This window comes from Salvelinus namaycush, chromosome 26 (genome assembly GCF_016432855.1).
Source record: "Salvelinus namaycush isolate Seneca chromosome 26, SaNama_1.0, whole genome shotgun sequence".
In the NCBI taxonomy this organism is placed as follows: Eukaryota; Metazoa; Chordata; class Actinopteri; order Salmoniformes; family Salmonidae; genus Salvelinus; species Salvelinus namaycush.
The window spans coordinates 33,254,628-33,324,955 of record NC_052332.1 but is presented as its reverse complement, the minus strand read 5'-3'; the positions used below and the strand labels follow the sequence as shown (position 1 = coordinate 33,324,955).

Here is a 70,328-nt window from a genome sequence, read left to right as displayed (position 1 = left end):
TGTTAACAAACTATAGTTTGGGCAAGTCAGTTAGGATATTTACTTTGTGCACGACACAAGGGGGTCAAAAGTTTACATACACTAAGTTGACTGTGCCTTTAAACAGCTTGGAAAATTCCAGAAAATGTTGTCATGGCTTTAGAAGCTTCTGATAGGCTAATTGACATCATTTGTGTCAATTGGAGGTGTACCTGTGGATGTATTTCAAGGCCTACCTTCAAACTCAGTGCATCTTTGCTTGACATCATGGGAAAATCAAAAGAAATCAGCCAAGCCCTCAGAAAAAAAATTGTCGACCTCCACAAGTCTGGTTAATCCTTGGGAGAAATTTCCAAACGCCTGAAGGTACCATGTTCATCTGTACAAACAATAATACGCAAGTATAAACATCATGGAACCCCGCAGCCATCATACTGCTCAGGAAGGAGATGCGTTCTGTTTCCTAGAGATTAACGTACTCTGGTGCGAAAAGTGAAAATCAATCCCAGAACAACAGCAAAGGACCTTGTGAAGATGCTGGAGGAAACAGGTACAAAGTATCTATATCCATAGTAAAACAAGCCCTATATTGACATAACCTGAAAGGCTGCTCAGCAAGGAAGAAGCCACTGCTCCAAAACCGCCATAAAAAAGCCAGACTACGGTTTGCAACTGCACATGGGGACAAAGATTGTACTTTTTGGAGAAATGTCCTGTATGGTGGATGGTATAAGAAAACCTACTTTGTCTATATTATTGTTTTTTGCTGAGTCTCTCCCTTCTCATGTAAAGCTATGCTTTTGTGCACAAGCCCCTCCAGTGTTATACATGGAAAGGATTTGGGCATGTATCAAGTGTATGCAGATGGGAAGAATATTGTATGCCAGCTGAGGTTATATGCTGCAACTGTGGTGGCGAACATGAGCCTGAGTCCCCGGATTGCCCTGTTAGGGTGAAGGAGACAGAGGTGGCGAGAATAAGGGCTGTCCAGCGTGTCTCCTATCTGGAGGCAGTGAGAAGAGTGGAAGGAGCGAGTGGCGTTGAAGACTCAATGGTAATTGAAACTGCACCAGTGAATGTTTCTCGGCAATCAAGGGATCCTGATATATTACATGAAAAAGGTGGACTTTGTAGAATGTATTGCAATGGTCATAAACTGCACAGCACAAACAATGAAGAAATCAGAGAAAATTGTAATTATTGTGAGTGCAGCAGATCGCTTTTTGGGGCTCAGCGAGTTTAGAGTTGAGGCATTGCAAAAAATCTTGTGAAATAATGTTCGTTCCTCAAATAATACTGATAGGTATCAGTCTGGTATTTTCTGTAATGACCTTAGTGATCACTATTTTACAGCCTGTGTTCGTAATGCTTGCTCAGTGAAACGACCTGTCCTGATTTGTAATAGCGTTTGCTAAAAAACTTTAATGAGCAATCCTTCCTTCATGAACTGGCCTCTGTAAAATGGTATAGAATCAGCTTGTCTGTCGAAGACGCTTGGACCTTCTTTTTTAATATTTTCTGTGGTATTGTTAACAAACACACCCCCATAAAGAAAATTAGAATTAATAACAGGTTCAGCCCCTGATTCGGCCGTGATCTGGCAGAGTTACTTCACCTCAAGAATTACATTTGGTGAAAGGCTCGGCACACGCACTCAGGCTGACTGGCTCTCGTTCAGGCAAATGAGATATAAGTGTACTCATGCTATCTGGAAGGCCAAAGTTAGTTACTTTAAGGAGAAGTTCTCAGTGGGTGTAACCCCAAGAAGATCTGGAAAATGGTTAAAGACCTAGAGAATAAAACCCTCCTCCTCACAGCTGCCCATGTCCCTTAATGTTGATGATGTGGTTGTTACTGACAAGGAGCACATGACTGAGCTTTAATCCCCACTTCATTAAGCCAGGATTCCTATTTGACTCAGCCATGCCTCGTTGCCCGTCCAACATTTCCTCATCTCCCACCTTTCTAATGCGACTAGCCCAGATGCTCCTCCCTCTTTTTCCCCTGCCCCGCTACAAAGTTTCTCCCTGCAGGTGGTCACTGAGTCCGAGGTGCTAAAGGAGCTCCTTAAACTTGACCCCAAAAAAACATGGTTTAGACCCTTTCTTCTTTATAGTTGCTTCCCCTATCCTCACCAAGCCTATATCTGACCTTTTTAACCTGTCTCTCCTCTCTGGAGAGATTCCCATTGCTTGGAAGACAGCCACAGTGCGTCCTTTATTTAAAGGGGGAGAGCAAGCTAATCCTAATTGTTATTGGCCAATTTCTATTTTACCCTGTGTATCAAAAGTGTTGGAAAAACTTGTCAATAATCAACTGACTGGCTTTCTTATTTTCTATAGTATTCTCTCTGGTATGCAATCTGGTTTACTCTTAGGTTATGGATGTGTCACTGCAACCTTAAAGGTCCTAAATTGTGTCACCATTGCACTTGATTCTAAGCAATGTTGTGCTGCCATTTTTATTGACTTGGCCAAAGCTTTCGATACTGTAGACCAGGGGTGTCAAACTCATTCCACGGAGGGCCGAGTGTCTGCAGGTTTTTGGTTTTTCCTTTCAATAAAGCCCTAGACAACCAGGTGTGGGGAGTTCCTAACTAATTAGTGATGTTAATTCATCAATCAAGTACAAGGGAGGAGCGAAAACCCGCAGACACTCGGCCCTCCGTGGAATGAGTTTGACACCTGTGCTGTAGACCATTCCATTCATGTGGGCCTGCTAAAGAGTTTTGGTATCTCTGAGGGGTCTTTGGCCTGGTTTGCTAACTACCTTGCTCAAAGAGTGCAGTGTATAAAGTCAGAACATCTGCTGTCTCAGCCACTGCCTGTCGCCAAGGCTAAATCCTAGGCCCCACGCTCTTCTCAATTTACATCAACAACATAGCTCAGGCAGTAGGAAGCTCTCTCATCCATTTATATGCAGATGATGCAGTCTTGTACTCAGCTGGCCCCTCCCCGGATGTTGTGTTAAACACTACACATCAAAGCTTTATTAGTGTCCAACAAGCTTTCTCTTCCCTTAAACTTGTTCTGAGCACCTTCAAAACAAAGGTCATGTGGTTTGGTAAGAAGAATGCCCCTCTCCCCACCTGTGTGATTACGACCTCTGAGGGTTTAGAGCAAGTACTTGGGAGTATGGCTAGACGGTACACTGTCCTTCTCTCAGCACATATCAAAGCTGCAGGCTATGGTTAAATCTAGACTTGGTTTCCTCTATCGTTATCGCTCCACTTTCACTCCAGCTGCCAAACTAACCCTGATTCTGATGACCATCCTACCCATGCTAGATTATGGAGATGTAATTCATAGATCGGCAGGTGAGGGTGCTCTCGAACGGCTAGATGTTCTTTACCATTCGGCCATCAGATTTGCCACCAATGCTCCTTATAGGACACATCACTGCACTCTATACTCCTCTGTAAACATCTCTGTATACCTGTTGCAAGACCCACTGGTTGATGCTTATTTATAAAACCCTCTTAGGCCTCACTCCTCGATATCTGAGATACCTACTGCAGCCATCATCCTCCACATACAACACCCGTTCTGCCAGTCACATTCTGTTAAAGGTCCCCAAAGCACACACATCCTTGGGTCGCTCCTCTTTACAGTTCGCTGCAGCTAGCAACTGGAACGAGCTGCAAAAAACACTCAAACTGGACCGTTTTATCTCCATCTCTTCATTCAAAGACTCAATCATGGACACTCTTACTCACAGTTGTGGCTGCTTCGTGTGATGTATTGTTGTCTCTACCTTCTTGTCCTTTGTGCTGTTGTCTGTGCCCAATAATGTTTGTACCATGTTGTGGTGCTGCCATGTTGTGTTGCTACCATGTTGTTGTCATATTGTGTTGCTACCATGCTGTGTTGTCATGTGTTGCTGTCTTAGGTCTCTCTTTATGTACTGTTGTGGTGTCTCTCTTGTCGTGATGTGTGTTTTGTCCTATATATATATTTTTTTTTAATCCCACCCCCTGTCCCCGCAGAAGGCCTTTTGGTAGGCCATCATAAATAAGAATTTGTTCTTAACTGACTTGCCTAGGTAAATAAAGGTAAACTAAAATAAAAGTGACTTGAATTGGAAGGTGACTAGTGTGGGATGCATTTTTTTATGTGTGTATTTTTTATGATGTCAGCTTTTCCCACTTTTTTACTACAATGGATATTTTTTCTATAGGACCGCCATAACACCATAGAAGAAGAAAGTTTCTGAGTGACCGTTTACGCAAAGATGTTTATAACTAAACCAAGACAACCCATCGTTTCAAATGGGAACAAGTGAGTCAGAGTGGGCGGAACAAGCAAGGAGGTTGGCAGTGCAAAATCACAAGTTAGCGAGATGCTATTGGAGTATTTCCGTTAGGGGACGCCTACTCTGAAGTGCGCGTGTGCAATAACTCATTTCGTCTTTGCACTCCTATACAACGCAATTCGTTTTTTTACTTTGGCAAAGGGTAATTGTACAAAACTTAGTCCACTCTGTTCGTTACATATTTTAGTTTTGGGAACTGAAAACTGTATTGAGATCAAATGTTTAATCGATGAGAAAATTAGCAGGATGTCGGCCAAAATTAATCTCGTTCCATCTTCTCCCACTACCAGCCACTGGGCTTCTTCTCACTACCATAATTTGGTAGTGAGTGTAAACGCCAAGCGGATTGCTTCACATCTGGTGAAATATGTCTCATTGTACTAACTGTGCCTCAAGCGTTTGCAGCACTGAGGGTTAGTTATACAAATATTTGACTGGGTATAATAGGGTTTGCAGCGGCACACCCTCCACCAAATCTTTTTTTTGTTTATTGCACATTTCTATGTCATCATTTAACTTTAGCACAGTATTTTCGTTTCGACGGACCTGACTGTAGAAGAACGAAGGCGTTTAGTGTCGGTTACAAAATTAAAAGGTAAATTACTATTAAAATGTCCCATTACAAACAACTAGTTTTACGTGGTGGTATGCAAGTCAACTTTATAGAGACGTCGCTAGCTGGTAGCTAGTTAACGTTAGGCAACACAGGCTTTGGGAGTTTAGCTAGCGAGAACGTACAGTGTAGCACTGGCCTCTTAATTTATATTCAATAACAGATGGCTATTTAATCATGTAAACCGCAACGTTTGTTTATTAACGTGAGCCAACTAACGTTAGTTGATTTACTTAGCTAGGTGGACTTGTTTTGCGAGACGACATCAGAATATAACGTTACTGATATATGGCCTACTATAGTCGAAGTTGTTTGGTACACTACGTTTAGTCATAACATCATCCCACATTTCCCCCACTCGTAAATCTCCATTCCTATCAGATGACGAACTACTTTTTATAGCAACTGTTACATAACATTACAGCTGTAACTTTAGCTAATTAGCAACCCGGGGTAGCTAACGTTAGCTAACAAACAAGCTACCGGCTAACATGTGCCTTTTTAAAATGGCCGCAAAGGTCGTTATGGTTCAGCTAGGTATTTATCCGAGTGTGTCACGTTAGTAGCTAAATCTGCATAGTGTACATTGGCTAACTAGCTATAGTTTCGCTAAATCGGCTAGCTAATTAGGCATATTTTTACAACTCACTGGCACCTCTGTCAATGCAAAAACGTTATTTCTTGTTTTCAGATTATTCAGTGTATGCCAAAGATGGTCAGACCTTACTCCGGACCTCCTCGGTTCAAACCCAGGTATGTGCAGGATTGTTGCAGAGTTACAACAAAAGGGGCAGTGTATACTAATTAATAATTGGTGATGTCAATTAATTTGGATTTTAGTCTATTTTACTTGTGTAGACTAGATATGGCTAATGATATAAATAACATGAATTGTGTGGGTGTTTCAAGTTTCTTCAATACTTTTTTTTGTTATTCAACAGGCCTTACTCTGATGGCTACAACATGCCACATGAAGAGAATTACAGCCCCCACCCCAGGAGTCAGAGAGGATTCCGGGGCCACTCAGGAAAGGTCCCTCCAAGCTGGAGAGGCAGAGGACGTGCTCACTTTGCCAAAAGGCCCCCACTGATGGGAGAACAGAGGCCCCCACTGATGGGAGAACGGAGGGAGCGACCTTTCAATCAGTGGAGGTCCCAAAACCAGGATTCCTTCAACACATACCCCTCCCAAACGGAACCCCATCATGGCCACAGGAGGCCTTCCCCTTCCAGGCCAAACCGTCCCCCCCCAGCTCAGCATAGGTCCTCCCCGCATACTCCTGGACAAGGGCCCCAGGGCCAGAGGGGTGCACTTATCCATGGAAACCACTCAGGTTACAGATCCCCCTCACCACGCCATTATCATAACCAACCTCCTGACAGGAGGCCACCACCCTCACAGTCCCCCCACAGTTCCTTCAGGGGCCCTCACAAGCGCCCAAGTCCGTCCCACGAAGAGGACAGGAGCTGGGGTGCCCGGCTGCCTTATAGTCCCAGGGAGAGGCAGTTTGAGCGCCCAGGTCGTGGGGGGATGCGCTGGAATGGGCCAGGGCCCATTCCCCGACCACACAATGGTGAACGTGGGCCCTCTGGCTCCCCCCAGAGAAAGCCACGGGAGTTTCATGGCAGAGGTCCTTATCCAGAGAGGTACAGGAGTGAAGATACAGTATGGGCTGGGTAAATGGAGGGGGAAAAGTGTAAACCCACGTAGTCCTCTGCGTCAGAGGTCTAAATTATCGTTCAGTATTACAATGCTGATAAACAGTAAAATGCAGTGATCTGATGTTATTACACTACTAGTCACCTGCCACTGGAAAGTATATGCTCTCTCAAGGTTTTACTCTCCTACCTGTATCATGGCATAGTGGTGAAGGGGCAGCATAAAGGAAAGCTAAACCTCCGTTTCCCACTTCACACGATAATGGATCTTCCAATGTAATCATTTTTTGTATTGTTTGTGATGGATGTGCAGGTGGTCTGCTGAGCGAGATCCCAGGCAGCAGCATGGAGTGGTGGGAAGGGAGAGGGAGGGCAGCGGACGCCGCAGCGCTGAGTGGGCACAGGAAGGCAGCCCTCACCACCCTCCCCACAGATCCCCCACATGGAAAGGAAGTTGGTCGTCGTCCTCTTTCCACGAGAACAGCCCCCAGGCAAGGCCAAGTGGACCACCACACAAGCGGAAGTTCCAGGAGCGCGGGATCCCTCCTGCAGGCCCTGATGTGGAGCATGGTCACCCAAAGCGCCCTCGCAGAGAGATTCCACATTACTTCAACGCCCCTAGGGGATTTGGAGGCCGTCCCTTGTCATTCAGAGACAAGAGTCGTTTGCTGAAGGGGCGTAAAATGAGAGCGGAGTCGGTGATGAGGCTCAAAGCACCTCCACCTCAGCCCCAAGGTGCAGAGATCCATGAAGAGGAAGTGCCTCATACGTCCAGGGGAAATGCGCCATCCAAGTTTGCTCTTCGGAGGGAGCGTTTCCAAGCAAACGCTGGCCCACTGAGGAAGAGGCCGATGCCCCATCAATCACCTCCCAACCCAGAAGCCAATTCAACCAAGTCTTCCAGGGACTCAGAGTCACAGAAGGAACAAGTGGAGTCTCAGCGAGCCTTGAGCACACACAGGTACGGTATCTTCCTTCTCACTCTGGGAGCAGGGGCGTGATGATGTTTAGAAGGTCAATCTTCAAAGATATCTGAATATGAAGGGAATGCCAAGTTACAGCCATTTTCCTGTGATGGAGGAAATGGAGTTACAGTGATGTCCTGTATCAGTTAAGTTTTGAAATCAAATATCCAAAGACCTCTGGGGTTGCACTTTCAAGTGTGCTGGCAGTGTACAAAATAATTCACAAGGGATTTTTCTGGGCGCCAGTCATTCAAAGTTGAATTAATATCTGCCTATTCGATACTATGTCATTGAAAGATACTAGAACATCTCTGTGTTGCGAGGCTTGTCCCTCTGTGGTGCTATTGGGGTCTGAAGCTAGAGGTGCTCTGAGGAGCTTCTAGAGGTGCTCTTCTCTGACCAAGTGGAAAAGTTGAAGAAACATGCTCACGATGCCAGACGCAACGTAACCCCCTGACACAACAGAAGTTCAGAAGAGCAGTTCATACATGAAGACGACTGCTAATAAGAGAACTGGGGACATGCCCTTTAAATCAGCTGAAATGCCACAGTCGTTGCACACCAACATGCATGACTCATAGGAAAGGAGGAGATTGATGTTAATCACCATATAGAAGACTCTGAAACTGGAAGCTGTCATACTGGTTCAGGTTACACAATCTGTCCGTTTGAGCAATAACATTCAGCAATAACATTCAAATGGCAAATTAATATGCACCAGCTTCCATGAAGATGATGTCCAGAGGAACTTTGGGGATAATGCATGATACTACCACTGGCAACAACAGGAAAAGCAGCAAGAGGAGAGGACGATTCGTTTTTTTTTTTTTTTTTTTTTTTACAACAAAAAAAAACATTTGAATAATTTAGCAGACTCCTATCCAGTAATTTACAGTAGTGAGTGCATAAATTGTCATACTTTTTCATACTGGTCCCCCATGGGAATCAAACCCACAACCCTGGCCAAGTGCCACGCGCTACCAACTGAGACACATAGGACCTTACACTGTGATAATACATAGATCATACAATACTACTTTTAATTATTAGACCCAGAATGCAGACGTGCAGTTGACTCAATATCTAAAAAATTATGAATTACTCACCAAATTAACAATTTGATCTTCAAGAAGCAAACCGATGACTGAAGAGATAATGGACCACACCTCTGTACGTTAACAGCACACTGAACTTCATCTGGCTAGGCCAGTGAACAGTGGACCTTTTCTGCATGCAAGAATACATAAAATCTGTGTCTATACAGAACATATGCAGTGGACTACAGTTCTCTACACTACATAGTGGATCTAGTCTCTACACAGCAAGTTTTGCAGAGGATGGCAGCCTTACAAGTACAACAATTGGAATGTTTACAAGCGAACAATGGATTCCATTCATACAAAGTGCAAGCTGCTTTACAACAATTGCTCTGTATATGGCTTGTTTATTCAAGCGTACGAAGTTTTGACTGAAGATGTACAAGTTGAACACTGACCGTACACTGACCATCTCGAGCTGAATTCGTCACACTACTTTCACCAGACAGGACGCAAGATTACAAGATCATCCCCCTTTGAAATTGAATGCCGAGGGTTTGAAGAGGAGTTTAGATTTGGAAGGTGAGACTGACCTTAACGAAGACTAGTAAGGATGAACTAAAGATCAACAGGGAAATCATGGATAGATGGACCATTTGGCTGAACAGATTAGACGCTCATCTCCCTTTGTCATCATTATTTCAATAGTAAGTGGAGAGAATTTGACAGCCTTTCGAGTCTAGCTTCAAGTGAAAATCTGGACAGCAAGAGACCAGTTCCTCAGAGCTTTCGGCAGCACTTTTCCATTCATGCGTGTCAATTTTCACTCTGAATTTGTGAGGAGTGCTACTGGGAGGTCAGGTGGATTCGGGGTTCAGTGACAATACAGCATTAAGAAAACATGGACATTACGTGCTCTTTGTAAGTACCTGAGTGATGATCAACTTATAATTGTTTTTATTCCACATGTAGACCAATGGTCTTTTCTGAGTAATTATGTGAATGTAGCCTTTCCAACAGAACTCTCCTTTCTGTTTCTTTCCATGTCTGTCCATTTTTTGAGATAAATTATTTTATTCTGTAGAACAAAAAAAATGTACATTTTCCAGGGCATTATTTAGACTGATGGAATTTTCACTTACAGGGAAACGTCTAAAGATGATGCTAGTAGTAGTAATGTTCTGCTCCGCTGCTTACCAAACCTGGCCTCACAGGCTCCACTGATGGGATGCTCATCACTTGTAATTCTCTGTCTTGGCTGGTCCCGCTCCAGCCCTTCCTCTATAGACAAGCGGCTGGCTCGTGACCTAGTCGTTGTGTCCCAGTGGCAGGCACCTGGGACTAACTCAAGCTCAAAGGACAGCCCCCCAAGGGATAGAAGTAGGACACCAAAAAACAAAACTGGCAAGTGGCCCCTGATTTAGTTTGGTCTCATTTTGTCTGTTGGCTAACAGTTTGATGCTCAACGGGAATGCTATGTCTTTTGGTGAATTTAAGATGATTTATTATGAGAATGATACCTCTTTTACTCACGCTCACCTCCTGACTTTTCAGAGCGCTATTACAATTCAGATGAACAACTTACACTGAATGAACGCTTCTCTAAAATTCATGACTCCAGTCCTTCCCCTTCACCAAGAGACCGGAGATATGCGGAAAGGTAATCCACCAATATGAGAATCAATATAAAATATTTGATGTGAAGTGACTTATGATTGTATTGCATGGAATATAACCATTTTATTTGTTTAAATCTCGGAGCCTAGTGGTTATGGGTACTTGGTAATGATGTTTCACACGATGGGTGTGGCTTCACACCAATAACTAGTTTCATTCAAGGTTATTTAGTCAGATAATTCACTTTTTATTTGTTATTTTAGGCCAACGAACGTGCCACAGGAGAACCGCAGACCAGAAAGACCCTTCAGGAAACCAGGACCACAGGTGAGAACTTCCTGATGGCTGGGTTCTTTGAAAGCTGAGTGTTCATAGCTTTAGTCTTGGGAGTGGTAACGTGTTTACTGTAATGAGTAGGCCGCCCAGGGATACAATATGTTGAATGTTGCCTCCCATACATTTTGGCAACCTCTGAGCAATTAAATTTCTCGATAAACTCCATTCCACCATGTATGCACATCCTTTACTCGTATGTCCCACAGAGATCGAGCTTCCGTCCCACTCGCCCAAATCGCAAACCAGGTCCTCCTCCCCAGAGAAGACCAGGCCCTGAACCGCCTGGTCCCTTTAGGAAGCCACTCATGGTATGTTGCCTTTTTGAGCAGCTCCTATTATAACTTGTGGCCAGTAGGTCTTGTCTTCGCCCACTGACTGTGTTCATGTGCCTCTTGGCCTTTTGAAAATGGAGGTAGTAATATCACAGGGATGAAGCTGTAGGTCACAAACTGCATTTCTGACCGGTTTGGTTAAATTTCTTTCCCCCCTCTGTAGGGAGGCTTTGTACCACGTCCTTTCTCTCAAAGGCCTGTGTTCAGGAAGAGCCAGAGCGTCCTGTCCAAATACCGTAACATGCCGACGATGCGTCAACATGTACCCCCCAACAGAGGGTCTAATTATCGCCGCTGGTGATCAAACTAGAGGGACCAAGGGCACAGTTCAGGCTTACACACCCTTTCCCCCTTGGCCTTGGGTTGCATCTTTGTCCTGGAGATGGTCCCCCAATGGAACTCTCCCTGTCGTCCGAGTACATCAGAAAATGACAGATGCACTGTTTATTTTTATTTTTTTGACTGTTTGCATAAGATGTGTTTAAATATACAGAATAGGCTATCAGTTTCTAGTCTTCCAGACTAGTTATTATGGACATTGTTTTTTTGATTTCACAACCATGTTACACCTCTCATATCATGTAAATTATGAAGATTTTACCTTTTTATAGTTACCAGTACCACTTTTTTGTTTTCCCCCAGTGCTTAGAGAAACAAACTTTTTGCTGTAAAGTAGAAGCAGTCTTCAAGACGATTCCCCAAGGGCTGTTAAATATGATGCTGTCTAATTCTCAACCTGTAAAAACTACTGATGCCATCTTCATGTCCTGCTCATTTCATCCTATGTACATTGTTTTGTTTAAGATATTGCAAATAAATGGCTCAACATTCCTTGTGTGGAATTGTCTGTTGTGGAGTAGGATACACAATAGAATTCTATCTATTGGATGTGTTTTCATAAGGACTGGGGAGATCTAGTTAGCATTTCACATTGCGTGTCACCAATTTCATAATGTGAAATAGATGCTTTATTACTAGTTCCCTTTACTCCAATAGAAGCTTAAAAGAAAAAGCTGTGATCAGAATATAGCTGGGAAATTCAATAGACTGATTCTCATTTATGAATACAATGATGTAGCTGCTTTATGTAAATCAAGTCTTGTTGAAAATCATACAGTTGAATATCATACAGTATGAAAGTATCTTCACATCAGATCTCTTTCAGAGCCTAGTGTTTAGAGTGTTGGGCCAGTAACCGAAAGGTTGCTGGATCGAGTCCCCGAGCTGACAAGGTAAAAATCTGTCGTTCTGCACCTGAACAAGGCAGTTAACCTACTGTTCCCCGGTATGCTGTTATTGTAAATAAGAATTTGTTCTTAACTGACTTGCCTAGTTTAAGGTAAAAAAAAACTGGCTGCATGTCTAAATGCAGCTAAGGCAAAACCTTGACAGATGTTAAAGACAAAAATGTACAGAGAAAGAATCAAATAGAAAAATGTGTGAAAGAAGGAAATGCGCTGAAGTGAGAGGTGGAGACAACTGTTCTCTGGGGCGTGCCGTAAATACATTCCTTGGGGATCACCAGTCTGACCTGTAGTGTAGGCTAGCCATGTCCTTTCCTGTGATTGGTTGTACAATGTCACCATAAAAGGAGAGGACTGCAGGGGACCTTGCTCCTGGCCTTTTCCACTCATCCATCTGTTTTTATGGACAGAAAAGAGAAGAAGCTCTGAGCTATCCGATCAGGCCCATTGTCTATGTTGGACCGGTTGCATCCCAGAAGTGTCAAAGGTTTGACAGCTGAAGGAAGCCCGTGGGAATAACGGGTGTAGACATATAGAAAAGTAAGAATTTAAATAAAGGAGACAAAGGTACAAATACATTTCTTTACAGATTTGCTACAAATGTAACATTAGGTAGCAGGAGGGCTACAAGACCACCACCCACTTTTACTCTACAAGAGTTGCCCTTATGAAAAAAGATTGCTTTCAGAGTGCAGTATAACTGCAGAATGCTGAAAATACTCTGTCCAAAATATATGTATTTTTTTTACTGCAGTAATTTTGTAGTGTAACTGCAGTTATAGTGCAGTATTACTGTGCCACATTTTACTGCAGTGACTACTTTTACTGCGGTTTAAAACTGCAATGTTTTTTGTAAGGGTGGAGTTAGTTCCACTTGGAGTGAGAATGGTATAACAAAGGACAGGTTATGGTTAAATATAATTAATTAATATTCTACTCATTTTGGTAGACAGAGAGTCACATATCATCTCTGTGCATAATATACAAAAACTAATGATAAACTGGTTGCACTTCATATTCCAATTCAACATCCAATCCAGCTTCCTCTTGACTTTTTCCATTCAAATTCGAACTCAGATTATGGAACTGACTTGGTATTTTCATGGCATGCTGTATAGATCTCAGCACCCTGCTCTCCCCTCGGGAGATATTGGATAAATGTGTGTGTTCGATGCCCTGTAGTCTGTCCCTTTAAGTACTCCCAAGTCTGTGTCCCTGCAAAGTAGTTGTATCAGACCACCTCTCATCACACTAGCACAATTCACAATGGAACCAGGAGTGAATGGTGTAGAGTTACCATCAATGGAGCTGTATTGCGATAGGAACACTGGCCAAACAAGGTGAGTGTGTACAGCAGAAGTCCTAACAACACCAGCTAAGATTGCTGTCTTGTCACTCAATCGGTGTCTATTTTCTTGGCTGTAACAAATGGTAACTGCTGACGCTTGGCATTTCTTCTAATGTGCACAGCACTCTGTTCATAGTGTCTGTAATTATGTTATATTTCAAACAACAGTTGAACCTAGTTTATTTTCTTGATAAAGAATGATTCATTAATTATCCTCTTGGCTGTTGATATCTGATAAGTTTGACGCTTTTCAAAATAGGCTTGAACACGTGCATGTCTATGTTCTGATTGACTAATGTGCTTAGTTGGAGAAATCCCAAAGACTATCTACTGACTTTACTCACTCCACTCTGTCATAATTTTTAGATAAACATTCTAAGCTTCTGGAGCTCTTTTCTCACTTCCATTTTGACGCTCGACATCACGTTGGCATTCTTCTGTATCACCATGGGCAACTATAGCTCTGGCCTTACAGTGGGTAAGACATGTCATCATTCTCAAATCCTTTCTTTTAACTCACCTATGATGCTTTAGATGTACCGAACTGTCATCAATGGCAAAACAATTTAGTACTGCCTGACACTCTGTTTTTGACAGCCTGTTGTTTTGCTCCACCATTAATTATGCCTTCAAATCAAGTCAACAATTTGTCTAATGCGTCTGTTGGTTTGTTTTATTTCTCCAAGACAGTGAAGATTTTGAGTCACACAGTGTTTCAGTCACACTGAACCAATTGGCGGCACGTGTGGTGTATGAAAGATTTCAGTCACAGATTTTTTCACTGGTATGTATATTTGTACACTGATGTCTATGGCTATATGGTTATTATTGTGGAGTAGTGCAGCATGCTAGAGGGTTGTTTATTGTTTCTGAGGAAACTTTTCAACTACTCACTGTGTTCTGTTTGTGTCCCATTTGTCCTTGAGTTAAATTTACCTAATTTGAGCTGGCAAGATGGCAGACAACACAAACGTATATTTGATGTGTGTTAAATTGAAGTATTCCATATACTATAGTCATTAAGGACTACAGATCAAACGACCACAATATTACCATAACTACATGTACATGTAACAGGATATATGTCAATCAAAATAACAAAATCATTCTTCTATCAATCCTCATGTTTCTCTGTCTGTGTTTGCTTGTGTCCTCTCAGGCTCCTCAGTCTAACCTTGACTTACAGGAAGACGTACAGGTAGCCCCTACACAGGTGGGTGAGACGCAAGAGAATGAGAAAGAGGACCTGGACCTCTCCTCTGTCATATCACTCATCAGCAACCTGGCAGCACCTACAAATACCCCGGTGTTACCTGTAATTCAATTTTCACCTTACTATGCATGCTGCCCAATGTCAATGTGGTCTATAGAGTTGCTTTTTCAATCAATATTGTTCCATCAAAACATTTACACCCAAAAGGATCTTCAGCATGCCTCTTGAATTTGTTTGACCAGTTGTGCTGTTGTGATGTGTCGTTGGACAGGTGGTTGAAAAGAAGCCTCACCGGACTTCAAGGCCCACAATGCTCTCCTCCTCATTATCCACTGGTGCCAGTGCTCCACACCCCTTCTCCACACTCATCCCTGGGGCTCTCTCAGCTATCCTGCGTGCTACCCTGCCCCCTCACCTTACCTCTGACCCCAAGCCCAGGAGAGAGCCAGGTGCCCAGGGCCAACTGACCCTCGAGCAGCTGCGGACAGAGCTCCGGGACCTAAGGGATGAGGTCGAACTGATGAAGAGCCAGCACAAGTAAGTATTTTTTTAATCTGTGTGTGCAACTACAGTAATGTCTTCTATTGTTACAGTATCTCTGTTTGTGCAACTACAGTAATGTATTGTATTGCGTTTTCTAAGTGTGCCACTGATTTAGGATTTCTCTTTATGTGTTAGCAAAGAGATTCAACTGCTGAAGAATGAGCTGCATGAGGAGAAAAGGATTCGCTTGTCATTACTGTAACGGTATTCGTCGTCTGAAGAAGAGGAATCATCAGACCAAAGTGCAGCGTGGTAAGTGTTCATGCTTGTTTTATTAAAACTGAACACTATAACACAAATAAACAAGAGAATAATCGAAACAGTCCTGTAAGGTAAAAACACTAAGCAGAAATTAACTACCCACAAAAACCATGTGGGAAAAAGCTACCTAAGTATGGTTCCCAATCAGAGACAACGATAGACAGCTGTCCCTGATTGAGAACCATACCCGGCCAAAACAAAGAAATAGAAAAAAGAACATAGAATGCCCACCCAAATCACACCCTGACCAAACCAAAATAGAGACATAAAAAGCTCTCTACGGTCAGGGCGTGACAATTACAGGTACTGTAGGTCTGTCGGTAGACGTCTGCATATGATCCAAGTACTGAATACATCACTCTATCAGATATGTACCTAACAGAGATTAGGGGTGTACCTCCACATTGTATTAGTGATCAATTTTATGACATTAACTTTTCCTGACTTACAGGCCCAATGCAGTTTTTTTTAATATCAATATTAAATAATTTCTGGGTAACAATATAGTACCTTACTGTAATAGTTTTCCATTAAATGTACAAAAATAGCAATAATTTAGCTAGGACTGTCTGGGAGTGGTCTGAGTGGGGAGGGGGGAATCTGAAAGCTAGCTCTTGGCAGAGTGGTTTGTAACTCTCTTTGTTATTAGTTTATTAACCAATTTACCACCTGGTGATGTCACCAGGTAAGTTGAAACTCCCGCCCAGGCAAACCTGCTGATTAGAAGGTCCTGTGTAGATTGTATTTTCAACCAGGGAATAACACTAATCAGCTGTTGTGCAATATGATACAAAACACAGACAAAACTGAATTTTGACTGTACTGTACTTTTAAGACAAATTTCTGTTTATTACAAGTCAGATTGATTTCTTATCATGGTACAGTGCTAGCTTGCTCTTGTGTCCACTTGATGTTACCTCTGGGTCTCATGTCTGTGTGTTGTCTTGTGTCCCAGATGGACGCGGCACAGATGAAGAAACACAAGTCTAAATAAGCAGGCAGGCTCAAACAGCATGACATCACCAACAATGCCAGAACAAGTGGTAATCTGTCTCTTAGAATCTTCTCTCAAAATTAAGTATCAATGAAATCCAGACTGAGGAATTTGCTGTATAGTATCAATCATTTATGAAACAACAGAAAAACTATAGTGAATATTTTCTTAATATAATTAATAATGAACAATCTTTGTTGTCTATTTGAGAAAAGTTGATGTAACGTATGTAACAAAAAAAAACGAATGAGCATCTTGTACAAAAACATTTTATATTTGCTTATTATGTGACATTTTTTATAAAATAAAAACAAGGATGTTCTTTAAGTCAAGTGGTTTAAAGTACATTTTCAATTGTATTGGGGTCATTCCACCAATTTGGTGTAACTTGGTCAAATTTCTTTTTGATTTCACCTAACTTTAAGTGCCAAATTAAGTAACAGGGTTGATCATAACAGGGTGGGGCTTTACAATGAGGGTGGAAACTTGGAGAAATGTTGGGGTCAAGTCAGTTAAAATCTTCCAAGAAGTCACAGAGGGAGCACAGAGGGACATGTCAAAATGCTTAGTTTTGGCACTTTAGCAAGTCTTTATATATATAAAAAAATCTAAATTGAATTCTCCACGTGATGTTTAAAAAATATATGTATTTAACCCCTTATTTTTGGCACTAAACAGTCTAAGCCCTGACTAAGTGGGGGGGGGGGGGGGGGGGGGTTCTACTAAGCTATATGGAATCATTTTAAGGTCATACTAAGGATCATTTAGATATTAGATTTAGAATTGTAAAAAATATATAAAACAAATATTTGATGAACATTTTTATTTGGCCTTACTGCTGTTAGCCCATACAAATGCATTGAATAACCAATTCACTACACGGGGAAAAACAGACAGCCCCCCCCCCCAAAAAAAGAATCTAAAGGAAGTTCGTTCTTAAATGTCTGTCGTATATCTGAGAGATATAAGAAAGAGCAGGGAACATGTATTTAACCCTTATTTTTGGCACTAAACAGTCTCAGTATATACTTCCATAAAATAAATTCAACTGGTACCGGGGGACCTTCAGACAAGTCTTGTGAGGTCCTAGAGAAAAACAACTGATATTTACTGACAGACGAGTCCCAAGACACTTGTGGGGGTCGTAGAGCAAAACGGAGAACACAATCGTGTTCGAGAGAGTCATCTTTCCGTAGAGGGGTTAAGATATCAAAGGGATACAAAATGCACTCTTTTTGTGTAATGACCCATTGACGTGGCTCTCATTCCACATTTTTTCAAATGTATTTACGTTAATAAAATATGTATGTAGTAGTGGTTTCCCAGAGATATTATACCACACAGTGGTCTCAGTGATACAGACACAATCATCATAGTACTTTTTAAGAATTAATAAATGAATACAATATATCATTCATTAAAATCATCACACTTGCACGCATTTACAATGCTCTGGACTCATACTAGACTTAAGCCACTGAATACAAGGACCAGAGGGTGAGTAGCATGTAGGCTACCTGGGTCAACCGCCTCACTCCATTTACCCAGAGAGCCATCAAATGGCCACTGATGACTCTCTACATCATACTGTGTATCTGTTATTGTCTCAGAAGTTGGACTCCTTACAGGGGATGGATCTGAAGGTCACCTCTCTGTTGTCCTCCAGGAGAACGTCATAGCGGCAGAGAGGCCTGTGTGTGAGAGAGGGTGACATGGATGATTTAGTAAAAGGTACGAGAAGTAAGATGAGAGGTGAAAATGTTATGCAAAATGCAGAGAGGAAACAGTGTCTTCACATATTGTTAAAGCTACTATATCTCTCCTCTCGCGAATCGGTACTCAACCCGGACCTGCCTATCTCACAGCAGTCAGTTATTCCTTGTCCCTGATCCCAAGAGGCCTGTAAAAAGGCTTCTTTGCCTTGACAACAGACTGGTCACAGCTTGGGTCTGGACTAAGCCTCGGTGCCAAGGGCCTTACCGAATAGCGAGCGATCCTACCTCACCCTCTTGTGAGCAGGGCTTCTACCGTAAACATTAAGTACCAACCTCTCCTTGCCTGGCTAGGACTAGATTGAGATACTATACAGACTCCTACTAATGCCTTACTTTTGACAGCTGGGTGTGGAACCATTTCTAGAAACCAGGACTCTTAACGCCTCCAGCCAGAACTGTCAATAGGCTAACTGAAATGTTTTGTTGTTTTAAGAGGGTCTTTGAGATTCTTGCTGTAATTAAAAGCGCTATACAAATTAAATCTTATTATTAATATTATTTATTATAAAATCCTCAATCAACTAACTAGAACAAAAGTCCTGAGTAAAACGACATGCACTTGTCTGACTCTTTAATTTAATGGAAACAGGTTTGGAAATAATAAAACAAGTTAATTAAAAGTTTCACAACAGGTTTAAGAAGTCCATGTGGTTACATTTATTCACATGTACATGACAAATGCAGTATTTATTTGACAATACATAATGCTTTTGGCGCCTTTAACTACATCCCTTTAGGCATTTTTTTATTGTATTGACTGTGTTTCTGAATGTTTAATACACTACATGACCAAAAGTATGTGTACTCTTACTTGTCGAACATCTCATTCCAAAATCATGGGCATTAATATGGAGTTGTATTTATTATGGATCCCCTGCCAAGGCAGCAGCTACTCTTCCTGGGGTCCAGCAAAATTAAGGCAGTTCATACTATTTTAAAAACATAACAATACATTCACAGATTTCACAACATACTGTGTGCCCTCAGGCCCCTACTCCACCACTACCACATATCTACAGTACAAAATCCATATGTTTGTATAGCGTGGTATCGTGTGTGTGTGTGTGTGTGTGTGTGTGTGTGTGTGTGTGTGTGTGTGTGTGTGTGTGTGCCTATGTTTGTGCTGCATCATAGTCCCTGCTGTTCCATAAGGTGTATTTTAATCTGTTTTTTTAATCTAATTTTACTGCTTGCATCAGTTACTTGATGTGGAATAGAGTTCCATGGGTCTATGTAGTACTGTGCGCCTCCCATAGTCTGTTCGGGACTTGGGGACTGTGAAGAGACCTCTTGTGGCATGTCTTGTGGTGTATTCAACATGTCAATACCTCTCATAAAAACAAGTAGTGATGAAGTCAATCTCTCTGTACATCCAAGGGCCAGCCGTGCTGCCCTGTTTTGAGCCAATTGCAACTTTCCTGTCCTTTTTTTGTGGCACCTGACCACACGACTGAACAGTAGTCCAGGTGTGACAAAACCAGGGCCTGTAGGACCTGCGTTGTTGATAGTGCTGTTACGAAGGTAGAGCAGCGCTTTATTCTTGATTTACTTCTCCCCATCTTAGCTACTGTTGTATCAATATGTTTTGACCTTTTGCTACTATAACAGCCTCCACTCTTCTGGGAAGGCTTTCGACTAGATGTTGGAACATTGTTGCGGGGACTTGCTTCGATTCAGCCACAATAGCATTAGTGAGGTCGGGCACTGATGTTGTGCGATTAGGCCTGGCTCGCAGTCGGCATTCCAATTTCTCCCAAAGGTGTATGATGGGGTTGAGGTCAGGGCCCTTTCCAGGCCAGTCAAGTTCTTCCACTCCGATCTGGATAAACCATTTCTGTATGGAGGTCGCTTTGTCCACAGGTGCATTGTCACACTGAAACAGGAAGGGGCCTTCCCCAGACAGTTGCCACAATGTTGGAAGCACAGAATCGTCTAGAATGGCATTGTATGCTAAAGCGTTAAAGAGCCTAGCCCGAACCATTAAAAAAAGCCCCAGACTATTATTCCTCCACCACCAAACTTTACAGTTGGCACTATGCATTCGGGCAGGTAGTGTTCTCCTGGCATCCGCCAAACCCAGATTCGTCCGTCGGATTGCCAGATGGTGAAGCGTGATTCATCACTCCAGACAACGCGTTTCCACTGCTCCAGAGTCCAATGGCGGCGAGCTTTACACCACTCCAGCCGACGCTCAGCATTGCTCATGGTGATCTTAGGCTTGTGTACGGCTGCTCGGCCATGGAAACCCATTTCATGAAGCTTCCCGACGAACAGTTCTTGTGCTTACGTTGCTTTCAGAGGCAGATTGGAACTCTGTAGTAAGTGTTGCAACCGAGGACAGATTATTTTTACGTGCTTCGGCACTCAGTGGTCCCGTTCTGTGAGCTTGTGTGGCCTACCACTTTGCGGCTGAGCCGTTGTTGCTGCTAGACGTTTCCATTTCACAATAACAGCACTTACAGTTGACCAGGGCAGTTCTAGCAGGGCAGAAAAGGTGGCATCCTATGATGGTCCCACGTTGAAAGCCACTGAGCTCTTCAGTATGGGCCATTCTACTACCAATGTTTGTCTATGGAGATTGCATGGATGTGTGCTGAATTTAATACAGCTGTCAGCAACGGGTGTGGCTGAAATAGCCGAATCCACTAATTTGAAGGGGTGTCCACATATATATATATAATAGTGCATTTTCCTAGAATAATTACGGACCATAGCCCTTTGTCCTTTATGTTTAAGCTCAAAAGCAAAAACATAGCAATTTAACACAATGTTACTCAACACAGAAAGACATGTTTTTGGAAAAACATTTATACAATGAAGTATGCCCAACTATTGTCTGGGAATCTGTTAAAGCAAGAGACTGTATCATGTCTTACTCTTAACATGAGAAAAATAAGACCCATATAGAATAATAGAACAGAAAATCCACGACTTAGAAAGAAAACACAATTTGGATAGAAAAGTTGAAACCCTTCAACAGTTGGAACACTTTGAAGCTTGAATATAACACAATAAGCACCCGATCTGCAGAGATTGCTGCCATCAAATCCAATAAGTTAAGAAAGAGGAAGAGGAAGAGGAACGTCCCATCTACTGTATAACATTCAAACCAAAGATGGTAGTATAACAATGGATCCTTCTAAAATGAACTCGGTCTTAAAAACATTCTATCACAAACTGTATCAATTTGAAAAACAAAAGTTCATAGGAGGATATAGTCAATTTCCTTAAGGCTGTTTTACCAATTATAAGTGCACCAGAGAAAATGTATATGGATAGAAACATTACCCCATGTGAACTATTGGAGGCCATCAATAATCTACAAATTGGGAAATCTCCTGGTAATGATGAATTCCCAGTGGAGTTTTATAGACATTTTTGTCCCAAATTATTAAAGCCAATGTTACTTACGCTCAGCTCACAGTAGAACTAGAAAAAAAATGAACTTCCCCAGTCACTATGTTTGGCTACAATCCTGCTACTTAAAAAAAGTAATGCAGAGCCTTCCGCCCAGTATCAATTTCGAATGTGGATTACAAAATCATTGCTAAAGTATTGGCTTTTCGCAAAGAAAAACATTTTTAGTTGATTCACTCAGATCAAATAGGGTTTTCAGACAATCGCTGCAGTTTTTTCAATATAAATACATTTACATTTTAGTCATTTAGCAGATGCTCTTATCTAGAGCGACTTACACTTACAGTAGTGAGTGCACACATTTTCGTACTTTATAATTCGTACTTTATAATCCATCATTCCATATGGTGTAATGTGCATATTTGGTGGCTGTCTTAAAAATGTTTGGTTTTGGTCCGGTTTTTATTTAGTGGATTGAACTATTGTACAAATTTCGCCAAAGTGTCTATACAAACAAATGGACAGATGTCTAAATCATTTAAGTTATCAAGAGGGACAAGACAGGGATGACATTTGTATAGTTATTTATTTTCTCTAGCCACAGAACCCCTAGCATCAATAATTAGAAATCATGGCTCAATCTGGGGCATAGAGATTGGTGGAGGTCAACATGTGATATCATCGTATGCAGATTACATTTTACTTTATTTATCTGAACTAGAACATTCTCTGTCATTTATTTTACTACTGTTGGACACCTATGGTGGTGTATCAGGATTCAAAGTGAATTGGGAGAAAACTGAAATAATATATATTTCTACTTCTCAAGCTTAGAAAGTACATTTAAGTGGAAATGGACAAACACACATATGCAATACCTGGGTGTACTTATACCAAGCAATCTGGAGGAGGCATATAAAATCAATTACTCTCCTTTAATAGATAGGTTTGAATCTGATGTCCAGCGATGGAGATCAATTCCATCCAACCTTTTAAATAGAATAAATGGCCTGCTCTCCAACTTTATTTGGAATGGAAAACCTCAAGAGTCAAATTGACTGTTTTAAGCTTACCCTATAAAGCTGGAGGTCTTGGACTACCTCATATGAAGATGTATTACTGCACAACTGCGTTCAAAGGACAGCAGACTATCCTTGTGCATGGAGCAGTATCGAAGCCACAAATGTAATACTGTATGATCTAAAATATACTTACTACTTCGGGTCCATGGCGTTGAAGAAAAAAAGACAATCCAACAATCAATAAGACTGTTGAACAATTAGGCTAATTGACATCATTTGAGTCAAGTGGAGGTGTACCTGTGGATGTATTTCAAGGCCTACCTTCAAACTCAGTGCCTCTTTGCTCGACATCATGGGAAAATCAAAAGAAATCAGCCAAGACCTCAGAAAAAAAATTGTGGACTTCCGCAAGTCTGGTTCACCCTTGGGAGCAATTTCCAAACGCCTGAAGGTACCACGTTCATCTGTACAAACAATGGTAAGCAAGTATAAACACCATGGGACCACGCAGCCGTTATACCGCTCAGGAAGGAGACGCGTTCTTTCTCCTAGAGATGAACGTACTTCGGTGCGAAAAGTGAAAATCAATCCCAGAACTACAGCAAAGGACCTTGCGATGATGCTGGAGGAAACAGGTACAAAAGTATCTATATCCACAGTAAAACGAGTCTATATCGACAAAACCTGAAAGGCCGCTCAGCAAGGAAGAAGCCACTGCTCCAAAACCGCCATAAAAAAGCCAGACTACGGTTTGCAACTGCTCATGGGGACAAAGATCGTACTTTTTGGAGAAATGTCCTCTGGTCTGATGAAACAAAAATATAACTGTTTGGCCATAATGACCGTTGTTATGTTTGGAGGAAAAAGGGGGAGGCTTGCAAGCTGAAGAACACCATCCCAACCGTGAAGCATGGGGGTGGCAGCATCATGTTGTGGGGGTGCTTTCCTGCAGGTGAGACTGGTGCACTTCACAAAATAGATGGCATCATAAAGAGGGAAAATTATGTGGATATATTGAAGCAACATCTCATGACATCAGTCAGGAAGTTAAAGCTTGGTCGCAAATGGGTCTTCCAAATGGACAATGACCCCAAGCATACTTCCAAAGTAGTGGCAAAATGGCTTAAGGACAACAAAGTCAAGGTATTGGAGTGGCCATCACAAAGCCCTGACCTCATTCCTATATAAAATTTGTGGGCAGAACTGAAAAAGCATGTGCGAGCAAGGATGCCTACAAACCTGACTCAGTTACACCAGCTCTGTCAGGAGGAATGGGTCAAAATTCACCCAATTTATTGTGGGAAGCTTGTGGAAGGCTACCCAAACGTTTGACCCAAGTTAAGCAATTTAAAGGCAATGCTACCAAATACTAATTGATGGTTGTGTGTAAACTTCTGACCCACTGGGAATGTGATGAAAGAAATAGAAGCTGAAATAAATCTTTCTCTCTACTATTATTCTGACATTTCACATTCTTAAAATAAAGTGGTGAATTTTTACTAGGATTAAATGTCTGGAATTGTGAAAAACTGAGTTTAAATGTATTTGGCTAAGGTGTATGTAAACCTCCGACTTGAACTGTATGCATAGTCACTTTACCCCTACCTACTTGTACCAATTACCTAGACTAACCTGTACCCCCGCACATTGACTCGGTACCGGTACTCCTGGTATATAGCCCCGTTATTGTTACTTTTTATAATTTTTTACTTTCGTTTATTTGGTAAATATTTTCTTAACTCTTTCTTGAACTGCATTGTTGGTTAAGGGCTTGTAAGTAAGATTTTCATGGTAAGGTCTACACCTGTTGTATTCGGCGCATGTGACAAATAAAGTTTGATTTGATTCTCAATACCATTAGTATTTGGGAAAATGTACATGAATTCATGAAGTGGATAAAACCAATATAGCCAGGTACCACTATTTGGAATAACCCCACCTTACATCCAGTGTTTAATGACAACACCTTTAAGTTCTGGTTCCAAAGTGGCATCGTGAATTTTTTTAATCTCTACTGCCATTCAGTCAATATCAAAAAATAGTTGTATTATTCAAGGCCAATTTCTTTAAGTTCTTACAACTCTGAAATCTTATTTAATCACTTCAACATAATCTGGATAAACCTAAGGCATCTAGCACAGAAAAAATACTGAAAGAAGCTGCTACAACAAAGAAGTTGATTGAAGTTATATTAAGGGTTTATTAAAACTCTACCTGATGGTTCAGAACATATAAGGGAAAAATAGGAAACAGATCTAAAGAAAGAAATTGAGGAGAACCATTGGTCACAGATATGTGAAAATGTTCATACCTGCCCTACAACCTAAAACATAAACTAATGCAATTTAAGATAAGCTATAGGACTTACTTCACTCCTGCCAGAATGCATGTAATGCACCAAGAAATGTAACATCTCTGTTAAAGATTCAAAAAGCACAAAGGAAATCTATTACATATATTGTGACAAACTGACACCATTTTGAGATAATGTATGTCAGGGATCATAAACTAGATTCAGCCACAGGCCAATTTTTTTTCTTGAGCAGATGGTCTGGGGGCTGGAACATAATTACAAATCATTTGTAGACTGCAAATTGACTGCAACAGTTATAATATAATTTGATTAAAACAATAATTTCAAACCTTGCGTACATTTGTATACGATCACGTGCTTTCTATTATGCATCGGAATACTTGGCCACAGATTAACAAAATTAAAATAAATTGGAGCTGATTTCCTGGTGTTTTTACAGTCTTTTATGTCCAACAATTTAAAAAAAGATATATTTATTTATACAGTATATACAGTACCAGTCAAAAGTTTGGACACACCTACTCATTCCAGAGTTCCTTTATTTTCACTATTTTCTACATTGTAGAATAATACTGAAGACATCAAAACTATGAAATAACGCATGGAATCATGTAACCAAAAAAGTGCTAAACAAGTCAAAATATATTTCATATTTGATATTCTTCAAAGTACCCACCATTTGCCTTGATGACAGCTTTGCACAGTCTTGGCCATGAGAAACAAGATTCTCTGATCTGATGAAATCAAGATTGAACTCTTTGGCCTGAATGCCAAGCATCACTTCTGGAGGAAACCTGGCACCATCCCTACAGTGAAGCAAGGTGGTGGTAGCATCATGCTGATATTTTTTCAGTGGCAGGGTGTAGTCAGGATCGAGGCAAAGATGAACAGATCAAAATACAGAGAGATCCTTAATGAAAACTTGCTCCAGAGCACTCAAGACCTCAGCCTGGGGTGAAGGTTCACCTTCCAACAGGACATCAACCCTAAGCACACAGCCAAGACAACGCAGGAGTGGCTTCGGGACTAGTCTCTGAATGTCTTTGAGTGGCCCAGCCAGAGCCCGGACTTGAACCTGATCGAACATCTCTGGAGAGACCTGAAAATAGCTGTGCAGCAATGCTCCCAATCCAACCTGGCAGAGCTTGAGAGGATCTACTGAGAAGAATGGGAGAAACTCCCCATATACAGGTGTGCCAAGCTTGTAGCGTCATACCCAAGAAGGCTCGATGCTGTAATCGCTACCAAAGGTGCTTCAACAAAGTACTGAGTCTGATACTTTTTGCTAATAAATTAGCAAACATTTCTAAAAACCTGTTTTTGATTTGTCAGTATGTGGTATTGTGTGTAGATTGATGAGGGGGGAAAAACAATTTAATCAATTTTATAATAAGGCTGTAACGTAACAAAATGTGGAAAAAGTCAAGGGGTCTGAATACTTTCCGAAGGCACTGTATGGAGACTGTTTAGTTAGATACCTTTTTTTTTTTTTTTTTTTTTACATGTATTTTTCTTATCTCTCAGATATAGGATAGACACTTCAGAACAAACTTCCTTAACATTTTTGGGGTGGGACTATCTGTTGTTCCATGTAGTGAATCTGTTATTCAATGCATTTGTATGGGCTAACAGGGCTTAGACTGTTAAGTGAGAAATAAGGAGTTAAATACATGAACAAAAAAAAACATGTTTCCTGATCTTTCTGGTATCGCTCAGATATAGGACAGACAAGACTTCTCTTAACCCTAACAGCTAGGGCTAGCTAATGTTAGCGTTAGCCACCTAGCCACTTAGCTAACGTTAGCCACAACAATTTGGAATTCGTAACATGTCATACGTTTAGCAAATTCGTAACATATTGTACGTTGTGCAAATTTGTAATTTATCATACTAAATGGATTAATACATACCATACGAAACAGCACTGTACGTACAGCACCATTCTCAGAAAGTCCTCAACAGTACAGAACTCCAAATGGACCAATTTTGGATGGGTGCACTTACTGTATACAATGATTTATGTGTGTCTCTAAGTGTGCATATGCTATCTCCCTGGGTATAAAACCTTGCTCCTTTTTTAACATACGCTGCTTTTCAAATGGAACATATAACATTTCTATAGTATACCTCAAACTGCAGATACACAGGATGTCATTATCTAAGTATAATTTCCTGTTGCAACAACAGACTTTTAATCTTCTCTCAACCCCAAAAGATCTGCATTGGCAGTATTCACATTTTACTTCACACAAGGTTTATTTAACATTTCCAATTTTAATCTAATTATAATTGCTATCAACTTTTTCCAACAACACGAAAGGGAAAAGTAAAAGAAAAGGTGCCACGTAGAAAATAGGTGACACGTGATAGAAGCTTTAGAGGAAAGAGGATGTGACGAACACTGACCTGTCTTTGCGCTCCAGGTGTGTGAGACGGATGCGGAGCACCCGTAGTTTGTACTTAGGTTTAAATGCATTCACCCTGGAGAATTTGATTGAGATCTTGTGGACTTTCTGAAGGTCTTTTTCAAACTGGGCCAGTAATCGGGTCTCTGAGTACTTCTTAAAACTGGATGCTTTACTGAAGAAGGAGAGCATATGAGATGTTAATGAGATTCCCCAGAGTGTATATCTATACTGTATGTACAGTATGTGTTGTTTTGGTAATGATACAGTGAGTAAATAGTTACTTACTGGTTTATTGTTGCCTCTGTCACCTCACTACCATTGTGTAGTTTTATGGTGATGTAGCCCCAGCGAGTATCACGGTTCCATGTTACAATGTCCACCCAATAGTTTGTCTCTGAGAGAGAGAGGTAAAAAAGTACATACATTCATTTGATTTCCTCTGACCAATGACCTAGTTACAGATCTCTGTATGTTTCCATTCATTGAATAGGCACAGCAACATATTTTTTAACAACTTTGACAGAGCTCTTGTTAGTCTTGCTATACTGTACGTTTTGCCTGATCATTTAAAATAAGCCAGGCATGCAAAGCTAGACCAGGAAGACCATCACAGAAAAATGACTGGCCATTATGTACAACAGTATTCCCGGCAAATCTCTCTTTAGAGGTCAAATGTGTGTGCAAGCTGATGATTATCCTCTTACTGCAGTATGGTGTCTGTTTATTGGTGGTGAAGAAAGCCTTGGTTTGCCGCAGAGGCACCAGAGACTCCTTCCACTCTATGATGTCATAACCTGAAACAACAGATAAAACAGCCATGTTATGTCTACGTGAAGGGACACTGCATTCCAAAACAGATTGCGTTTCACATTGAAGAACTATGGTTGCTATTGGACAGGCATGTGAAAAGATCTGATGTGATTGGTCAAAATAGCAACTAGTGTGATTTAAAAAAAAATCAGAATTGGGCTGCATGTGTAAGTGCAGCCTATGTGTGATTCAGTAATGTACATTCGCTTAATTAAGGCCTTGATTTTGGCGAGTAGGTAAACTATCACATCTTTACGTGATTAAAAAAAGCTTTTAATGAGATGAAACTCATGAATCTAAGGGGAGTTAGAGGGCCCACCAAATATAGGGCATCCGGCAGGTTTGAATTGATCACAGTCCATGCAAAGTCCGTCCAGGAAGTCAGTGTAGGAGGTGCAGGGGAAGGCCCTGATGTTACAGGTCCGGTTCAGGGAACCCAGATAGAGGAGCACTGATCTCTGGTGGTCACACTTAAAATAGCTGGACCCTGGGAGAGTAGGAAGGGGAGAACTGAGGATGGATTTAGAGGACATCAGTGATGTATTTACCATTACAGGAATAAACTATGTGATACACATGTTGAATTCATATCTTATGTATCATTCGAAGGACGGTCTCTTACTAAGCGACTTACCTGATAAGATGGTCAGTGGACAGCCAGGCTGGTCGGCTCCACCGTTAGCATAGAAATCAATGTGGCCCAAAGGCTTCCTGAAACCAAATGCTGGTAACGCACAATGAACACGTGACAGAACAGGAAACACATCACATGACTACATGATTCCCATTGTATTAAACCAAACAGGCAAGCAGAGGCACATACCGTCCATGTCTGTGTGCACAACGTCCACAAACTGTGCATCTGTAGGGTCCAGACGATCCTCAGGGGGTTTCCCGTTGAACTGAGGCCCCGCTGGATCTACAGCTGATCAGGTCAATATCAGATCAGTACAGATGTAGGATCTTCATTTTATCACTCTTTGCAAACTTGTAGTGTATTCGAGGTTTAAAAAGGCTTCTAAAGTTTGTATCTATAATAAAAACGACAAAGAAGAAACAGAAAATCTATTCTAACCTGTGATCCTCCCAATTTTGCCATTGAACTTGGCTCCAACAAAGCCTGTGATGTGAGCTCCTAGACTGAGCCCAATCATATGGATGGAACTAAGAGAGGCACCATTCTCCTGACACAGACAAAACAGGCAAAAGAGATACTACACTGTTAGTACAAAGTAATACATTTGGCCCTCATCAAATATGTTCGGTATTCAGACTAAGCACCCATTCTTAACCTGCATGTTTCGGATGAAGGCAGTGAGGTTGTCCGCTGTATCTCGTGAGTAGGTCACAACTTTCAGGTAGTTGATATTGGCAGCTCCGTGGTTCCAGTCCACCACCAGGACATTCATGTCTCCGCGGGCCAACAGCTGCTCTATGATGTTATTCAACCAGTTGGGCGGAGCGCCCGTAGGACGGTAGCCATGAACGACAAAAGTGGTGGGCTTGGTGAGGTTGAACTGGGGCTGGGCTGACAGGTTATGGTGGGACAGCTCCTGACCACAGGTCAGATTAGCTCTGGTGTACAGCAACAGCTTCACATACAGACTGGTTCCAATGATAGCGTGATAAAGGTCCAGATAAGTGAACACATCACATTCATGGGCTAGAGACAGGGTTAGTCAAGGGGAAAGAGAGAGAGTCAGAAAGAAGAAATCACCGTCATTGCTGATTGGGAAGTAACATAAGCAGCCTTTCCTTTAAGTGACTGTTTACACAGCCTGTTTATGTGATGATTTAAAGTTTCCAAATGGTCGGCCAATAGCTGGGGGGGGTATTATTTGATGTCCCCACCCTATGTGTAGCACAGTTAAAGTGCACTTAATCAAGTGTGTATGTATGTGTGTGTGTGCATGCGTGTGTGTAAGGTCACCATACCTCTATATATTTCAACAGATCCCAGCAGCAGTGCCAGGAACCACCAAAAGATCATCATTCAGTTCTGCAATGGTTACAAAATGCCATAAAACAGGGTGAATCCCTTTCTCCAACTATTGTAAAGTAACACTATTTGATTGTACATTAACATGGTGAGACCAGTTGACTGAGCTGGATAGCTCTGTCCCTCTCGCTTACATTGTGTGATTATGGTGAATTTGTGTACTACTGGGCATGCCGTGGTGCTGCATTTGCTTCACCGCATCAATAATGGCATGTGTAAGCTTGTAGAGTAGGCAAAAGAGGGAAGATTTCAAAAAGCGTAAATTCTCTAAAGCTAGTGAGCTATTTTTGATTGCAATTGAGAAGTATCCCCCAATTGTCACTGGAGAGTCACTCTGTCATCAGAACAGCTCATGGACATAGGTTGATACTGAAGCAGCACTCTGGTCATGTAAATGTAATGACAGATCAGCACTAGGTAATTTACTAGGTAGTTTTCTAATCCTGATTCTGCAGTGTGTGATCCCATGTGTGTGGCTTTCTTCATTGTTACAATAAAATTAATGAGGAGCTAGGAAGACATTCTTCCTGACTGATCCTGCATTCAACTCGAATAGTGATAGGCATTACTGATGGGCATTGATATGGCAAGTATCAGGTGCATTTTTTCTAACAGATGTCAATATCACATTGGTTTGAATGAATAACATTGTGTGGACTGTGTGGGCTTCACTTCAAAGGCTTGTGAAATTCAGACAACTGCTTGCTGATTGCCCATTGGGTCAGGTATGAATGTTCTGGGGTCCTAACCTTCCCAGTCAGTTTGAATACAAGGGAAGGCATCAGCAGGCAGTTAAGTAAACTGAGAGCTGGTGAGAGGGTTTGTGATGGCCGGAACAGTCATGTATGCTAAACTGAGAGCTGGTGAGAGGGTTTGTGATGGCCGGAACAGTCATGTATGCTAAACTGAGAGCTGGTGAGAGGGTTTGTGATGGCCGGAACAGTCATGTATGCTAAACTGAGAGCTGGTGAGAGGGTTTGTGATGGCCGGAACAGTCATGTATGCTAAACTGAGAGCTGGTGAGAGGGTTTGTGATGGTCGGAACAGTCATGTATGCTAAACTGAGAGCTGGTGAGAGGGTTTGTGATGGCCGGAACAGTCATGTATGCTAAACTGAGAGCTGGTGAGAGGGTTTGTGATGGCCGGAACAGTCATGTATGCTAAACTGAGAGCTGGTGAGAGGGTTTGTGATGGCCGGAACAGTCATGTATGCTAAACTGAGAGCTGGTGAGAGGGTTTGTGATGGCCGGAACAGTCATGTATGCTAAATTGAGAGCTGGTGAGAGGGTTTGTGATGGCCGGAACAGTCATGTATGCTAAACTGAGAGCTGGTGAGAGGGTTTGTGATGGCCGGAACAGTCATGTATGCTAAACTGAGAGCTGGTGAGAGGGTTTGTGATGGCCGGAACAGTCATGTATGCTCTTTTACATAAAAGTGTAGGTTAACAGCAAGGATAAAACAATATCTTGATATGCCTTGCTCAAACAATAATGATATCATATTGCATTATTGATATTGGTGCTCACCACTAAGACAGCACGGACACCTTCTTAATTAGTAGCACAGATATAAGCACATTATCATTGCATTCTTTGGAACTCAAGTGACAGTAACTTCCAAAGTTGCCTCACCCTCCCGCCTACAGTTTCACTTCCTGTTTGTATGACAAAGGGATCCAATCTTTGTCTTAGTACAGTTTTTAATAAAAACATATTCCTAGGAAACGTGTAAGCCTATAGCATGCATAAAAGTAAGTGTGTGTATGTGTGTGAGAGAGAAATAATAAAAAAGGAATTTGGTAAAAGGAAAGAAATGGTTTCAGACCATCATAACCTAATGCAGTAATAACATCGTTGATCTCCCCTGTGACAACGACACTGCTTGGCCATCAGTGTGAAACCTTGTGGTTAATCCTTGTGGTTGTGTTCAAAACTTCTTGGATGTGGTCATGTACTGAGCTGGATTGTCGTCAAAACACAAAGCTAATAATCCACACAACCGGGAGCCGGTTAGATGACAATGTAATGTAAATGTTGAATGGCTTCAGTGCAGGTAGATTGTAGGTTTTAATATTCAGTAATTAGAAGGGGGAAAAAGGTTAAAAGTAATCCACACAATCAGAAGAACAACGCCTGTACATGTTGCTCACAGACAACGTGTTTTATTTATATTATTAGACCTCACATGTTTACAGTAATAAAAACCCTGCCGTAATGCCATTCTCCATAGTGTACATGCTGTAGTCTGCTCTGCCAACAATCTACTCTATTATAGAATAATAATACTGCTGAAGAAGCTTTAAAACCTGATTCAGGGAGAAATATAGGGAGTATGAGAGAGATAAGCAGAGAGGAATTGAGACATTGTGGAAGTCTTACCTTGTTGTTACCTTGGGAGCACTGGTTCCCTGGGCTCAGTGTGTCAAGAGATTCAGAGCCCTCTATTCATGTCTGCGTGTCTGTGTTCACTAGAGAAAGTAAGAGGTGAGACCACAGAGCGATATAAACTCCCACTGTTCTAGCCTGGCCACACCCCCCTGCCCAAGGACATAATTTGACACATTCCTACTCAGGTTGCTGAGATAGCTATCTAGCCCTTTCACACGTACCATCATACATGGTGTGATCGTTCTACAGTGGTCCCTGAAGCATACGATCACACCCCGTGTGATTAGAACACTCATTTAGAACGCTCATTTAGAACGGCCAGTTTCGAATAACGCAACAATCAGCATTTGAGCTGGCCACACTTTTTTCAGAAACTATTTACACAAACACTGTCGTCACAAAGTTATGTCCCGAATGTGAGCAGTTTATTTTTGGATGCAATGTTCAGTTATTCACAAAAGTGTATATATAGCATAACACAATCATCCTAACCGGAAAAATGTAGGCTACATTTGTCCTAGCGCTAACTGAGGAAAGATTGAGCAACACAAGCGGTCATATTTTCTAACTCTCGGCTGACATAAACTACAATATGAATTAGCTAATAGCAATTACTATGTATAATTAATCACATCATGGGTGAGCTCACTGTTGATCAAAATATTTGAGTAAAACACTTTCTAGAAATCGAAAGTAATCCGACGATTAGTTTCAGCACGCAGCCAGGCTTTTTTCCCTCACAGAAATCAAAGATAAGACAAGATGAGTTTGGTCTGTTTATAGTATGCATGTTGAAGGTGTATGTCGTCTACCATCGTTCACATCCCACATTCACTTCCTGAAGTTCTCAAAAAATGAGTGAACCCTTACTCACCTCATTTTGCTATAGCATCTTTGGTCCGACAGACGATCAAGTGAAACCCAGAATGCATTGTATGTCAACAAACATGGCTCCACACACATAGCTGGAATTAGCTTAGCTCATCATAATCAGTACAACCTTCCAAAACATTATTTTACACACATACTATGTGCCCATTACAATCTATGCAAAAATAATCGGAATGCATGATTTATCACCGGTAATTGAAAAACGTGAATAAAATAGTAAATAGTAAATATATCAATAATACCACAAAACATTTTCTGATAGTGATTTATTGATACAAGTGGCGCGTGCTGGCAGTCAACCATGTAACCTCCCACTCTGAGCCATTCAGTGTTGTTATGTATGTAGCTAGTGAGCTAAGCTGTAGCATTAGCAATGTCTTTCAAAAGGAGACAACTCACAAATAAAGAAATTCTGGAGATTAAAAAAAAAATCTGACAATGAGTCTGAAAGTCAGGAATCAGATTCTGACAGTGACAGTGGACCCCTTGTCCACTGACAAAGTCCCAGTTCCATTAGAAGATGCTGGTGGTGATGGTGGCAGACTGACAGTGGATGAAGTACAGGAGTTCTATGGTAGCTGGAAGGCTGCCAGCCATTTCACCCCTCCTGGCCCTGCTGATTGTGTTGATGAGTCCCAGTCTGGAGTGCAACGCCCCTTGCCATTTCCATCTGAGGCAGAGTGCTTCAAGTTGTTTCTGACAGAGGAGCTGGTGGTAGACATAGTAGAGACCAATCGCTATGCCTTGGAGCTACAGGATAAGAGAGAGCAAGGAGTGGGGGGGACAACCACAATTAGTGAAATGTATACATTCCTGGTGACAGTAAAAAATAACTCCCTAAGAGAATACTGAAGCAGAGATCCCATTTTTGCAACTCCCTTCTTTGCCACCCTCTTTTCCCAAGACTGCTTTCTAGTTCTGCTGCTATGACTGCATTTCATCAACAACGCTACTACCATCCTAAATGACCCGTTATACAAAACAAGAAATGTTAACAGCTGGCAGTAAAGTGCCATGACAAACGAGACGTCCATGTCCTCTCCACTGTCCATACAGCAACCATGTCGGCCACAGGGAAGGTGGACCACCTGACGGGAGAGAGAAACAAACCAGACAGAGAAACATCAAACCAGACTGCGTGCTTGACTATAACCTCAACATGGGGGCAGTGGATAAGGCTGACATGATAGACAGCTTTGTGGAATGCACTCAGAAAACGACCAAGTGGTATAAGATATTTTTCCAGGGTAGCGTCAAAATACAACATGCCAATACTTCTGACGCATTTAGCATTGTTTTACAGAGCTAATAGAATAATGTAACTAGCTACATAAGCACGATTGAATATAACACCATAAAAGGTGAGTAACATGAGTAACGTTACCTAGCGTGTCCGCGGTTATAAGGAATATACACAAATATATTATGCTCCATACACACAGTGAGCTACAGTAGAAAAACGGTATAACACGACACAAACTATTATAACGTAATTAGGCACTTACTTTGATAGAAACGCAGTCTGGATTTGAAGATGGGTGTCTGTAGTGACGCCTCTAGCACTGAGACGCTGTGCCACTTGAGTCATAAAGCCAGGGTAGCTTCAAAATACAACACATGCTAATACTTCCCTGACGCAATTAACATTGTTTTCCAGAGCTAATAGAAGAATGTAGCTAGATACCTAAGCGTTGAGTATAACACCATAAATGTTATGAAATGAGTAACGTTACATCGCGTGTCCGCGGTTATAAGGAATATACACAAAAACATGATGCTACAGTGGAAACGACCTAACACGACATGCAGAAACTATTATAACGTAATAAGGCACTTTGATAGAAACGCACACATTTCCAAAGTTATTATTGGTAACGAAAACAACTTTGATTGCGATGCAGGCCACAGGTGGAAAATATGAACACGTGTATGCAGGACGGCAGATGAGTAAATGACTTGGCTGGAGATCACGCTGTCATGCTGATTGAGTTCGAATAACAGACTGGAAGCTTCAAACGGAGGGTGGTACTTGGAATCATGGTTCTTCCTCTGTCAATCATGGTTACCTGCAAGGAAACACATGCCGTCATCATTGCTTTGCACAAAAAGGGCTTCACAGGCAAGGATATTGTAAGATTGCACCTAAATCAACCATTTATCGGATCATCAAGAACTTCAAGGAGAGCGGTTCAATTGTCGTGAAGAAGGCTTCAGTGCGCCCAAGAAAGTCTAGCAAGCGCCAGGATCGTCTCCTAAAGTTGATTCAGCTGCGGGATCGGGGTACCACCAGTACAGAGCTTGCTCAGGAATGGCAGCAGGCATGTGTGAGTGCATCTGCACGCACAGTGAGAAGAGAAGACAAGGTGAGCGCTACCATCAGTCCTGTGTCATGCCAACAGTAAAGCATCCTGAGACCATTCATGTGTGTGGTTGCTTCTCAGCCAAGGGAGTGGGCCCACTCACAATTTTGCCTAAGAACACAGCCATGAATAAAGAATGGTACCAACACATCCTCCGAGAGCAACTTCTCCCAACCCTCCAGGAACAGTTTGGTGACGAACAATGCCTTTTCCAGCATGATGGAGCACCTTGTCAAAAGTGATAACTAAGTGGCTCGGGGAACAAAACATTGATATTTTGGGTCCTTGGCCAGGAAACTCCCCAGACCTTAATCCCATTGAGAACTTGTGGTCAATCCTCAAGAGGCGGGTGGACAAACAAAAAACCACAAATTCGGACAAATTCCAAGCATTGATTATGCAAGAATGGGCTGCCATCAGTCAGGATGTGGCCCAGAAGTTAATTGACAGCATGCCAGAGCGGATTGCAGAGGTCTTGAAAAAGAAGGGTCAATACTGCAAATATGGACTCTTTGCATCAACTTCATGTAATTGTCAATAAAAGCTTTGACACTTATGAAATGCTTGTAATTATACTTTTGACAAAAATATCTAAAGACACTGAAGCAGCAAACTTTGTGAAAATATATAATATTTGTATCATGCTCAAAACTTTTGGCCACGACTGTACATCTGGAGTTGTAATTTTTCTACAGTAATCATATCAAAAACATTTATTTTTGATCAATAAAATGTAATCCAATTACTGTATATGGTAGTCTAATCTAGTGTCTCTGATAGCCGTAGGACAAACTTTTGGGCTCTGATGAATTTTCACTCCTAAAATGAGCAGCATAGGAGCTTTCAAAAAGCAACACTTTTTGTGTTAAATGCTCTGCAACAAAGCTTTCTTAGTGTCCAACAAGCTTTCTCTGCCCTTGACCTTGTTCTGAACACCTCTAAAACAAAGGTCATGTGGTTTGGTAAGACGAATGACCCTCTCCCCACCTGTGTAATTACTACCTCTGAGGGTTTAGAGCTTGAGGTAGTCGACTCATACAAGTACTTGGGATTATGGCTAGACGGTACACTGTCCTTCTCTCAGCACATATCAAAGCTGCAGGCTAAAGTTAAATCTAGACTTGGTTTCCACTATCGTAATCACTCCTCTTTCACCCCAGCTGCCAAACTAACCCTGATTCAGATGACCATCCTACTCATGCTAGATTATGGAGACGTAATTTATAGATCAGCAGGTGAGGGTGCTCTCGAGTGGCTAGATGTTCTTTACCATTCGGCCGTCAGATTTGCCACCAATGCTCCTTATAGGACACATCACTGCACTCTATACTCCTCTGTAAACTGGTCATCTCTGTATACCCTTCGCACTGGTTGATGCTTATTTATAAAACTATCTTAGGCCTCACTCCCCCCTATCTGAGATACCTACTGTACTGCAGCTCTCATCCTCCACATACAACACCCGTTCTGCCAGTCATGTTCTGTTAAAAGTCCCCAAAGCACACACATCCCTGGGTCACTCCTCTTTTCAGTTCGCTGCAGCTAGCGACTGGAACGAGCTGCAAAAAACACTCAAACTGGACCGTTTTGTCTCCATCTCTTCATTCAAAGACTCAATCATGGACACTCTTACTCACAGTTGTGTCTGCTTCGCGTGATGTATTGTTGTCTCTACTAGAGGTCAACCGATTAATCGGCATGGACGATTAATTAAGGCCGATTTCAAGTTTTCATAACAATCGGTAATCTGCCTTTTTGGACGCCGATTACATTGCAATCCACGAGGAGACTGCGTGGCAGGCTGACCACATGTTACGCGAGTGCAGCATCAAAAGGACCTTGTGGCTGCAAGGAGCCAAAGTAAGTTGCTGCTAGCATTAAACTTATCTTATAAAAAAACAATCTTCACATAATCACTAGTTAACTACACATGGTTGATGATATTACTAGGTTAACTAGCTTGTTCTGCGTTGCATATAATCAATGCGGTGCCTGTTAATTTATCATCAATCACAGCCTACTTCAGCTTCGCCAAACGGGTGATGATTTAACAAAAGCGCATTCGCAAAAAAACCACAATCATTGCAATAATGTACCTAACCATAAACATCAATGCCTTTCTTAAAATCAATACACAAGTATATATTTTTAAACCTGCATAGGTAGTTCAAAAAATTAATGTTAGCAGGCAATATTAACTAGTAGAGTTCTGTAATTTTTATCATAGGTACACTTCAACTGTGAGAGACGGAATCTAAAGCAAAAATCCAGAAAATCACATTGTATGATTTTTAAGTAATTAATTAGCATTTTAACCCTAACCCTAACCCAACCACTACAGATTTGGGCCTGAAACATGGCCGCTCCATCTCTGTCAACAACATTTACTCAAACCAAACATAAAAAAACAGGCGCATCTCCACAGGAACTGGTATGAACTCCACAAGGGACATAAGGAGTCTGGAGGATATCAGAGGGCCAGGGGACCTTAGTCGCTCACACAGGACCCTTTCCAGAGCTTTTTCTTGCATACTGAGCCAGAGAACCTATGTTAGTCGAAATAGAACAGACCGCATCCTAAGCTCTAAGAGCCTGACATTGCCCCGGCCTCTACGGTTCAATGAGTCATCAATTTTGCCCACAGAGATTTCAAATTCACTTATTATTGATCAGACGTCACAGGTCCAGTTTGTCAGACTTTGAGGAGTATGACTCAGATACCACTACAGATGGAGGGTACTACTTGAGCAGTGGTGATTGGGAGAAAGAGTCAATACTCTAGCAAAGGGGGGATGTTTTGAGTAACATTGTGCAAATATTTTTATTTAGCAATTCACGTTTTAGTGAAAATAATTTCTTACAGGCCTCTGTATTGTTGAAAAACATGACTAAAACGTGCCTAAATCTGTGCATTAATTGAATTCATATTTTAGGCAACTTAATCACATCTCTACTGTTGCAGGGCTCTATGCTTTTTTACAAGTTGAAAAATGTTTGCAAACACAAATAAATTGAAGAGCACAATGAAAAATATTTGAGGTAATAAAACTAGAATCTTACATTTTTCTAGTTTCACTGGTGCTCCTAAATAAAAATTCCAGGTCGCACAGCTAGATGTTTAAGCGCATATGCGAGTAAAATGCTCGCACCGTAGAGCCCTGCGTTGCACATATAAGCACAGTTAATATTTTTGTTTAAATAATTTAATAATGTATATTTTTTGTTAAGCCTATGTACTGTTGCTTTGCGTAAGCGGAACTAAAGTATGGATCCCAGTGGACTACACCGAGGATATTTTCATGGTACATTCACAGTCTGGAAAAAAGTTCGAGTGACATTAAAGGAATCTTGTTTAATTAAAAGCGTGTAATATACGGTATTCTTCTGTAATATCCAATCGATAATTGGTCTGTGTAAACAAATGCTTTTTCCTGTGCGTATTTCATCAAAATTCCTCAATACCCACGAGTCCATACATCGTCCAATCACACTCCGCCAAATCAAAACTTCACCCCCCGATCTCCACCCTTTTCTGAAGACAAGATGCTGCCTGCATAATTGGTACCCTAAAAATATATATTAGTTTGCTAGTCTACTTTTAGAAATTAACTATGACGCGTAAAGATAATCTACTCAACCCTATACGGAGTTTATTTCCGTTAGTTTGTATAGTTTTAATATTATCCACATGTTGTAGTGACTTTCCGTGTTGTCAAGCTAGTGAAGTCGGTCCTGAAAAATGTCTTGTTTGGGGTCCAGGGCTCGACCCAAAAGTCGTTTTGCCCGTCCGATACTTCATCATCCAGGCTGTCAACTCAGCTGGGAAAAACTTCTCCCTCTCTCCAGGTAAGTGTTGATAAACTGCAGAATTACCTCAAATCAATGGGCGCAACCGACTGAAGACGAAAGTTGAGTGACGTCGGGGGAGGTGCATCTGCGACAGCCGAAAGTAATGTGGTTTTCCAAAGCAAGGCTCAGATCAATATTTTATTTAACTAGGAAAGTCAGTTAAGAACAAATTCTTATTTTTAAACCAGATTTTTACCTTGGGATTCAATCTAGCAACCTTTCGGTCACTGGCCCAACGCTCCAACCACTAGGCTACCTGCCGCCCCAAGAAATGCAGTGTTGTCATTGTTTATGGCAGCGTTGTTTATATGCCATTGTTTATAAAAATGTTTTCTTTATGTCGAAAAAAACATTTATCCAACACCAATATCACACACTCGCAACCTGGAATCACATGTGTACAATCAATTAGTGAGGGAGAGCCTCAATCACATGTAGCCTCATTCTCTCTAGGCTACTCATGAATTGTAGCAAATTGGTTTCTGTTTCTTTCGCGTGGGTCAAGTAAAAACACCCTAATGATTGCTTGACAATAGCGCCTCCCACAATGCAGGTGATGGCTGCAGGATGAAATTGGTGAAGAGCAACTGCAGAAATTTGAAGTCAACTTCATGACCTTTGATCTCATGATTTTTGTAAGGTTCATGCAGTGCATAGTCACTTTAACTCAACCTACATGTACATATTACCTCAACTAACCGGTGCCCCCTGTATATAGCCTCTCTACTGTTATTTTACTGCTGCTCTTTAATTATTTGTTTTAAAAATGTTTTAACTGATCTGTTTTTTACTTATACTTATTTTTCTTAAAACTGCATTGTTGGTTAATGGCTTGTAAGTAAGCAGTGGACATGTAGACGCAAGTCAGACAATTTTTATCCCAGAATGCAACACACTTTGAAAGGCTGTGACCAACGATAGTCACCGACTTGACAAAAGTGATCCGGTCGAACGCACCCAATTATTTCATATCTGTTGGATGTTTATCCCTTATCAAAGTTCTCTTTTGGGAAACTTTTTAGCAACCCATCCTTTTTAAGGCATTTTACCCCAATATCAATTGAGATCTCATATACAATGGGGAGTTTGTCATCTTTGGTAATTTGGTAATACATGTTTTTGTTGCTCTAGCCAATATTTTATTGCTGCACAAAATCAAACTCTTAAACAGTGTCCATGATTGGGGACCCTTTTATTCCCCTAGTTAGCTTAGTCTTTGCAGACTGAAAATTACTCCATCTCCAATTGACCCTATGGTTACATTATTGTTTCCATTATAGAGGTGATCCATCTAACTCATTTTATTTCTCTTTACATGTAGGTAAAGACTCATTCAGAGTGAAGATTGTCTCACTCTCACAGAAGGAGCATGTCCGCATCCACGTCCCCCTCCCCCTGGACAGAGGAGATGGTTCTTTTCTGATGAGGTACCGTCTGTATGGCAGTATCCTCAAGGGACTGAAGGTCGAAGTACTCTACAGAGACAGTCACGTTGCAAAGTCACCTTACACCCTACAAGGTACCTATATCAGTCAATGGCTAACTTTCACAGATTATTTCAATGAAAGCAGATTAATGTGATCATTTGACAGAAATTACAAGTGAACTCCTCATCAGAGTACGCCTGTATGAATAATATAGGCTAGATCAGTGTATCCTCCAATACCCCCAACAGCACACATTTTTATTGTAGCCCCAGACAAAAATACCTAATTTAACTTGTCAAGGGCTTGATGATTAGTTGACAAGTAGAATCAGGTGTGCTTGTCCAGGGCCATAACAAAAATATGTACTGTTGGGGGGACTGGAGCTGGGAAACACTTGAGTAGATGGCAGTATGTTGTAAATTTTATCTATTCTCACTGCTTCCACATGATGCATCCCTTTGGTTGTATATACTCAGGACCAGTCTATCATGAGTACTGTGACTGCCCAGAGCATGATGTTCCCACCTGGCAGAGCATTATGCAGTGTCCTGCTGAGGAACCCCAGATCCAGAGGGACTTCAATGCCTTCCCCTCCATTGACCTGCAGCGCCTCCTACAGGAAGTTCCCCGCCGGTTCTCCAACAGAGGAGGTCTCATTCACTATGCTGTCATCAACAACCAGGTGTACCGTCGCTCGCTGGGAAAATACACTGACTTCAAGATGTTCTCTGATGAGATGTTACTATCCCTAGCCAGGAAGGTAAAGAGTTGCTTTGTGGGGGGTTTTGTGTGCAGGTCTCTGTCCTTTCATCAAGAAGTATGATCATGTTCCTTTCTGAACTGTTTTGTGATACTTTGTCCCTTGCCTGAAACTCTCCTAATACCGTATTTTCAATATAATTGTTTAGTTCATTGTTCTGCATAAACTGAGCTCCCCTGTCTTTGTCTCTGAATTTGAATTGAAAGGTGAGGTTGCCTGATGTGGAATTTTACATCAATGTGGGAGACTGGCCAATGGAAACAAGGAAAGCAGATGACGATCCTGGGCCTGTTCCAATCATCTCCTGGTGTGGCTCCACAGACACCCGAGACATCATCCTGCCCACCTACGACATCACTCACTCAACCCTGGAGACCATGAGGGGCGTTTCCAATGACCTACTGTCAGTCCAAGGCAACACAGGTAAGATGTATAACCTCATACACTATCCCTTAACCTCATTCTGCTTACTTACACCTCATTACTCACAATAACCTTATTCTGTTTCCTTGGTGTCTAGGTCCCCCTTGGGCCAACAAAACGGAACAGGCCTTCTTCCGTGGCCGGGACAGTCGTGAAGAGCGCCTTCACCTAGTCACTCTGTCCAAGAAAAACCCAGAGCTGCTAGACGCCGGGATCACTGGCTGGTTCTTTTTCAGGGAAAGGGAGAAGGATCTGGGGAAAGCAAATCTTGTTGGATTCTTTGACTTCTTCAAGGTGAGGGAACATTCTGAACACTCCAATCACCCAAAGCCAGCAGTTTCCCATTTGAAAACTGATTTTACCTGTGTGAGAAGTGAGAAGATAAAGAAATGTTAGCCGTTGTTGATTTAATTTATTTATTCAGAACTGTGACACCTTGAGTTCCCTCTCCCATTTATAGTATAAGTATCAGGTGAACGTGGATGGCACAGTGGCAGCTTACAGGTTCCCTTACCTAATGCTGGGGAACAGTTTGGTGCTGAAGCAGATCTCACCATATTATGAGCATTTCTACACCCATCTGAAGCCAGGCACCCACTACATCCCTGTGAAGAGGAGTCTCTCTGACCTCATCCAAAAGATTGAGTGGGCTAAGGTAAGAAGGGAGAGAGTCAAATCCCCCCCAAAATTGTCACTTGTTACGTAAACAATATGGGGGAAACTAATAGTGAAATGCTTACTTACGGGCCCTTCCCAACAATGCAGAGAGAAAAAATAATAGAAAGATAACATGAGGAATAAATACACAATGAGTAATGATCATTTGGTAATATACAGTGAATTCGGAATGTATTCAGACCCCTTCACTTTTTCCACATTTTGTTACTTTACAGCCTTATTCTAAAATTGATTAAATGAATGTTTTCCCTCATCAATCTACACACAATACCCCATAATGACAAAGCGAAAAAGTTTAGAAATTTTTGCAAATGTATTGAAAATAAAAAACATACCGTATTCAGACCCTTTGCTTTGAGACTCGAAATTGAGCTCAGTTGCATCCTGTTTCCATTGATTATCCTTGAGATTTTCTACAACTTGATTGGAGTCCACCTGTGGTAAATTCAATTGATTGGACATGATTTGGAAAGGCACCTGTCTATATAAGGTGCCACAGTTGACAGTGCATGTCAGAGCAAAAACAAAGCCATGAGGTTGATGGAATTGTCCGTAGAGCTCTTGAGACAGGATTGTGTCGAGGCACAGATCTGGGGAAGGGTACCAAAAAATGTCTGGTCACTGAACAGAAACCAATGGCCACTCTGACAGAGTTCTAGAGTTCCTCTGTGGAGATGGAAGAACCTTCCAGAAGGACAACCATCTCTGCAGCACTCCATCAATCAGGCCTTTATGGTAGAGTGGCCAGATGGAAGCCACTTCTGAGTAAAAGGCTCATGACAGCCCGCTTGGAGTTTGCCAAAAGGCACCTAAAGGACTCTGACCATGAGATACAAGATTATCTGGTCTGATGAAACCAAGATTGAACTATTTGGCCTGAATGCCAAGCGTAACATCTGGAGGAAGCCAGGCACCATCCCTACGGTGAAGCATGGTGGTGGTGGCAGCATCATGCTGTGGGGATGTTTTTCAGTGGCAGGGACTTGGAGACTGGTCAGGATCGAGGGAAAGATGAACGGAGCAAAGTACAGAGAGATCCTTGATAAAAACCTGCTCCACTGTGCTCAGGACTTCAGACTGGGGTGAAGGGTTCAGCTTCCAGCAGGACAATGACCCTAAGCACACAGCCAAGACAACGAAGGAGTGGCTTCTCTGAATGTCAATTTAAGAATAAGGCTTTAACTTAACAAAATGTGGAAAAAGTCAAGGGGTATGAATACTTTCCGAATGCACTGTAGGTAGGGGTAAAGTGACTAGGCAACAGGATAGATAATAAGCAGTAGTAGCAGCGTATGTGATGAGTCAAAAGAGTTAGTGCAAAGGGTGTCAATGCAGATAGGTTTGGTTAACTATTTAGCAGTCTTATGGCTTGGGGTGGGTAGAAGCTGTTCAGGGCCCTGTTGGTTCCAAACTTGGTGCATCAGTACTGCTTGGCATGCAGTAGCAGCGAGAACAGTATGACTTGGGTGGCTGGAGTCTTTGACAATTTTTAGGGCCTTCCTCTGACACTGCTTGGTATAGAGGTCCTGGATGGCAGGGAGCTCAGCCCCAGTGATGTACTGGGCCGTACGCACTACCCTCTGTAACGCCTTGCGTCGTATGCCAAGCAGTAAGTGCATGTTAAGGAAGGACATGCCAAGGAGTGCATGTCAATGTTTGTCAATATGCATTGCTACCATTTGTATGTTTGTCTGCTTGCAATGCGAATGCATTTTTTTACCATTAGGATTTAGCTGTTTTTTTTGTGGATATTTGATTAAGATAGTAATGTCTTTATTTTCCCTGCAGGAGAATGATGCTGAAGCACAGGCTATCGCTAAAGCAGGCCAGGCAATCGTAAGAGAGCTGGTACAACCGAACAGACTGTACTGTTACTATTATAGTGTGCTACAGGTAATTGCCTCCTGGGAGTGTTTTTATGCTATGCTTGCCAATGCTAAATCAGCTCATATATTAAGGTAGCATTCTTATCATTGATAAAAGAAACCCGGCTGAGGAAGTTCTTTCTTGTCATAACAGATGTACTCTGAGCGTCAGACAAGCCGGCCGACACAACATCCAGATATGGAGCTGGTTCCCCAGCCTTCAGACCAGAGTGCCCTTTGCAGCTGTCAGCGAGAGCCTCAAATAGATGATCCCAGCCGGAAAAAGGATGAACTCTGATCAAAATACTGAAAGGAAAGGGGAGAGACCCTAGCTATTTCAATACAGAAAGTGCTTATTAAAGGAAGAATTACTGCTGTGATCAGGACTGCTAGCTAAGTGGATGTTCCAACATTCATATAGAGAAATATTCCATTTGGTTTGAGCCAGAGGGACCATGTCACAGCTCACTTTGCTGAGCCTGGAATATGACTGCTTTATTGACAAGACCATTATGTAAACATCTATTTCCACTGTTTTCACTGTCCTCTGTGATATTTTGTACTGCATTTTGTAATTGTATGATGGTCATCATGATTACATTTTTATAAAAATGTATATATTTTTTATATTTTCTTAGATTGCCTTTGATGTTGTTAACCTCCTGATTGACCAAGATCATGTCCTTTGCCTTGGTTATTTATTTTTATTTAATATAACCTTTATTTATTAACTAGGCAAGTCAGTTATAAACACATTCTTATTTACAATGATGGCCTACCAAAAGACCCGCTACAGGGATGGGGGCTGGGATTAAAATAAAAATATTGGACAAATCACATCACGACAAATGAGACAAAACAACACTACATAAAGAGAAACCTAAGACAACATAGCATGGCAGCAATGTCCATTACTATAGATATTCCTTGGATGGGGACAATATAAAACAATTTGTTGGCATGATATACTATATGTAACAGTATAACTTTAAGCCGTCCACTCGCCCCGAGACAGGGGCAATCCAGGGACCCTCTGCACACATCAACAACGGTCACCCACGAAGCATCGTTACCCATCGCTCCACAAAGGCCACGGCTCTTGCAGAGCAAGGTGCAACGCTACTTCTAGGTTTCAGAACAAGTGACGTAACTGATTGAAACGCTAGTAGCGCGTACCCGCTAACCATTTCACATCCGTTACACTCACCCCCCTTTCAACCTCCTCCTTTTTCCGCAGCAACCAGTGATCCGGGTCAACAGCATCAATGTAACAGTATTACTTTAGTACGTCCCCTCGCCCCGACCCGGGCGCGAACCAGGGACCCTCTGCACACATCAACAACGGTCACCCACGAAGCATCGTTACCCATCGCTCCACAAAGGCCGCGGCCCTTGCAGAGCAAGGTGTGACGACCCTCCCACTCTGTCTGCCGTATTCTCTCTTTGTTCTTGTTTCCTTATTAGGATGTCGGTGGGCGGAGTTGGGAAGGGTCGTCAGCTACATGGGAGACACCTGGGCCCGGTGTCTCCCAGGATAAATACACCACCCCGGTGTCTCCCAGGATAAATACACCACTTCCCCATTCATGGAGAGACTCTCTCCAGGCAGACACCTTGATAGATTTGTTTGTGTTTCTTGGTGGTTTTTTGGTTGTTTGTTTTACCATCTTTCAACACCTTGCATTATCACATTCATGCATGCAAAACACTCACACTACTGATTACACACACCATTGTATATTATACTTAGTTACTTTAGTTAATAAATATATATTTTGTTACTCCTTTTCTCCACGTTGTCTCCCTTTTGTTACGGGCTTTGAGCCAGTTCATGACAAGTGGGGGCTCATCCGGGATAATTGAACGTATTGGTTTGGGAGAACGTGGAGGTACGTGTTTGGTTTGCATATTTTGTTTGAGTTTGATAGGCCCAGTATTGGTTGCCTTTGTTGTTTGGTTTGTGTGCTGCTTTGGAGAGAGTACATTGGTTAGTTTCCAGGGCCCTGCCCAGCCTGGAAACTCTTGTTCTACTTTCTGTTGGGACATTGGTCTGAGGTGAGTAATCTAATCGGCTGTGTACCTCAGTGGGAGATTTGGGTAGGGTAGTGGAACTTGCTACCTGGAGCTATAGCCTTTTACCCCTGATAGGCTTAGCGACGTGTTTCCTTTTTGGAATATGTTGGGCATGGTTAATGTTTGTTATTTTTGTGTGGTGTCTGTGGACTGAGCAGTTGTCTCGGGGGCACATCCGTGGCTTGGTGGAATCTGCCAGCGTGCTGGGGGGTTTATTTCCTTGCCAGCGGGCTACAGTGCGTAAATACCCACCGCAAATCCGCACAAAGACTAGGGTTGAGTTAATGTAGGTTTTGGGGAAGCTCCGTATCTCATCTCTCTTCTGTGGTACTCAGGGTGATTGTCATTTCTTGGGTTGTGGTCTGGTGTGCTCAGCAGAGGGGAAGAGTGAGAATTTTTTTTTGTTGTAACTATGGCGTCTTTTGTAGATGAGTTCATTCGCTTTCCATCAGAGGAATTGTTAGAATTAGGTACTAATTAGGTACTTGTCACGAACCGGCTCAAAGCCCGTAACAAAAGGGAGACAACGTGGAGATAAGGAGTAACAAAATATATTTATTAAATAAAGTAACCTAAATGCAATTAACAATGGTGTGTGTAATCAGTAATCAGTAGTGTAAGTGAGTGTTTTGGCATGCATGAATGTGATAATGCGGTGTGTTGAAAGGTGCTAAAGCAAACAACCAAAAAGTCACAAAAAGCCACAACCAAATCTATCAAGGTGTCTGCATGGAGAGAGTCCCCTCCATGAATGGGGAAGTGGTGTATTTATCCTGGGAGACACCGGGCCCAGGTGTTTCCCATGTAGCTGACGACCCTCCCAACTCCGCCCACCGACATCCTAATAAGGAAACAAGAACAAAGAGAGAATACGGCAGACAGAGTGGGAGGGTCGTCACATTCCCCCCCATAAAACCGGGGACCAACAAGGACCCCGGAACAACATACCAGCCTCTGCGTCCCAAATTGATGAGGGGTTACGTGTGCACACTTCCAATTTGCCCCAGCCAACCCCTTCCTCCCCAGACCTCAGCAACCTTTGCGCACGGGAAGCAATATTTAAGAGGAAAGAAGACTCCCCAGACCTCAGCAACCTTAGTGCATAGGAAGCAACTTTTAAGAGGAAAGAAGAACACAAGACCAGGAGGGAATAGACAGGAAAAACAGAACCTGACAATACGAACATTCAGGAACAGGGCGCACGAGAGAGCGCATCAGCAATCACGTTTTCAGTCACCCGGATGTGCCGCACATCGAGATGGAATGATTGTAAAAATAAACACCATCTCATTATCCTCTGGTTCGGACACATCATGGACCTCAAAAAAGTGAGAGGGTTATGGTCGGTGTAGACCACAATAGGTACTACCCCAGACCCGACATAAACTTCAAAGTGTTGTAGCGCCCAGATGAGTGCTAGCGCTTCCTTTTCAATAACCGAGTAGTTCAACTGATAATCGTTAAACTTTTTGGAAAAGAAACTAACAGGCCTCTCAACCCCAGACACATCTGCTTGCAGCAAAACTGCACCTGCTCCCACATGACTAGCATCCACCTGCAAGGTAAATGACAAATCCACGCGAGGAGCAGCCAGCACCGGAGTTGAGGTAAGCAACCTCTTTGCATCTTCAAAAGCGTGTTGACAACGAGTAGACCAAACGTATACAGCCTTTGCTTTCAGCATATCTGTCAAGGGAGCGACCACAGTAGAGAAGTTATTACAAAAACTACGGTAATAACCAATCATGCCCAAGAAACGCATCAGTTCCTTTTTAGTAGTTGGTGGTGGAAAAGCATCAATAGCTACCACTTTAGCCCGAACAGGACGCACTTCACCCTGCCCAACCACCTTTCCAAGGTATGTAACGGTCGCCTGAGCAAACTCACATTTAGCCAGATTGATCGTGAGGTGACCCGCAGCCAGACGTTCGAACAAGGCTTGAATACGGGACAGATGTTCTTCCCAAGTATCTGCATATATCACTACATCGTCCAAATAAACAGCGCACCCGGTCAGACCGGCGACAACCCTGTTCATAAGTCGCTGAAAAGTGGCAGGTGCATTACGCAGACCAAAACTCATAACCGAATACGAGTACAGACCAAAGGGTGTAATAAAGGCAGAGATTTCACGTGCCCTAGTCGTCAGTGGCACCTGCCAATAGCCTTTTAACAGGTCAAATTTGCTCACAAACCTAGCTGCTCCGACTTGATCAACGCAGTCCTCCATCCGAGGAAGAGGAAATGAATCTGGCTTTGTGACACTGTTTACCTTACGGTAATCCGTACAAAATCGGTTTGTTCCATCCGGTTTACTGACCAAGATACAGGGAGAAGCCCAACTGGAGAAAGAAGGCTCTGCCATCTTACTCTCCAGCATGTACCTGACCTCAGCATCCAGACAACGCAGTTTCTCTGAAGAAACTCTATAGAACCGCTGACGAATGGGGTCAGCATCTCCAATGTCAATATCATGTTCTATTAAGTTTGTACGTGTAGGTGTATCAGAAAACAATCCTGGAAATCGCCGAATCAGACCAACCATCTCTTTCCTCCCATCAACAGGTAGGTGAGTGAGAAGACTGTCTAAAATATCCATTGTCTCTGAATTTTTCAACCTACCCTGCAATATACAATCGTCAGGACCAGGCACATCTTCCTCCTCATGCACAGATCTAGCATGACAAAAACCCAAGGAAACAACGGTATCAGCCAAAAGAACAGGTTTAACATCCTCTGTAGACTCCCACTGTTCATTCTCAGAGGAACGTGCATAATAGGGTTTTAACAAGTTTACATGGCACAGCTGGTGTGCTTTCCTCCGTTCTGGAGTGGCAACTAGATAATTTGCTCAGTGTACTGGCGCACCACTGTATATGGACCTTGAAACTTGGCTTGAAAAGGAGAACCAACAATTGGCAGCAGAGCAAGAACCTGGTCACCCGGACTAAAGTGACGAGGCTCAGTTCGGCGATCAAATATGCCCTTCATCCTCTCCTGTGAAGATGATAACTTCTCTTTAGCCATTTCACCAGCGGCGTACAGGCGTCGCCGGAAATCACACACATACGATAACAAGGACTGAGGAGGCTCAGGAGACTTCCAGTCATCCTGGAGAACAGATAAAAGTCCACGCACCCTTAGTCCAAACACAAGGTCTGGGGAGTCTTTCCTCTTAAATGTTGCTTCCTATGCACTAAGGTTGCTGAGGTCTGGGGAGTCTTTCCTCTTAAATGTTGCTTCCTATGCACTAAGGTTGCTGAGGTCTGGGGAGTCTTCTTTCCTCTTAAATATTGCTTCCCGTGCGCAAAGGTTGCTGAGGTCTGGGGAGGAGGAGGTTGGCTGGGGCAAATTGGAAGTGTGCACGTAACCCCTCATCAATTTGGGACGCAGAGGCTGGTATGTTGTTCCGGGGTCCTTGTTGGTCCCCGGTTTTATGGGGGGGGAATGTGACGACCCTCCCACTCTGTCTGCCGTATTCTCTCTTTGTTCGTGTTTCCTTATTAGGATGTCGGTGGGCGGAGTTGGGAGGGTCGTCAGCTACATGGGAGACACCTGGGCCCGGTGTCTCCCAGGATAAATACACCACTTCCCCATTCATGGGGAGACTCTCTCCAGGCAGACACCTTGATAGATTTGTTTGTGTTTCTTGGTGGTTTTTTGGTTGTTTGTTTTAGCATCTTTCAACACCCTGCATTATCACATTCATGCATGCAAAACACTCACTTACACTACACATTACTGATTACACACACCATTGTATATTATACTTAGTTACTTTAGTTAATAAATATATATTTTGTTACTCCTTTTCTCCACGTTGTCTCCCTTTTGTTACGGGCTTTGAGCCGGTTCGTGACAAGTGGGTATATACACAGTCAGTATATACACACAAGTAGGTCACATGGGGGAGAGGCGTTGTGCCGTGAGGTGTTGCTTTATTTGTTTGTTTTTTAAACCTGGTTTGCTGTTCACTTCCGCTATATAAGATGTAAAGGAGTATCATGTTTCAACAGCTGTTGAAAATCGCCGAATACTACAAGGTTGAAATTAGTGATAAACGTCTAAAGAATTCTATTAGGTTGATATTGAAGGCCAATCTGATGGAGAGTGGTATTCTTGAAGTTACCACTGGGCCAGCCTCTGCTGAGGAGTCATCTCCCCGTAACGTTACAATGGCCATTCCATCGGTTAGTCCTAGTAGTCTTCTTTTTGAACAGCAGAAAGAACTGCTTCTGTTACAGCAGCAGCATGATCGTGAGAAGCTAGAGTATGATCGTGAGAAGCTAGAGTATGATCGGCAGCATGATCGTGAGAAGCTAGAGTATGATCGTGTAAAGTATGAAAGGGAATTAGATATGGAGCATGCTAAAATCAAGTTGCAACAAGAACGGATAGAGTTGGTTAGGGAAGGAAAGATTTCAGGGGAGAGTTTGTTCTGGGAAGGTGACCTAGATTTACCTAGGGGTCGTTCCTCTTTTGGTCGTGCCCCGGACACATTTGATATTGTTGGGAACTTACGGTTATTGCCTCAGTTTAATGAAAAGGACCCTGAGACATTCTTTTCGTTGTTTGAGCGTGTTGCTGACGCTAGGAGTTGGCATGATTCTGACCGCACCTTAATGTTGCAGTGTGTGCTGACTGGTAAAGCGCAGGAAGCATATTCAGCTCTTAGTGTACACGACAGTGCCAGTTATGATAAGGTTAAAACGGCTGTGTTACAAATGTATGAATTGGTCCCTGAGGCTTACCGCCAACGATTTAGAACTTTAAAAAAGGATGATAAACAGACTCATGTTGAGTTTGCGCGACAATTATCTTTACAGTTTAATCGCTGGTGTTCCACCTCTGAAGTTGTGACTCTCCAAGGGCTGTGTGATCTGATTATGTTAGAGCAATTTAAGGACACAATCCCTGATCGTATTGCCACATATATTAACGAACGAAAAGTAAAGAATGTCGCTGAAGCTGCGGTTTTGGCGGATGAGTATGTGTTGACTCACAAAAGTGTCTTTGCAGAGCCCTGTATTCGGAATGAGTGGGGGCGTTCGGATAGATTTGGGCTTCGCTCACCGAGATACTATGGTTCATGGGCAGAGTCCTATTCAACTAGGGTTGAGCCTGACTCCCGTGGTAAAGCTAACTTTGGGCAAGAGTGTCACTACTGTCACGATTCAGGTCATTGGAAAAACGAATGTCCACATCTCAGGTCAAAGGGTGCTTACGCTAAATCTAAGCCTACCGCGTTAGCTGCGCCTGTTCCACATCAGTTCACTCATGACTCATTGCCTCTGACCCAGGAGCATGTGAAAGTCCATATTGATCCAAACTATTTACCTTTCATTATGGAAGGTTTTGTGTCTAGGTTAGGAAGAAAGGACCTAGTGCCAGTGAAGATCCTGAGAGACACAGGTGCCTCTGAATCATTTGTGTTGGAGTCTGTGTTACCCTTTTCTGCTGAGACTGATTCAGGAAATAGTGTTCTAATTAGGGGAATAGGTTTGAACACTCTGTCAGTTCCATTGCATAAACTGATGTTGGATTGTGGGCTGGTGAAGGGTGAAGTTGTTGTGGGGGTGCGTCCTTCGTTGCCTATTGAGGGTATCGACGTTATCCTTGGGAATAACTTGGCTGGTGATCGTGTATGGCCTGTCGAGGTTCCATCTCTAGTTTCCATAAAGCCGTCAGTTGTTGAGATTCCTGATGAGAGTGTACAAAGCTCCCCAGAGATGTTCAGTGCGTGTGCAGTGACGCGTTCTATGAGCCGCGGCGAACTGGTCACTGTGCCGAATAATGAGAATACCACAAAGAAGTATGCCACTGCTTTCCCTGTTATTCCGTTATCTGTTACCCACTCAGATCTAATCAATGCGCAACAGACTGACCCCACATTAGAAGAGTTGCGTGACCAAATTGTGCCTGTGGAACAGTTGGGAGATGTCGCCCATGGCTATTTTCTCCAAGAGGATGTCCTGATGAGAAAGTGGGTGTCTCATGGTAGTTGTTTTCTGGGGGAGGCGATTAGTCAGGTTGTGGTACCAGTAAAGCTTCGTGAGTTGGTGTTGACAACTTCTCACAATGATGTTGCTGGACATATGGGTGTGAGGAAAACATACCATCGCATATTAAGACATTTCTTTTGGCCTAGATTAAAGAGGGATGTCTCTGATTTCATCAAAACTTGTCATACCTGTCAATTAACTGGTAAACCTAATCAAGCTATTAAGCCGGTACCACTGTTTCCTATTCCTGTACTCAGCCAACCTTTTGAGTATCTGATCATTGACTGTGTGGGTCCTTTGCCTCGTTCTAAAAAGGGAGAAATGGCTAAAGAGAAGTTATCATCTTCACAGGAGAGGTTGAAGGGTATATTTGATCGCCGAACTGAGCCTCGTCAGTTTACTCCGGGTGATCAGGTTCTTGCTCTGCTGCCAATTGTTGGTTCTCCTTTTCAAGCCAAGTTTCAAGGTCCATATACAGTGGTGCGTCAGTACACTGAGCAAAATTACCTAGTTGCCACTCCAGAATGGAGGAAAGCACACCAGCTGTGCCATGTAAATTTGTTAAAACCCTATTATGCACGTTCCTCTGAGATTGAACAGTGGGAGTCTACAGAGGATGGTAAACCTGTTATTTTGGCTGATACCGTTGTTTCCTTGGGTTCTTATCATGCTAGATCTGTGCATGAGGAGGAAGATGTGCCTGGTCCTGACGATTGTATATTGCAGGGTAGATTGAAATGAGTAGTCTGTTACGTTGGGAAGTGGCTATGAATTGTTGGGAGTTGTTAAAAAATTAAGGACCTTGTTCTTTCCGTTGGAGTTTGTAGCTGATGTGGTCTCGTGCGCCCTGTTCTTGAATGGTTGTATTGTCTGGTTCTGTCTTTCCTGTCTGTTCCCTCCTGGTCTTGTATTCTTCATTCCTCTTAAAAGTTGCTTCCTATGCATTAAGGTTGCTGAGGTCTGGGGAGTCTTTCCTCTTAAATGTTGCTTCCTATGCACTAAAGTTGCTGAGGTCTGGGGAGTCTTTATTCTTAAATGTTGCTTCCTATGCACTAAGGTTGCTGAGGTCTGGGGAGTCTTCTTTCCTCTTAAATATTGCTTCCCGTGCGCAAAGGTTGCTGAGGTCTGGGGAGGAGGAGGTTGGCTGGGGCAAATTGGAAGTGTGCACGTAACCCCTCATCAATTTGGGACGCAGAGGCTGGTATGTTGTTCCGGGGTCCTTGTTGGTCCCCGGTTTTATGGGGGGGAATGTGACGACCCTCCCACTCTGTCTGCCGTATTCTCTCTTTGTTCTTGTTTCCTTATTAGGATGTCGGTGGGCGGAGTTGGGAGGGTCGTCAGCTACATGGGAGACACCTGGGCCCGGTGTCTCCCAGGATAAATACACCACTTCCCCATTCATGGAGAGACTCTCTCCAGGCAGACACCTTGATAGATTTGTTTGTGTTTCTTGGTGGTTTTTTGGTTGTTTGTTTTAGCATCTTTCAACACCTTGCATTATCACATTCATGCATGCAAAACACTCACACTACTGATTACTGATTACACACACCATTGTATATTATACTTAGTTACTTTAGTTAATAAATATATATTTTGTTACTCCTTTTCTCCACGTTGTCTCCCTTTTGTTACGGGCTTTGAGCCGGTTCGTGACAAAGGTGCAACGCTACTTCTAGGTTTCAGAGCAAGTGACGTAACTGATTGAAACGCTAGTAGCGCGTACCCGCTAACTAGCTCGCCATTTCACATCCGTTACATATAGATTGATTGCTTTTTGGACTCTTCTAAAGCAGGTTAGCGTTTTTCGGCATAAATATTGGTCTGGAACAGGCTCTGCAGAGTGGTCACTAGCTGGCACAGCCACAAAGTCATCAAATCTGCTAACTGCTAACCATAATGCCTAACCCTAACCTTAAATTAAGATCAAAAAGCGAAATGTTTTCATGAATTTGTACAATATAGCTACGTTTCACTTTGCGGTTCAACCATCTAGCGGAAATCGCTCAATTCTGCCTTCAGAGCAAGACTCGTGACAATAACCTAAAATTAAACTACATATTTGCTTCATAGTTACTGTTGCTTGTGGTCCATCAGTCTTGTCTATAACTAAGGCTAAAAATCAGAAAAATGAGGGGGCACCCGGATTTGAACCGGGGACCTCTTGATCTGCAGTCAAATGCTCTACCACTGAGCTATACCCCCTGCGCGTGTAAATGTAGGAATATTTGAACATATATAGCTACTTATTGAACAGCACATAGATGGCTATGCGTATATTGTTAAATTTACGTAGGGTATGCTTTAGTACTAATAGCTACTCGTTCAACAGCACAGAGATGGCTATGCTTAGATTGTAAAACTTACGTAGAGTATTACAACATTGACTTCACTTTGGACTGCTTGTGGTTTTATTTCCTAGATAATTTAAATGTTTTGACTAAAGTCTATCGCCACAGTTTTGATACAAACCAAGTATATTTTTCTAGTAGTAGCTCGACGCTAGCTAGTTGTGGTGATGTGTGTTTTGTCCTACATTTTTATTTTTAATCCCAGCCCTCGTCCCCGCAGGAGGCCGTTTTCCTTTTGATAGGCCACCATTGTAAATAAGAATTTGTTCTTAACTAACTTGTCCAGTTAAATAAAATAAATATAAAGTTTCAGAGCCTACACCGGAAGTAGGCAGTCAGTATTTGTTCATTTGAATGACAAGACAGCAGCCATGGTGAGCATTTTGAGTAGTTTGCTAGCCAGCTTTGTAACAATTTCTTATAACCCAGTATCATATAGCATATTACTCTAGAAAAGCTTTTCATACTGATCCCATTTCGAGAGGTCAAAAACAATGACCCTCTTGACCTGAAATCCAAGCCGATCCTTTTTCACCTTTGATTCCTATCCTTGTGATTGAATACCGACTGGTATTCAAAATCATTACAAATGATTTTACTCTTTACCAACCAAGTCTAGTTAATATCTTACAATCACCTTCATCCTAACTATCTAGATAAGTAGCTAGCTGACGTTAGCTAACCATTTACCGGTATAGTAGCCAGCTAGCTTTGTTTGGTCCATCCATACCAATGATCCATCATACTAGCTAGTTAGCCAGTTTTCTAGGAATTTGCTAGCTAGCTAGTTACCTTGCTAAATGTACTAAGCTAACAAAATGATTGTACATTTAATTGCTATCTAGTTAGTTTTCAGTGTCTTTGATTGTGTACTACACAGGCATCTGTCTTTCCCACACTTTATTACACTGTCATCTTATCCTATGCGCTTGACTTCCTACAAAGGGTGTGTTCGTAAATTCACTCTGGCTATCAACTCCAATTTCAGTGCACTCTCGTCTAAGTGTGCCAGATTGCAGAATAACTTAGGAATTCCTACAAAGTTCCAACCTTGCCCTAGACACACTCAGTGGGAGTGATGAGAGCATCTGGTTTGAGGATGTTCTTAATGGTGAGTATTTGAATACTATAAAATAAAAAAAGTTGCACACTAATCAATTATGCCCCTGATCATTTAATGGGTGTAGCACCCAACGTTTTGGCACACAGTGGCTTCTTCAATCCTGAAGAAAGCACAACACTGCATGCCGAAACGTTGGTTGCTACACCCATTAAATGTTTTGGAGCATAATTAGTATGCAACTTTATTTGTATAGTTTACTGTTTACTAGAGTATTTGAAAACTGCCATCATTCAGCTGTTTTACAAAGGGGTGTGACTAATGTGGTCATATTTATATTTTCTTGCAGATCCAGCTCAATGTGAATTGATGGGAGAGCCACATCTCAGGATGGAGTACAAGTTGGGACTGATGTAAGAGTCTCCCAACTAGTGTTACATTTGTCTGTGGGTTTATTTCTGTATTTTTAATAGTTTTTCTTACATGCCAGATACAATTGCAGTGTGAAATATGAATGTATGAGGATGGACAACATGTTGTTTAATGTAGTTTTTATTATTGGTTTGTGTTACGAAGCAGCACACAGGCGTTTTTAATAGAAAATAAGCAACTCACAAGAGTTGTACCTTCCTATACTGCAGTCCACAGAGAACATTACTCATGTTTATATAGTCAATTCATTTGAGTTCATCTGTTGTAGCAAACTCCATTTGACATTATCTTAACTATTAGGACAACACTGCTTCAACTTAGTAGGGAAGGTAACTAGGACAGTTTAAAGAAAACACTCAGTGGTAGCATTTATTTGATTTACAGCAGTACCAGAGTATTCTGCTTCATCTTTGCACATACAGTATATAACATATGTCTGCACTAAATGTTTTGGTTGCTTATGAGCATTTACTGATATAAAATGGTTGATAAAATACAGGTACAATAGATGTCTTTGTATAGGGTAATGACTAAAGGAGGAAAATAGTTATTAAAAAGCTTTCAGTACAATCTTAAATGTTTACATTGAATGAAAGTCAAAAAATGTCTATGAATAAAACACTTTTTTCCTAACAATGTGCAGAATAAACAGTAAAACTTAAATGGATGCCGATAATATGATGTAGATATGGATCCATGATCCTGTCTGTCGTAAACCTTCAGTCTAGCTTCTCCTCCTGGAAGTAGTCTGCCTCATTGAGATGGTCCTGGAACTTCTCATATTCCTAAGAGAGAGACATGGGAGTGAAACAGCGAGTGATGGTCAGTAAAGAAAATCAGAGAGCATTGCTTTCTATTCTACACATGTGGAGTTTGGGGGAACAAGTAAAGAGGGTTTACTGAAACAGGCATTAGATAACTCTTTCTTGAACTGTTGGTTAAGAGCTTGTAAGTAGGCATTACACGGTAAGGTCTACACTTGTTGTATTCGGCGCATGTGACAAAGTTTGATTTGATGATTCAATGAGGAGTACTGTCATTTTATGGAGAGTAAGTGGGGTATATACCTCTGAGATCCAGCCACTCTCCTCCAGTTTTGTGAACACCCTTTTCACAGTTTCCTTCACCGGCTCCTCCTCAGCATTCTTTTCCTCCTCCATCACTGTCCGGCAGTGTTGAAACAAGTGGTACTTGAAGTGTTTCAGAGCATGATACACCTCTGTTCGGCTGGCACAAACAGAGCCCACACTGAAAGCCTGTAATTTAGGAAAGACATGCAAGGTAAACCCGTTGTGGAAAACCCTCTCAGACAAACTGCAAACCTGACATTTCACAAAAGGTTAAATTGGTGCAAGGATAAGGATACATAATTATTTGATCTGATGTTGATCTGTTGTGATGTACTTTTTGTTAGGGTGGATTTTATGGGATGCCAACATCACGTACTATATACGTTCATCTGGGGACAGCGATGGATAAAACAAAGACTGTTGGTTTCTTCTCAGATGTAGTACCTGTGTGTCACTGGGCATGAGTTGGTCCTCTTGGAGGCTGTTGAGGTCATACAGTTGCCCCGAGAGACTCACACTGAAACTGCACTGTCGCTGGAGCTTGCATGCCTCACAAACACTCCCATGCAATCCTAACTTCATCAGCTGGACCTTGGGGTAACACTCCACCCGCTCCTGTACATGGACACAAAAACACATACCTCAGTTTGCATATATTGTTTTTTCACATAATGTAAAGAATGGAAGTCTTAGCCAAAGTACAAGCATAGATGTATACAGATCAGTGAATATGCAGCCAATGTTGAATGACTTAAGTTCTCTGAAATGTTTCTTCACCTTGTACCGGTCAGTCCAGCGGCTCCTCTGTTTTAGGTTCTCCAGGCGAGGGAGGATCATCCGCTCATCAAAGTGGAACAGCGACGCCATCATCTCCTGAGCATATCGCTTTGTCCGATCACCGCCTGCTCACAGTGATCAACCAATTAGATTCACTACACTTGGATGATACAGTCAATTGGGGATGGTGTTAAAGACCCATTATTGTTAAAAAAAACACTTACCATAAAGAGACTTGAGAAAGGTTTCATCCAGGACGTTGATCATAAGGGCTTTGACGACCACTTGAAAGTGATTGAGCTGAGACCCAGTGATGACTAGCAAAAAGAGGAAAATTAATCATAACACATATAGTAGTGGTGATTTCAGGTGTAAACATTGACCCATGATATAGTGTCAGCTAAGACTCACACTGGCGTGGAAGAGAAACAGCCTTTTCATCTGACGACGACTCCTTGTCCCCTGTCTTTTTCTTATCCTCAACTATGAAGTCCTTCTGACTGTCGCTGTCATCTGCCGCCTCTTCTTCACTACTGCCCACCAATAATTCAGGGGCATCATCATTGTGGTCATCATCCTCATTACCACTAGCATCTTTCGCTTCTTTACCTTTCTCTTCTTCACCCGAATCCTGAATCTTTACAAGCGAACAAAACATTGGTTGTAAAACAATGTTAAACATTTCCTCAGTACCTTATGGACATTTTGTGGGTGTATGTGACATGAATTTGCACAATGGATCAACACTTAAAGATACTGCATGTTATGTTATGTCGTTTACATTATATATGGTGATAAGCTACCTCCAACGTGCCCCTGCGTTTCGGGACGCGGGACTTCATCTTCTTGGATAATGCCAGGAGTTGAGACTGGCGTTGCTTTCGTTTAGCTGCGGTCTCTTTGGCTTCAGCAAATTGTTTGGCATTTTGTGCAGCACTCTGGTCCTCCGAATCAGAATCTTGACTTTGCTGTTTAATGCGTTTTTTGGGAACGACTCTCCGTTTGGGTTTGGTTCCTACGTCGCTGTCAGAGTCGCTGGAGCTGTCAGCGAGGACGCGCTTCCGACGAGGACGGGATCTACCTTCGCTGGAGCTACTACCTTCACTCTGTTCTCCACTGGCAGGTGTACTTTCGCTCCCGCTGTCCGAATTCTGATACTCACTCTCTGAGTCTGAGGCGCTGATGCTGGTCGTGCTCGCGCATGACTCCTCGTCACTGTCATCAAGGATAGACGACGGCAGACCGATTTGAGCCCTTTTCTTCTTTGCTTCAGCTTTATTTTTTCGCATCGTCGCGAACACTTGACGCTTGTACAGGCTTTCCATAGTTGCTTACACAGTGCTGCTAAGTTAACAGACCAAATAAAAGTTAAATAAGGTTACCAACCCTGGCTCCCTGGCTGGCTGACGTTAGCAATTAGCTAGCTAATGTGAGATGCAGAACATGCTCATTTGTGTAAAATGTCGCCTACAAAACATTATCTATGCGAGCAACCATATGTAAACAACGTTACTCTAAATTGATACCAAGCTTTAATCTCGGTGAACCTTAAAAAAATGAAACATCCAATTGTATCTCGTGTGCACGTTTTGTTTTGTTTTTGTAGATGTTGTCTGTGCTTCTTCCCACTTCCGCTCTCCACTCAAAAAAGGGCTACTAAAATCATAGCGCCGCACCTGGGCATTCTAGAGAGAAACGACTAGGGTTTCCCTTACTGGCAGAAATACTACTTGTGTCAATTAAATTAGTGATTTGTATTAATCATAGGCATAGCTAATGTGAATCATGCAAATAAGGTCATTAAAACCTTATTCATTTATTCATGCTTCAATTCAGAAATAAATTAGTAAATTATAAAACATCTTTAAAATATCTTATTTTATTCAGGAAAAATGGTAACTGTTCTTCAAAAATAAGATAATTGGAGAACAGAATTCTGTGCAAGAATCAAACAATGTAACACATGTCAGCAATTAGAAGTCTATTTTACATTTAATAATCAGCTAAAAATCATTTTAAGCATTTATTAATTTCATGACCAGATGAGAATGGCACCATCTGACCCAGCTGATAATAAGTACTCCCCCTTGTGATCAAAGACTACACTCTGGACAGCATCATCATGGCCCAATAAACTGGACACCTGAGTAGATGCCAGCTCCACCAGCTTAACTGAGCCATCATTACTGGCGATAGCCAGTGTTCGGCCTGACGGGCTAAAGGCCATTTGGTTGCTGGGATGTGGCCCAGTGTCCATGGTTATCATGGCTGCTACTTTCCTCACATCCCATAGTTTGACCACTCCGTATGAATCACAGGAGGCAACAGTGTTGCCCAGTGCATTAAAGGTGGCATGGTTGCAGGAGTGCTGGTGGCCATAGAAGGTCTGTGCACACAGGCCAATCCTGGCGTCCCACAAAGACAGGGTTTTATCAGCTGAACACGTAAGAAGAGTGTTGGAAAAGGGCAGGAAAGTAACACTGTTGACCGAGTCAACGTGGCCACGCAGCGTGCTACGACAGCGCTCGCTCTGCAGGTCCCACACCTTTGTAGTGTTGTCCATTGAGCAGGAGGCCACAAAGTCCCCACATGAGTGGAAGGAGCAGCCCCAAGTGGCATGGGTGTGACCATCCAGAGTCAGGATGCAGCGGCCTTGGGAGAAATCCCAGATCTTTACTGTTGTGTCTCCACTGGTGGTGGCCAGGCTACCACCATTTGGGTGAAAACTGCAGCCAGAGAGCCAATCACTATGACCCTCTCCAGTCATGATCATGTCCCCCATGGGCATACCCCACAACCTCCAGAGCTGATCGTCACTGGAGGAGGCTACAATAAACTTGCGGGGGTGCAGGGCGAGACAGCTTATTGGCAGGGTATGGGCCTTCAGTGAGTTGGTGAAGCGGAATCCAGATGCTTTGGAGCAGTGTGAGGCCAGGGCTTTAATTTGGCCTAAGTAGGGGTTCACACGGCTGCTGACAGGAAACTCTGAGTCTTTCGGGTGTTTCTGAGCTGTGTTTTTAGTTGGGTCTTTGTCTTGGTCATAGAGGGCAATTCCATCATTCTGTAGCTGGACTCCTTTCCCAGACTTACTCTGATATTTCTCCTGTTGTGGGGGCAGACCTGTGTCTCTGTTGGCTGAGCGGATTGTAGATGAGGAATGTACATTACACAGGGTGGCTTCCAGGCTGTTGGCCTGGCCACATGCTCTGTCCCTCTCTAAACTGATGAGCATCTTCTGTTTCAGCGCCACTTGGTACTTATCACTCAACTGCTTCAGTGCAGGCTCATATGACCCATAGTGCTTCTTCAGTCGTTTGATGTCTTCAACAAGCCTGTTCTTTTCTTGGACAACACGCTTATGCTGCAGACGATGGAAATCCCTCTCTTTCTGAAGCTTGACCAGTGTTTCGCTAGCTTTGGAAGCTGCCTGCCTGTAGCTGTCCCGCTCTCTCTGTACATTCTTCAGCTCGTTGTCTAGAAGTTGGTTGTGTGTATACGCGTCAGGCACAAACTCCACTAGCTCGGTTTTCAACAACCCCCTCTGCTCCATTTCGTACCACTCTGCTTGGAAACAATCCAAAGTTCTGCTCATGCCCATTTTGACAAGGAAGTTGCGGAGAAAGTCGTCCACCACTTCTGGAATGTGGGAGACGGGTTGCTTAGCTGAGCTGAGCCTCTGTAACACTGACCCCGTTCCATCTGAAGCATCGCGCAATGCTCTTACCGCGGCCTCCAAATCCTCATCATCCCCCTCTGCCATGCTCCTTTCTTCATCGGCCAGAACTTCCTCATATTGATAATCGTCGTCTGAGTCATCTGGTATCAACACCTTTTCGAGGTAATATGGCCCATCGACGGATTCTTGCGCTGTTTCATTTTTCGCAGCCATTCTACCAACAACCGCTTTCTTGGTTTGTTTACCCGTCTCCATGGTCACACATTCTCGAACGCTGAGAGTTTAAACATCCTGTTTGCCAAGTGTCTATGGAAATTGATAAGCCATTCAACCCTACAGGCCAGAGAAATGTGAGTGATTTTCAATCTAAAAAAAATTTAAATCTATTTTTTCCCCCAATCCTTTATTCCTCAACTACAACAATTACGCAGGAGTGCGTAAAATAGACAGAAACACACAATATCTAATGCTATTGCCATTGATTTGAATGCATTCAATGTGATAAAAAAAAGGTAATTATATAGCTAGGCCTACCTGTGTACTTCATGCCAAATTGCCAATAAAGAGAGCGAGAAATAGAAAGGGAGCGAACGAGAAAGAAAACGAAAACTGCGTTCGTTTCCTAACCTGCAATGGCAAAACAATTACAGCAGGTGGCATATTCAATTCACGGTTGACGTTATAGCACTACTCAATGACACACACCTTAGCACTGATCGCTACACATTAAAACGTCAGTCCCCCTATATAACCTGTCCTATAATAACCTATATCCTACCTATAGGTTATTGTTCTTCCTTACCTAGGTCTATAACACAATTTTATCCATATGTCAAAGTGTCTGATCTAAACGTGCGTAAGAATTTAAATGATAAGGGTTTTAATAGCCTAACATCGAAACGTATGGCAACAGCTCTTTAAAAAAGTAAGCTGTGATCTGGCTGGTTCTTGAAATTGAACTTGACTGACAATCGGGGGCTATTATGCTTATTTTTTCAGCTGGCAACCAATAGGAAGGCTAGAACACGTGGATGCGACAGATTTGGGACTGTGACAAGTAAAGTAGCCTTCAGATGTCAGTGTAGACGGGGGATGAGAGAGGGGAGGCAGCGCGGTTGACGAACATACTTTTACGCAGTCAAGCTCAGTCCGGACAAGAGGCTCACCTGTGCGGCGAAAAACATGAGCCATCCAAGTGAGAAAGATGCCTCTGACACAACCGAGAGTAAACCTAAATCCCCCATGCTCTCGTACTGCATCGAAAGCATACTCGGCCGGAGAAGTCCTCTCAAAGTCAGACTCACAGGAATGCAAAGTTTACCAGTGCTGGCTGGGAGAGTGGAGCATAATGCGTCTTTGGAAGGTAATATGTTGTTGGTTGACTTTCTCTGTAACACCTTGCACCCTACTCTGGGCGCAATATGCAATTAAATAATACATGTCCAAATGTAAACATGTCCAAATGTATATTGCATTTGCAGCTAATGGTTAAGATATAGCCCGTGCTTGACTTGGACTGAAATAGGTTCCGGTACTCATTTTGGGTGCCGGTAATGTTTATACAGTATTTAGGTGCAGGAGCTCCACGATACGTTTGAGCTAATAGTCTAAAAGAGGAACAGGAGCTCAAGCAGTAAAACCGGAGGTGCCGGTAGGCCTACTCAGCTCCCGCCCATGTCAAGCACTGGATATAGCGTTCAAAACGCATACGAACAAAACAACATGAGACACAAAAAAAATAGGTTTGAGTTTTAAGATTAAAATTTGTGCAGCCTGCCCTTTGCATTTAACTTAAATTTCATTAGACCCGCCTATGGGTTTTTAGAGAAGACTAGCCTATACAGGGCTATATAATAGTCTTATTAAACATATTGCATATTACGCTGTTGATTATTTATAAGTTCCTTAAAATAAACGGTCTGCCTTCACAGCCTCTCAGACAGATGCCGACATACACCTGCCCACCAAGTTGCGGCGTCTATATGGCCCAGCGGGGAAGTTCATGGACTCCAGTCGCGGAATTCGCGAGCATGAGGAGCAAAAAGACAGGGAGAGTCCTCTAGACAAAGCCCACGAAATTCTGAAAATCACTCAGGCGCCACAAGTTAACATCAGCCGCAGTAAATCATACAGGGAGAACGCGCCCCACAGTCCGACCGAGGAAGTACAGAACCTCGGGCGAGGGAAAGAGGGGCAGGGTGAACTTGGCGCCCCAAAGTTCGAGGACACTGGCAAGGAGCGCATCTGCGAAGACGTAGAAACGTCCCCAAAGAACGGGGAGAGTTTGCACATCGATGGAGATGTAAAAGATAGCGAGGACAACGTGTGCCTTTCAGCTGGCAGTGACTCAGAGGAGGGGATGCTAAAGCGAAAACAGAGGAGATACAGGACTACGTTTACAAGTTATCAACTTGAGGAGCTGGAGAGAGCTTTCCAGAAGACGCACTACCCGGATGTGTTCACGAGGTAGAATTCTCATGTGCCAGCGCTTTTTTAAATCAGTTATTTTAACACTATCAAAATGTTAATCTGTTGCATATATGGCTAGGCCTATGGTTATGAAAATAAAATAAAAATTGAGCTTTCAGTTTGTGATAACCCAAATTGGGAGTCTAGATATGATTCGAAAGTTAGCCTTTTTTAATGGTAAATCCTTGCATTGAGGGGATCAACATATAAATGAACATTGTTTGGCTAAGAAATGTAAGAATATCAAACATTTATTATCATTAATAGTAATATCAGAACAGTAATATTATTTATTAAATTGTTATGAATTATTATATAACAGTCATATTACGCACTATTAGCCTACTTTTTTATTAATAATAATAATAATAATAATAATAATACGTGTTGTACACTATAATTCACACATAACAAAACGAAATATTAAAAGATGTGTGCGTGCGAGGAATAGAATACCAATTAAATATTATAGAGTAGGCTATTATATTGCTTTAAATATTATATTCCTTTAAACCCGTTGTAATGATGATCTGACAGTGACACACTAATTTTCATTATTATTAATTATAATTGTGAAATATTGTGATTTTTTTACTCATGATAATTGTGGTTGCAAATTTTTTTTAGCCTAAAATATTGTTCGAATGTGTTTAAATTATTGAGAGGTCAATTGAAGTTGGCTGCTGCAGATAGAAAGGTTTGTTAAATGGTGGAGCTATTTGTTTGCATAATTGCAACATATTTGTGAGACAGGATATCTATTGATTCAAACAGCAGAATTTTGAAGTTTGATAGCTATTAATTGTCATTGTTTATTTTCATTATAAGAAGCCTACACAGAAAGTAGGCTAATCCAACAATATTTCATATTTTATATAATGTAATTTCTATTGTATCTTTGGGCTTGTATTATTGTCATCATTGGATTTGTATGTTTAAAGCGATGATACTGAATATTATTTGCCATTTTTTCTTCTTTCAATTTAGGGAGGAGTTAGCGATGCAGTTGAATCTCACCGAGGCGCGTGTGCAAGTGAGTCTAAATTATTATTAGTTCATATTTTACATCATTATGACCATATTTATTTTCGATAACATTCAAGAACATTATATGATATTCTATAATAATGTGCATTATAATACAAGTGTAAAGTCTATGATATACCTAATTGCATATTATTGGTATTATTATTATTACGTTAAGTAATACAGTTCACTTTAGACAGTGAGAGGGAAAATTATTTAAAAAACACACCAGAAAACGGAATTTGCTTCAGGACGTTCATGACTTTATCGTGCACTTAATATCAGTTCAAACAGCCAGTATTGACGTAAGTGCCATCCTCGCATAGCGGTGGCGGGTAATGCTGTTTGATTTCCCATCTTCTTATTGTAATAGTCCTGCATTGATATGATGATGTCTCGCACTTCAAGTCAGATAGACGCCGTTATAGATGCTAGCTACCCTACCATCCTCCTTTTAGGACATTGCTTACATTTTGAAACTCGAGTCTCAACCTTAGATACCAGACTAAGCATTCAACCCCCAGATGTCACTCGCTTCAGCTGTAGATTAGCAAATCATATTTTGGAGAGGTGATAAAACCTTGTAAATTCCGTATGTTTCGTTTTATAACCAGTGTATAACCAGTCTGTATGGATGGGGAATCCTCCCTCTCTGTTCTCTTCACTGTCGACAATAATTGTTCTACTTTCAATTTTAACAAAACATGCTTTATTATCATGTCCAAATTACAATTTCAATAAGTAACACATACTAAATAGATAATACTAAGTATGTTACCAAACATTTTGAAATACTAACCATAACCACATAACTCTAACCCCAACGCTAGGCCTAATTGTTTTTCTTCTCCTCCCTCTATCTAAGGTGTGGTTCCAGAACCGTAGAGCTAAGTGGCGGAAACGAGAGAAATCTGGGGTTCAGACTCACCCCCAGGGCCACCCCATCTCTGAACCCCTGGGTGCAGCACACCACCTAAGTCACTACCTGGAGGGAAGTCCTTTTTCGCCCCACTCTCACCCCTCCCTGGACTGTCCCTGGACAGCTGCTACCACCTCATTCCAGGGTCTAACCCACCCCCTCACCAGCTCTTCCTCCCCCCTGGGATTTGGCCCCTTCCTGGGAGCAGCCATGTTTAGACACCCCACCTTTATTAGCCCCTCCTTTGGAAGGTGAGCACCATCAGCACCTCTATTAGTAAGGCTTCATCTGATTGAAGTGGTTACTTTGGACTATATGTATAATTAATTATTTCTCACTTCTCTCCTTCCCTGACATCTTCTGTATCTATCTCTTCCAACCTTCCCTATCGCTCTTCTTCCATTGACAGACTCTTCTCCAGCATGGGTCCCCTGACACTCTTACGCCAGCCCATACCTGCAGTACAGGCCCCAGTCCAGCCCCCAACGGCCTTGTCAGAGGCCTCCCCCTCCTCGCCTGTGGACCGCCGGGCCTCCAGTATCGCAGCACTGCGCCTCAAAGCCAAAGAGCACTCAGCTCAGCTGACACAACTCAACATCCTACCTTCCAGCACCACTGGGAAGGAGGTGTGTTGAGAGACAATAAACCCCCTCCAATTCCCTCTACATGGAGCAGGAGTCATGACCAAAGGAATAGCAGCTTTGAAGTGGTAGGCTATAGCACAACAAAGCCTCATCTTTCCGAGTTAGTTGTCCCAATGTTCTGTTACTCCAGACTGTCCACAACATGCTTTCCTCATAAACTGAGGAAGAGAGAAGAAATACAAATAGTGAACTCCCTGCCCTTTGACCCTCAGGAATGACCCATTAGCAGCCTCGCACAGGGTGCTACAGACCACCAAAGGAACAGCTCTAGGCCCTGGAGAGGTTTAAAAGGAGAGCAATGCTGTAGATCATATCAGCGTAATGTATATTTAATGTATTGATGATATGGTGTTTGTTGATAGATAGATTTTCGCAGTCTAATTAAATTACTTGGGTATTCAAGTTATTATTTATGATCAATCATGTATGAGCCAGAAGCAAGTTTTCAGGAGGAACATTTTACATATATATATATATATATATATATATAAAATTAAGTTTTCTTTCCTGGTTTCAGATGAATCAGTTGACAAAAAACTGTCAAATTGAAAACTTTGCACCTTTGCTTGCTTTTAACTGTGTTGCAATGAAATGAAAAATGCTAAATGAAATCATTCTGAGGACAGAATTGAGATGTGTATTCAACAGCATGAAACAGTATTAACAAGCATGCAAAAGAGAAACAGATGTGTCTCCAAAAATACTCTTTCCCAGTATGGATTGATGTAGCCTAGTTTATAGTCCCACTGATGGATCTCAAGAGCTGGATTCAACTCTTAAACAGGGACAAAGGTGTAGATTAAGGGATTTATATGGTCATATTTATTTTGCAACAAAACGTAGACCGGCATTAAAAGACATAAAAAAATACAGAATTTATTTTCATATGTGGTGCCGAAGCCTACCAACTCATTAGATTTAGTTTTTCCTCTTGATCTCACGTCTTAATTCGGGAGCCCTACCATTGGCTATTAACTCGATAGCAGTTACCGCGCCTTTTTTAAATATATATTTTTTAACCTTTATTTAACTCTTCTGCTCAATTTGACCCCGTCCATGCTGCTGAACCAAATCGCGTGAAATTACCTCTCGGATTAATTTCTCTTTTTATTGAAAATCCCTCGCGTCTTTTATTTACTAATCTCGTCTAATTTAAACGACACGATAAAGCGATTTTTAGATAAAAGGGTCACTGGAATTAGCTTTATTTTCGTTTTCACCAGCTGGATTCCCTTTAGTATAGGGGCATTGTTACAAGGGCTAACTCTTTCCCAACTATCTTTCCAAGTGTTTTCCAAGCGTTTACATCTATGTGTATGTGTGCGCGCATTTTTAGCCATTCCTTCCCCCTTTTCAAATAGCATGGCGTAAAAGTTAACCCAAAGAAACAGTTCGAAAAGTATTTTAAAATGTAACATTGTTTTCATGATACCGCATTTCGTCGGCATCTCAAGAACGCATCTTTAAAAATGGACAATAACCCGATTAGTGAAGCCTGTTCCAGGATGAATAAACCTTAAAAATCGACGGGAGATAACGTTGAATGACTGATCGATTTTGAAAAGCAAAGAATGGCTGAAGTATGGCACTCATTGTGCGACTTGCGTTAATTCCCTTGCAGCTCATTCTCCTTCATCCAATTAGAAGACTTTATTTATTAAGCGGTTTGTCATCTCATAGCTTTCCATTCAGAGCAACAAGGAAATCACGTTGTTAAAAGGCTGGGGGTTCCATTATTCCCTGAGGCAGGCTACTTACATATTCGACAATGTCATGAATAATGGCGAGAGAATAATAGTCCAGGATAGGCCTACACCAATCCCCCTTCAAAGGACTATCAGCAACACAGTAAATTGAATTTCATTGAGTAGCCTAATCCAGGCATTACAAGGAAACCCAGAGGCAAGAAGAAAATAAGGAACAGCCAAACACCTGTCATATTGTGATGGGTGGTTGAGAGGCTTTGGCTAATAAGCTCCAAAGAGGGAAACAGGCCATGCTGAAACACTCCTCTGAATGCCAAGATGTTTTTGAACACATTTGACCACACACAAGTTGTTTAATCAGACTAAAGAACAACAGCACATGCAGGCAATGAAACAATAAAGGCCAACAAGTTATAATTTGGATAAACAGAAGCAAAAAATTAGTAGCCACCAATTTTAAGTTGTCACTGTGCAACGCCTCAAATGCCAGGCATTTTGTTGGATCACAAATTAGTCTATCAATAAGATAAAAATAAACTCACTGAGAGAGAGAGTGAGTGAGTTTACCCACTCTGTAGATGGCATATTGACTTTTCCCTCCAGGTTGGAGAAAGGGGACTATTTACTTCACCTCACAGCTGTAGGGTAGTTACAACCAAACTTTGACTTACTGCCATGTGGGCAGAGAAGGAGGAGAGAGGGAGAGAAAGGAAGAGGAAGGTGGACATTGGGGAGCTGGCTCAGAGATAGAGAGAAGTGTACAAAATATCATAACAAATTATATTCTATTATAGAAAAACATTTTCATTTTCAATAAACTTTCAAATGGCAAACTTTGCACCTTTCCTTGCTTTTAACTGTGTAGCAATGAAATGAATAATGAAATCATTCTGAGGACATAATTGAGAGGTGTATTCAACAGCATGAACCGTACAGAGAGCACGTGAGAGAGAGAAAAAGTTTACCCACTCTGTAGATGGGTTATTGACTTATACAAATATATATCAGAACAAACTAGAACTCTATTATTGAATAAACATTTTCCGAAATTTGTATTTAGAAATAATTAAAAACCTTCCCATTTACGTATTCTGAAGGTACAAATTTGATGATATCAACAAACAGAGGGGGAAATGAGGTGAATCTAAGGAAAGAGGAAAATATGTAAAGAGGAAAAGACATTTGGAAAGACGGAAGAATAATTGAATAGGGATAAGCATGAATTTAAAACATAATAATCAGTTTAGAAATTAGTTTATATTAAAAATATATACTTTAAAAAAATAATTTCAAGCGCCTTATAACGCCCATACCTTGGTGACAGGGCTTGTGACAATGGCCATCAC

The 70,328-nt window shown here is 42.0% G+C and overlaps 5 protein-coding genes, 1 long non-coding RNA gene, 1 other non-coding gene and 1 pseudogene across 10 annotated transcripts; 3 read left to right on the top strand and 5 right to left on the bottom strand.

Moving 5' to 3' along the window:
• Positions 1-4,381: 4,381 nt before the first annotated feature.
• si:ch211-114c12.2 (uncharacterized protein LOC336578 homolog) lies at positions 4,382-11,679 on the top strand. 4 transcript variants are annotated; one of them, XM_038965234.1, is made up of 9 exons: positions 4,382-4,432; positions 5,595-5,656; positions 5,845-6,549; positions 6,875-7,522; positions 9,708-9,967; positions 10,118-10,223; positions 10,444-10,507; positions 10,723-10,824; positions 11,012-11,679. In XM_038965234.1, exons 2-9 carry the CDS (start codon positions 5,607-5,609, stop codon positions 11,147-11,149), a joined length of 2,073 nt encoding a protein of 690 aa, XP_038821162.1. In that variant the 5' UTR covers positions 4,382-4,432; positions 5,595-5,606; the 3' UTR covers positions 11,150-11,679. The 4 variants fall into 4 exon arrangements, with proteins under 4 accessions (XP_038821162.1, XP_038821163.1, XP_038821164.1 ...); XM_038965235.1 differs by lacking the exon at positions 4,382-4,432 and adding an exon at positions 4,441-4,703; XM_038965236.1 differs by lacking the exon at positions 4,382-4,432 and adding an exon at positions 4,441-4,885 and having other exon boundaries at positions 9,837-9,967.
• A 5,578-nt stretch (positions 11,680-17,257) lies between these two features.
• LOC120021707 (lipase member H-like) lies at positions 17,258-33,445 on the bottom strand. The gene is made up of 12 exons (XM_038965547.1): positions 33,399-33,445; positions 32,516-32,604; positions 30,073-30,136; positions 29,430-29,800; positions 29,213-29,321; positions 28,961-29,062; positions 28,772-28,861; positions 28,457-28,624; positions 28,032-28,121; positions 27,613-27,721; positions 27,326-27,499; positions 17,258-18,142 (listed from the first exon to the last, which is right to left on the bottom strand). The coding sequence occupies exons 3-12, from the start codon at positions 30,128-30,130 to the stop codon at positions 18,058-18,060; spliced, it is 1,356 nt and encodes a 451-aa protein (XP_038821475.1). The 5' UTR covers positions 30,131-30,136; positions 32,516-32,604; positions 33,399-33,445; the 3' UTR covers positions 17,258-18,057.
• Positions 33,446-39,272: 5,827 nt separating this feature from the next.
• Positions 39,273-45,545, top strand: LOC120021455 (protein O-glucosyltransferase 3-like). The gene is made up of 8 exons (XM_038965230.1): positions 39,273-39,621; positions 40,946-41,143; positions 41,528-41,811; positions 42,018-42,234; positions 42,332-42,528; positions 42,695-42,889; positions 44,701-44,805; positions 44,932-45,545. Exons 1-8 carry the CDS (start codon positions 39,387-39,389, stop codon positions 45,073-45,075), a joined length of 1,575 nt encoding a protein of 524 aa, XP_038821158.1. The 5' UTR covers positions 39,273-39,386; the 3' UTR covers positions 45,076-45,545.
• LOC120021457 lies at positions 40,800-49,674 on the bottom strand. The gene is made up of 2 exons (XR_005472512.1): positions 49,473-49,674; positions 40,800-42,596 (listed from the first exon to the last, which is right to left on the bottom strand). It is a non-coding gene; the product is annotated as an uncharacterized LOC120021457 (long non-coding RNA).
• A 5,311-nt stretch (positions 49,675-54,985) lies between these two features.
• trnac-gca lies at positions 54,986-55,057 on the bottom strand. The gene has a single exon. It is a non-coding gene; the product is annotated as a tRNA-Cys (tRNA).
• A 1,740-nt stretch (positions 55,058-56,797) lies between these two features.
• On the bottom strand, positions 56,798-60,180 carry LOC120021456 (coiled-coil domain-containing protein 82-like). The gene is made up of 7 exons (XM_038965231.1): positions 59,346-60,180; positions 58,954-59,179; positions 58,767-58,859; positions 58,543-58,667; positions 58,210-58,380; positions 57,763-57,951; positions 56,798-57,480 (listed from the first exon to the last, which is right to left on the bottom strand). Exons 1-7 carry the CDS (start codon positions 59,865-59,867, stop codon positions 57,415-57,417), a joined length of 1,392 nt encoding a protein of 463 aa, XP_038821159.1. The 5' UTR covers positions 59,868-60,180; the 3' UTR covers positions 56,798-57,414.
• A 394-nt stretch (positions 60,181-60,574) lies between these two features.
• LOC120021095 (sperm-associated antigen 16 protein) lies at positions 60,575-62,431 on the bottom strand. Its single transcript, XM_038964737.1, has one exon. It carries the CDS (start codon positions 62,429-62,431, stop codon positions 60,575-60,577), a length of 1,857 nt encoding a protein of 618 aa, XP_038820665.1.
• A 969-nt stretch (positions 62,432-63,400) lies between these two features.
• On the top strand, positions 63,401-67,686 carry LOC120020903 (annotated as a pseudogene).
• Positions 67,687-70,328: the final 2,642 nt, after the last annotated feature.

Excerpts from the sequence above, each read along its gene's own strand:
- LOC120021707 (XM_038965547.1), bottom strand. The coding sequence starts at position 30,130 with ATGATGATCTTTTGGTGGTTCCTGGCACTGCTGCTGGGATCTGTTGAA. Across the intron at positions 27,722-28,031 it reads TAAACAGACACCATACTGCA|AGACAAACTATTGGGTGGAC; the intron begins GTAAGAGGATAA and ends TCTCTCTCTCAG. Across the intron at positions 27,500-27,612 it reads ACAGAGGCAACAATAAACCA|TAAAGCATCCAGTTTTAAGA; the intron begins GTAAGTAACTAT and ends CTCCTTCTTCAG.
- si:ch211-114c12.2 (XM_038965234.1), top strand. The coding sequence starts at position 5,607 with ATGCCAAAGATGGTCAGACCTTACTCCGGACCTCCTCGGTTCAAACCC. Across the intron at positions 10,508-10,722 it reads TCAGGAAACCAGGACCACAG|AGATCGAGCTTCCGTCCCAC; the intron begins GTGAGAACTTCC and ends TATGTCCCACAG. Across the intron at positions 10,825-11,011 it reads CCTTTAGGAAGCCACTCATG|GGAGGCTTTGTACCACGTCC; the intron begins GTATGTTGCCTT and ends CCCCCTCTGTAG.
- LOC120021456 (XM_038965231.1), bottom strand. The coding sequence starts at position 59,867 with ATGGAAAGCCTGTACAAGCGTCAAGTGTTCGCGACGATGCGAAAAAAT. Across the intron at positions 58,860-58,953 it reads TGTTTCTCTTCCACGCCAGT|TCATCACTGGGTCTCAGCTC; the intron begins GTGAGTCTTAGC and ends TCTTTTTGCTAG. Across the intron at positions 57,952-58,209 it reads TCATGCCCAGTGACACACAG|GCTTTCAGTGTGGGCTCTGT; the intron begins GTACTACATCTG and ends CCTAAATTACAG.
- LOC120021095 (XM_038964737.1), bottom strand. The coding sequence starts at position 62,431 with ATGGCTGCGAAAAATGAAACAGCGCAAGAATCCGTCGATGGGCCATAT.
- LOC120021455 (XM_038965230.1), top strand. The coding sequence starts at position 39,387 with ATGACGCGTAAAGATAATCTACTCAACCCTATACGGAGTTTATTTCCG. Across the intron at positions 39,622-40,945 it reads AAACTTCTCCCTCTCTCCAG|GTAAAGACTCATTCAGAGTG; the intron begins GTAAGTGTTGAT and ends CTTTACATGTAG. Across the intron at positions 41,144-41,527 it reads GTCACCTTACACCCTACAAG|GACCAGTCTATCATGAGTAC; the intron begins GTACCTATATCA and ends GTATATACTCAG.